General features: G+C 42.6%; 1 protein-coding gene and 1 non-coding gene across 2 annotated transcripts; one reads left to right on the forward strand and one right to left on the reverse strand.

Annotated features, from left to right (window-relative positions):
* Nucleotides 1-1,609: 1,609 nt before the first annotated feature.
* On the forward strand, nucleotides 1,610-55,201 carry LOC124615445 (cytochrome P450 6k1-like). The gene is made up of 4 exons (XM_047143336.1): nucleotides 1,610-2,504; nucleotides 15,597-15,833; nucleotides 21,362-21,613; nucleotides 54,749-55,201. The coding sequence occupies exons 1-4, from the start codon at nucleotides 1,613-1,615 to the stop codon at nucleotides 54,919-54,921; spliced, it is 1,554 nt and encodes a 517-aa protein (XP_046999292.1). The 5' UTR covers nucleotides 1,610-1,612; the 3' UTR covers nucleotides 54,922-55,201.
* On the reverse strand, nucleotides 19,079-19,153 carry Trnas-cga. Its single transcript has one exon. It is a non-coding gene; the product is annotated as a tRNA-Ser (tRNA).
* Nucleotides 55,202-72,089: the final 16,888 nt, after the last annotated feature.

Raw genomic sequence — 72,089 nt, forward strand, 5'->3', positions numbered from 1 at the left:
CAATGGGGGACAGATCCGGAGATCTTACTGGCCAGGGTAGGTGACTTACACCTTCTAGAGCACGTTGGGTGGCACGGGATACATGCGGACGTGCATTGTCCTGTTGGAACAGCAAGTTCCCTTGCCGGTCTAGAAATGGTAGAACGATGGGTTCGATGACGGTTTGGATGTACCGTGCACTATTCAGTGTCCCCTCGACGATCACCAGTGGTGTACGGCCAGTGTAGGAGATCGCTCCCCACACCATGATGCCGGGTGTTGGCCCTGTGTGCCTCGGTCGTATGCAGTCCTGATTGTGGCGCTCACCTGCACGGCGCCAAACACGCATACGACCATCATTGGCACCAAGGCAGAAGCGACTCTCATCGCTGAAGACGACACGTCTCCATTCGTCCCTCCATTCACGCCTGTCGCGACACCACTGGAGGCGGGCTGTACGATGTTGGGGCGTGAGCGGAAGACGGCCTAACGGTGTGCGGGACCGTAGCCCAGCTTCATGGAGACGGTTGCGAATGGTCCTCGCCGATACCCCAGGAGCAACAGTGTCCCTAATTTGCTGGGAAGTGGCGGTGCGGTCCCCTACGGCACTGCGTAGGATCCTACAGTCTTGGCGTGCATCCGCGCGTCGCTGCGGTCCGGTCCCAGGTCGACGGGCACGTGCACCTTCCGCCGACCACTGGCGACAACATCGATGTACTGTGGAGACCTCACGCCCCACGTGTTGAGCAATTCGGCGGTACGTCCACCCGGCCTCCCGCATGCCCACTATACGCCCCCGCTCAAAGTCCGTCAACTGCACATACGGTTCACGTCCACGCTGTCGCGGCATGCTACCAAAGACTGCGATGGAGCTCCGTATGCCACGGCAAACTGGCTGACACTGACGGCGGCGGTGCACAAATGCTGCGCAGCTAGCGCCATTCGACGGCCAACACCGCGGTTCCTGGTGTGTCCGCTGTGCCGTGCGTGTGATCATTGCTTGTACAGCCCTCTCGCAGTGTCCGGAGCAAGTATGGTGGGTCTGACACACCGGTGTCAATGTGTTCTTCTTTCCATTTCCAGGAGTGTATATTGAACGATATAGATACTACCAGTTTAGAAGCAGTTATATTAAACAATGGCACTGTTCCTAATCCTGTGACCTGTCTCGCGTGGCAAGCGCACTTGTGTAAGAATGTCCCTTAATCTTAACAAATTTCTTGCAACAATCAAGACTGAAAACAGCATTGTAGATCTGCTTCATCTAATGTATCAACATATCTGCTCAAAAAATTGGCTTCTCTCACATCTATCACTCCACACGTATTAGAATACATCAGTTTATCCAGACGACATCAGGTACGAAAGGAAAGAGAACTTCATAGGAATCAGCTTCATATATCTTTTCGGATGTTTGAAAGCTAAGTTATAGTGGAATTAAAGTGCTGAAAGAGACATGATGAACTGGGATAGGTAACACCTGTTATTTGTTCTGTTCGTATCATACAGTTCACTTGAGTGTTGTTTCTAAAGTATGGTAGTCAAGGGCCTGAACAATGCAGCAAAGCATATAAGTAATTACGTGCTATCAGACTAATGCTCTATTCTTTTTTTCGTTTGTCTAGGAATCAAAATGGCTATCTTCTTCGATTCATGGGGGACTGAAATGTTGGCTCTCCTGACAACTATTTTCGCGATACTTTATGTCAAATTTAAAATCAATTATACATACTGGAAGAAAAAAGGTTTGCCATATCTGGAGCCAACTTTCCCGCTAGGAAATGCCTGGAACACGACACTAATGAGAAAGAACCCTAGCGAGGACCTGCGGGACATATATTTAGAAACAGATGGCAAGGATGTCGTCGGTATTTACGCATTAAACTACCCTGTCCTCATTGTGCGGGATCCAGAGTTGATCAAAACCATCCTAGTAAAGGATTTCAACCACTTTCCCGACCGGGGCATCTACATCGACGAGGAGACAGATCCCCTGTCAGTACATCTTTTCTTCCTCGGTGGCCCCAAGTGGCGGTCTCTGCGCCAGAAGCTGACACCCACATTCACGTCGGGAAAAATGCGCGCCATGTTCGGCATAGTACGCGACAACGCACGCATTCTGGTTGACGTCACACCTGTGGGCAGTGTTGTGGAAGTCCGCGAGCTGGTTGTCCGCTACACTACTGATGTCATCGCATCCTGCGCCTTCGGCATCGATATCGACAGTCAGCACAACCCCGAGGCGGAGTTCCGTCAGTGGGGGCGGCGCTTCTTCAAGCCATCCCTGCGTACCTTCCTGACCCTGTCTCTGGGCCTCTCTAATCCCAAACTGCGCAAACTGCTACCTGTACCCTTCACGCCAAAGGATGTCGCAGAGTACTTCACACGCGTCGTCAAGGACACAGTCAATTACCGAGAGGAGACAGGCATCATCAGGAAGGACTTCTTACAGCTGATGATTCAGCTGAAGAACAAAGGATACGTCGACGACAGCTTCTTAATTGTACGGCAGAAGAATGAGGAAGGTAAGTCCTGTTCCTCAGTGTCAATGATGTTAAAAATAAATTTAAGTGTTATATCTCTGATTATCTAGACTGTCATCCTTAAATGCTCTTGCACCATATTAAGATATCATTATTCTGTTCTGGTGCACATAATATGCAACAAATGTCTCATTTAACATAATTGGAATTAATATTGTTGATTACCCAGACAATACACATGCCACATTTCTTCTTCTAAAACGGTAATAACTCTCACTCCTAGTATAGAAGTTGCCACCTAAAAGAATTTAACTTCATATCAGTCCCTGAAAAGTCACAGTTTCTGAAATATGATTGTCCACCAGTTTTTCGTACTTTTAGAGCAATCTAATACCAATATGCTGCCTTCATGTTATCTCCCCCTTCTCCATCACCGATGCACTCTACACCTCTTAGTAGGAATAAGTAGTTGGTGGTATAGATCCACTTTAAAATAGTCATGTAGAATTTTTCTTCATTGTCGGATAGACTATGAGAGATCTATCATGAGCCATATTGCTATTGTTTGCTGTCATCAGTAGCTTACATTTTTTCTTTTTTTACTTGTATTGCCTTTATTATTGTTTCTTGGGTTTAAACTTGATTCAGAATTTCTGACCTGACCGAATGTAACCACAATAGTTATGAAACATTTGTTGCCTGACATTAATTGTACAGTCCAATCTAGCACCATGTTTAACAAAATACGAACTTATATTATGAAGTTAGGTGTACATAGTCATCTAAGATGAAAACCAATTTTCGATGCAGTTACTTACAAAACACAAAATCAAAAGCAGTCTTAATTAACAAATCAAGGCCTGAAAAACTACTTTTGTTACTTTCAAGACTATTGTTACTCCAACAAACATTCTAATAGGTGACAGTCGTTTCTAAAGCATGTTAACACTAATATTTTCTCTGGTTACTTGAGTTATGGATGATGTTTCTTATCGGAAATGCAGCGCCAAGACTTGGCCTACAACTGAGGCGGGGACTAGTATAACACATCTCTAGAAGCTCTACTTGTTAATATCTGCTACCAGTTAGAGTAGGGCAACTATGTGTTTTACATTTCAGCCAAATGATTACCAGTATTTTCTTTCATACAGCTTTTCTACTTTCGTAAAGACCAGGATGTTAAACCAAGAAACAGTTTCCTTCGTTTACATCTGTACGAAATAACTTTTCTCATTACAAAACTTATCTAAACTTCTACATATTACTGTACTGAGTACAACACTACAAAGCCTCTGCAGAAAATGTGCCTGAAACTGCAACAGATAGGAGAATTCATTTTATGAAAGCATTCAGGATAATATTACTGTAACCTATAACTTTAATATTTTGTTCGTAGCTACACATGAACTAACAGCGTTGGCATTTACTGTAGTCGTCATCTTAAATCTAAAGGGTGACAATTATTGAAGTGTATGAAATAAAATCGTCATAACTTCTCAACGGTTTGCGTTAGGACGTTCAAATTGCACAGCTGGCCGCGGCGAATGATGGGAACTAGTATGCGCATGCGACTTGTTGTTGTTGGCCATTTGCACGTGAAAACGTTACGGTACAGCGCGACCGAGCTTATAGCGCTTATGAAGGCACACTATGCGAGCAATAACAGCCGAACTGCGGCTGAAAGGAAGTTTGCGACCGAGTTCAAATGAAGACAACAAGTCCAAATATGCTAACAACCAAGAATTTGATTCGCAAGTTTGAGAGAGCGGGTAGTGTTCGTGACGACATTGTTGGCAATGTCGGTCGTCAAAAAGGCTGAAAGCGCCTGGAAACATCGAGAAACACGTGCTGCGTTTCAAATCAGCCCCAGAAAATCGATCAGATGAGCAGCACGACAGGTGGGAATAAGCTGGGAGACACTGCAACAAATTGTTATTGAAGTCCTGCATCTCTTCCCGTACAAGAATGAAATCCATCAGCCATTAAGCCCCAGAGCCATGTAACAGCGCTTGTGTTTCGCGAACACTATTGTCCACAGAAATGACGAACAGGACTTTGAAGTGAATATCCTTTTGTTTAGCAACGAAGCCCAGTTTCATTTGGAAGGGTTCGTCAATAAGCAAAATTGGCCCATTTGGGGGCCTGAGAACACTCATTCCGCGATCGAGAAGTCTCTTCACCCACGAAGAGTGTGTGGTGTGCAATGCACAGTTATGCGATATTCCTTGATGGCACGTTGACTACCGAACGATATGTTAAGGTTTTGGAAGATGATTTCATCCCCATTGTTCTAAGTAACCCTGCTTTCGACAAGAGACGGTTCCTGCAAGATGGAGCTCGACCGCATCGAACAGGAGAGTGTTTGAAGTCCTGGAGGAGCGCTTTGGGGACCAAATTCTGTTCTGGGGTACCCAGAGTCCATTGGCATGGGCCTCCATTGGCCACCATGTTCTGTGAATATGAACACATGCGACTCTTTTTATTCGGCTATATTAAAGAAAATGTGTACGGCAATAACCGAAAAACCATTGCTGAGCTGAAAATAATCATCAGGAGGTCATCGACAGCATCGATTGTCGGAAAGTCATTGAGTAAAACAGAAGTGATTTCTGACTTTCCACAAGGAAGTGTTCTAGGCCCTTTGCTTTTCCATATCTACATAATAGATTTGGGAGACAATCTCAGCAGCCGTCTTAGGTTGTTAGCAGATGACACTGTCGATTATCGACTAAAAAAGTCATCAGAAGATCAAAACAAACTGCAAAACGATTTAGAAAAGGTATCTGAATGGTGCGAAAATTGGCAGATGACCCTAAATAACGAAATGTGTGAGGTCATCCACATGAGTGCTAAAAGGAATCCGTTAAACTTCGGTTACACGATAAATCAGTCAAATATAATGGCCGTAAATCCTACTAAATACCTAGGAATTACAATTACGAACAACTTAAATTGGAAGGAATACATAGAAAATGTTGTGGGGAAGGCACACCAAAGACTGCGTTTTATTGGCAGGACACTTAAAAAATGTAACAGATTTATTAACGAGACTGCCTACACTACGCTTTCTGTCCTCTTTTAGAATACTGCTGCGCGGTGTGGGATCCTTACCAGACAGGACTGACGGATTACATCGAAAAAGTTCAACGAAGGTCAGCACGTTTCGTATTATCGCGAAATAGGGCAGAGAGTGTCACTGAAATGTACAGGATTTGGGCTGGACATTATTAAAAGGAAGGCATTTTTAGTTGCGACGGAACCTTCTCACGAAATTCCAATCACCGACTTTCTCCTCCGAATGCGAAAATATTTTGTGGACACCGACCTACATAGGTAGGAAGTAGAAACGATCACCAAGATAAAATAAAGGAAATCGGAGCTCGTACGGGAAGATATAGGTGTTCGATCTTTCCGCGCGCTATACGAGATTGGAATAATAGGGAGTTGTGAATGTGGTTCGATGAACCCTTTGCCAGCCACCTAAATGTGATTCGCAGAGTATCCATGTAGATGAAGATGTAGATGTTCAGACACTCAAAAAGGTCATTCAGAATTTCACTATTCGTCTGCGCCACATCATCGCCAATGATGGCAGGCATATCGAACATCGCATATCTGTAGAGACGTTTACATGTTGAATAAGGCGTGTGCACGCCGTAGTTCGTAACTAATTTACGTTTTTTTCATATTGTTCAATAATTATCACCCTGCACATAATTTGAAACGCTACTGTCAGACTAACATATTGGAAAAGATATAGCAGTTAAACATCAGAAATAGAGATTTTATTAAACATCACAAAACAGGGAAGGATTATATGTAAAATTCACGTTTAAATTAATTCAAACAAAGTGATAAGTTTATAAAAACTTATGAAAGTACAATTTCTTTTTAAAATGCATGAAGCAAAAAGAAAGAAAGCTTATTTCCTGTTACGAAACTGAAAGGAACGTTGAATAATCTAGCATTATTGCAGCTGAAAAACAGTATAGAGCTTCCAGTCAGAGGATTTCCACATATTCATACTGTCCAAAGCAAGTTTTGCCTTACCTCAGCATGACTATTTGGTTATTTCCAATGCGTAGCAGCCCCGTCGTATTAAATTTGGTCTCTCATCATCAGATCACGAAGCAAGCTATAATATGGCCTGCTTGCCTCCAAATCCTTCCATCTGAGTCGTTTTAATATTTCTTTTTCGGTATTCGCTGCTTCATTTACTGAAATCCTTTGAAACCAACTGACTTAAACAATGGCTATACGGAGACTAAGTTCTCTCTCCCTGCGTGCACCAAGAGTGAACTCGTCTTAGGTTTTAGCACTTCTCTTGTCTCGCTCTGGAAGACCAAATTCAAAATTTAATAGTAATTTTCGTTCAGAGAAAAATCAGCTCCGGTAGAACTGCAGTAACGATATGTTTTAGATACAGTTTCATAATAACTTTCACAGTATTTCCTTTATAGTATATACGTAGCCCATTGAAATGTAAGTGGTACAACTAGAACCACGCATAATGTACTGTGTAACTTCATGTAAAAATAGCATACCCAGAGAGTTGTTAAACAAGAATGTACAATGAATGTAATGTGAGTTTAATGTTCTTACATTTCAGTGTGTCTTCCTTCACTCCAGGTGACACAGGGGGGACGATTTTGGTTGTAGCTCAGCAAGTTGGCACTAGTTATGGTGATGGGACCTGTTTGGTGTTAATCCTGCCTTTGATGGTAACTTAATTTCTGTTATCACCAGCACCAAAACCAGCTGTCAAGGGTCAAGAAGCTAATGCATCAGCGACTTTGGCAAAGCAGGGATGTTATGCATTGAAACAAATGTGCATTACTAACTGATATGACCTCTTAAATAAAACCTATAGGCTTTACCCATTTGTCCCCACAAATAACAGCTTTGCATATAATGCAGCATTCCACTCAAAATTTGGCCACCATCACATTGAAACAACGCTGTCCTGTATTCCTTGTTGCTGCCGGCCTCCTACCATTGTGGTGTCTGGTTCGAGACTGAGACTCTGCAGCTGCTCGTATCCTTCATCCTTGCAGGAAACGCTGCTGCTGTCTGTCTGCGCTTGCGTGGACAGGCACTGTCGCTGCGAGCCGCCTCCAATCACACTGCGCCCTGCGAGCTAATGTCCCAAAGATGTTCGGGCTCTCATGCGGTTTCACTTCGTCGAAATGTCTTGGTTCAAACTCGTCTAGGTGTTGAACCGCACGTGTCACATTACACGCCCCAAATTAGACACTTGTGACCCTTTGCTTTAATTGTCTGGCTGTTGCCAAGTTTGCGAAATACAGCAATAATAACAGCGGGAGCTAAATTAACGACCCACAAATGATGTAGGCCACACAGTTGCGATTTGGTTAGAATAATGTTTATTCAGAAAGCAAAGTAATAGTGAAAATGGTCGTATTTAGAGTTACTGTTACACTCGAGCGCTTATCCATTTGACACAGTTCGATCATTCACAATCTCATCCCGAAATACAAGTTATCTACGCGAAATGTTAGAGCTCACACCAGTTGCGCGGCTGCTCTCCGCTCAGAGACTGTCTCGCGATACTACACAACGCTAAATTTTCTAAGTCGTTTCACTTGCTAGCTGCCTGAAGACCGACTGTCCGTTTTCGCGTCTCCATCCGATCTGTCCCCTTTGGTGTCTCGACCAGAACTGCCCTCTGCCCGTCTCCGACCGCGTTTTTCGCGCACCGAACATCTTCGCTCAACTGACTAGCGCAGTTTTCTTTCCCGAAGTCGTACATCCGATTGGCTACAGCTTATTCTACATTACATTTTAACATATTTAAATAATCAAAGCTTGACCATTTTCACGTTATAAATAAAGTAACAATAATATCCATTACATAACAGACGTTAAATTCTTTTACACAAAACCAGTGCAATTCCCTTCTTATCTTTGAATGTCAAGGCCAGTAGCGTTGCATGTTCTTTCTGATAAATAAATGAAGAACAAAAGTAACTATTATGCACTAAACTTTACGACAAATATTCTATTACCTAATAATTCAATAAGGTGTCATGCTGTCATCGTTCAATGTGTTTCGTTTGGAGGAAATGATGATCTGATGCTTAACTGAAAATACTGATAATTTAAATTTACTTTATATTTTTAAACAAATAAAGTTACAGAGTTGATATTTACAAAGTTTGTTATTTGAATCATGCGCTTCTATATGGAATGTCGATCGTTAAGATCGACCACAGCGTTAAGATTTTAGCATTCAGGTCTTTGTTACAAAACTTGTTAGTTTCACTTTAACAGTAAATCCTAAACTATTATAGATATGATCAACATTCGAGTTTTATTGGGATCACCATGAAATTTTATGGAGGATAGCAGATTAAAATTACTGTGGCTCCATTCCCTGCATTACTACAGAATTAAATAGTTTTCATAAATGATTCCCTTTATGGCCAATCTCAGGTCCGCCATATTTAACACTGCTACATCTCATTGACCACAAAAGCCTTCCTCTGGGTTTCCCTATGACGAAGGTTCTAGTCTGTCTCACTTGCACATTACAGCGCTTAGGCCTCAATAGACTATAGACGCCTTTGCGTTTCCCCATCTCGTGGTGAATCTGCGCCCTTTGTGGCATCCGGTCCTGGACGACAGGGTTCGTTTCACAATTCTTGAAGGCTGACTCTTTCGCCATAAATTTAAATGCGAGCTCAGTGCTCTTTAACTCACAGTCTGTGGCATGATTCCATGTACTCCGGCATGCCCTACACCAAGTTTGTGTCGATACCTTGTATCAACACCCTTGTTGGATAGACAACTCCTTTGCTATGTTGGCTAAGCGATACTGCAACTGGTCAGTGACAACAAGTCGCTTGCCTACCTCAGCATCTCCTTGCCAGCCAAGTACGGCTTGAGGGTGTAGGCTCCACTGAGCACTGTCGAATGTTGTAGTTTGCTATACAACAAAGGGAATAACAATGCTATTTTCATGACAATAAATCAGACAATAACCAGGCATCCACCAAACACTATACTGCAACCACGCCCACAGTAGGGAAAGACTGACTTCCTGACCATGCGCAACCTAGTTCCACTGCTCACCATAGAGGTCAACCACTCTCGCTCCCTGCAAAGGGTGAATGATACGGTTACTGACATCTGCAGTGAGATCCAGGACCATGTCTTTAGCCCAAGAAAACTGCATCAAGTACAAGGAATGGTGAGACGGCTGACTGCTTTTCCTTCTCTTGTTTTGTGTCCATGAGGAATGGTTAAGAAACGAGACTGTCACGGAAACTTGTAGGTGGAGTTTTTGAAGCTGGAAGAACTGACCAACTTGTCACAGTTCAGTGGAAATTGTGAAGGAGATTACACTGGAATGTACAAAGTCAGGCGCACACATTTCAATCTGTTATACCACAGCACGCTATATGCTAAGTCAGAACCTGTTAGCTGTCACATGTGTCATCACTAAGGACATTTTACTAAACAGTGTACTGAGTCATGGTCGCTTATCACTAGCTGTAAAATTAAGAATTAGTGTAGTTGCTTCTGCGTGCGTGTGTGTGTGATTTTTTTTTTTTTGTACTTGTTATTTTCTTTTTTTCCTTTTTTTCGTTGTGGTTTGGTGGATGGGGGTTCCACAATGCTAGAGTCAGAGAGACAGGGTGTCTCTTGGCGAATCAAGTAGCATAATTAAAGACAAGTAATTGAGATACGTCTAGATGGCTAGCTGCTATGAGACAGGATTTGGCCTTGTCCGGTTTGACTGCTCCTTGATTAGATTCAATTTATGCAAGTTTAGTTTCTCCTGTTTTCAGGAAAGTCAAAAAAAGATGTGTCGTCATTTGTAGATGGCATAATGGCCGCCAAGAGACAGACTTATTACGAATGACCAAAGTGGGTTTGATGGGGCAGCAAAGGCATTTGCTATGTATGAGAATGATGTCTTCTCAACTGACAAAAAATGTTGTAGATATCCATGTTTGGCCACATCCAGCAGGAGCCTCACCAAGCTCAATGTATGAAATGCGGCATAACTTGACACTAGAAGCAGGATTTTAGGAACAAAAGACGAAGTGAGCAGGTGTAGAATAATTTATCATTAATCACAACTGGGAAATCCAAATCCTACCAGAGGTGCAATATTGCTTACTAGATGTAACTGGTAGAAAACACTGATTTTTATTGGACACTAGAATACAGTTAAACCTTCCACATTATAGGTTACATAGAGTAGAGTGTAGTGATGTGGAGTCACTACAGTGAGCACTGCTGGGTTTCAGGTTTGGAGCGAATAGTTACAGGATAGTGTGAAGGTTGTGCCCCATGTAGGTGAAGGGTGTTGCACAGTCCTATGAAAGCACCATGTTAAAACTGACTTTCTGCGATGCATGTTGGATCTCACAGGGACATTATTCCAGCTGGAAGAAACTGTCATCAATAACGTATTATCACAAGTTTCGTCTATCATAAAGATCAAATCAGTTAATATGCAGGCAAAATCATTAAGGCTCAATTTGCTATAAGGCACTGGGAAATTACTTGGGTGATTGGGGGAACAAAAGACGTTATTAACAAGTGTGTGTGGTAGAGCCTCCAGAGGATAATGATGTGTTGGAAGCTTTGTGATGTATTATACGTTGCAATATTGTATAAATACAGGAAATAAACGGTGTGAGAATGACTTCCATCGGTGTGGATAGTTTCAGTAACAATGAATTTAGTTTACGCAAATGATTGTTAGTTACTAATTTAGATGTGATAGACAAAGACGATCTAGACTGCTCAAGTGTGAACTATAGCCATAAGCAAGGCATTACATGTAAACATAGAGAGAGAGAGGGGTAGCTACGGAAGAATTGTTAGCATCTGAGGACCTGTTTAGCCCTCATGGTCCGTTGCTCGCAACGCCCTTAACACGGCACAGGATTCCTACTGGAAATAATGGATCTGTGTACTGGAAAACGTATATGATGCCCCATCAATTACAACCGAATATGCAAGAATTTATTAACCAACAACTGAACAATGACGTAACAAAGTACTGGTCGCTGGGGAGCACCGGTCAAGATCATACCTAAGAATTCATCAGACAGAATGAAGAAGCGTAGATTCTGTCGCAATTATCAGTACTTAAGTAGTAAAACAGTGATGGATGCATAACCGATATCTAAAATTACGAAAAGTTTGGTAGCTTAGAGCATTGTAAGTACTTTTCTAAAATAGATCGAAAGAGTGGTTATCACCAGTTTATAGCAGTGCCAGAGGACCGAACAAAGGCAGCACTTACAGTCCCTTAGGGTCATTACTAGTGTCATCGAATGCTTTTTGGTTTAAAAAATGCCATAACCACATTCCAACGTTGCTAGATCTGTTAGTCAGACGCCAGTATCAAAACACTATATTCTGACTATTATTGATCATTCCCTATGAAAGAGTCCCTGTGATGATCGCCATTTCAGTTATGAGAGCAAGGTAAAAGTAAATAATTCTGAGACGACAGTCATGGACCAGAGTGCCAACTCCACGTGAGATCTGGTGTAGCAGTTGTGCCTTGTGTTGTGGGTTTATGAACTCAGAACTACTCCATTAAATCCACATGGTATCGGAAGGAAGTAGCACGTTCATCGAACTACTCGTAAGATGTCGAGCCATTACTTCAATTGCCACCATAATGACTGTGATACAATTCGAAAAGGGATCTTGGCACGAGCCTTTCGCTGCATAAGGTGGTGTATAGCAGGAATATGCGTTTACCATTTGATGTAGTCAAACCAAAATGTAATACGAGTGGGAAAGCAGTACGGAAATGTGCAACGACGTTGGAGAATATCTGGAAACCCCGAGAAAAAGACAAATATCAAAGCACTGGAAGATCAGAAGAGGATGGAGAAGAGTATAGGTAAATTACTAGGGTATCAAGTAGGACTGTGAGTAACGTCAACAAATTCATATATCCCAAAGTATAAGAAGAAGAAATTATCACGGTGTTAGGGGCCATACCAAGTGATTGAAATGGCATCAGAAGTATATGTGAAATTGCATTTGCTTGCACAGACAACTGTTGTCCATGTGGGGCACCTTCGACGTTTTCAGCGCACTGTGGACTCTTTGTCACAGATTTTGGCACCTAAGGCGAGCAGCAAGAGGAAGAGTGGAGAGCAAGCCATACACGAAATTCCATGTGTAAGGATTGCTGAAATACGTAGGGGGATTTTATTTCAGCATGTCTGTATGAAAAAAATTTTACTTTTAATGCTAGTCTCGGACGTTGATTGTTACATGGAAGGGAAGGATTGTCAGTGATTGTATCTCATATGTGTGATATGTGCTTAGTGGATTATTTTGTTAGTTAAGAAATTTTAAGGGTTATCCACGTCTGGTTTGTTTTGAGGTGGACTGTAATGATTTATCGAGTACAAGAGAAGTATTATGACATATTGATTTTTTATCTATGGAAGCAGATTATCGACGTTGGGTCTTTCGGAAAGCGGGAGGGGGGAGGAATGACTGCAGCTTCTTTTACCTGGTTTTGCGGCAACACCAAAGACGATCACGACGGACGTTATAGTCCCGGCAACACTGCAAATCTTCAGAGAAGAAGTAGTAAGCACGTTGCAGGACCAACAATTGAAGGGAAGGGTGCTGTTATCCAGACAGGAGGATGCCATTCTCACTAGTAACCGATAGATGTTAAGGCTGACACACCGTGCATTCAAAGTGAGGAATAAATTCCCAATCATCATCGATAAATATTATGGTTGGTATAGAATGCCTGGGATGTGAGAAGCGAAGTGTGAAGGCTACAGGAGGGATTCTCAGAGTGGCACCTTGAAGAAGGGGCAAAGGGAGTGCCAGAAGAAGTGCGAGAGTAATACCAGGGGTTACGTATTTCTTACGGACGGTTGCGGGAGAAATTTCGCCAAGCGATATATTTGATGTCACATATTTTGCAGAGATATTATAGAGGATAGTTAGATGCAGGAGGGAGGCTGCTGAAGATGATATTCGGGATCACAGCTGTCGACGACGTTTTAAAGCATAATAATACTCTGGGTCGAGTAAGAGAAGTGGCAGAGAGTAACAAAATTGGAATAGAATATCGCACAATCCAGTTAGTAAACCTGTGACAGAGCATATTGTGTAACGTATGTACGTTGTGGGACTAATGGCGGAGGCAACGAGGTTTGGGGAAACGGCTGTTGAGAAAATGAACCGACTCCTGAGCATTATACAGGCCTGATTGGATTTGCTGGACATAGGAGTTTCCAAAGCGAGGTTCTTGCAGTCACTGGCTTAAAGCACAGAGGATGCCCCAGTAGAGGTTATGGGGATACATGTTGCTATACACCATGGAGAGCATGCACAGCTAAGCCGTACACTGCTGCCTTTGGAGCAGTACCCAGTTCGCCTTTTGAATGTTCGGAAGGAAGTACCATCTGAGATGGGACTAATGAACAAACTCTGCTTGTATATTATCATGTTGTAACACTGGGAACCAGTACCGACTGATCACGATTATGTGCTGGTCCAATTCCTTCTGACAAGAGTCAATACCCACACACCACTAGAAACTCACAGTACATCCGTTGATAGTAGATTGGGTTACCTGTAATAAATAATGATTAGTAACTAAGAATTAGTTGAAAACCCACGTGATAAGCAAAGAAGATTGCCAAGCATGAATATTTAACTGAGTAGCACCACTCGCTGTTAAATAATTCCTAAGAAATTTGTCAAGGGAGAACGTTATAACGTTCCTTTACTAGTTTTTGAGGTTTCAATAGAGTCATAGTCACGGGTGAAAACGAGTGATAATTAGCGGGCTAGTCATAGAGAACATCGTTTAGATAAAAAGAAAAATAAAGCCTCTAGTTTAGCTGAGCTATAGTAAAGGAAAAACTGAATGTACTTTACATAATGAGTAACCTGTAAGATGCATATCAAGTCTTTGCAGAGCTACTGTATAATGAACTGTGATCTGGTGGGTCAGATCGCCTGCAGAGGAGAGGTATGTTGCACAGCAACTATTTTACTCGGCATTTCTGAATAATGACGCCGTTAATGCAAGAGGCATATGAAAGCAGGTCAGACAGAGGCCAGCCAGGCATGGTTAGACCAAGAGAAACCCGTTGATTCGACAATACTGCCTCCACACCTTCAGGGCAGTTACTACAAATCATATCCCTGCAGATTTCATCTTTGTCACAGGAGAAAGGCACAGCCACTGTTGCTACAGATCACGAAATAAGGGATGAGCCAAGCTCATATATATACTACTCATATCTAGACGGATGCCTGCAGTCTGCCAACCATCAGCTTCGAGAGGAGGTCTATGCCAGTCTATAAGTGTACAAGAAATTACAAGCTGCCACCACTTGACCTTGGCCCTTCTAGTCACAGGCCTACCATTCATGCTACATCTCATACTCCTGACCTAGCGACCAGCCTCCCACCCTTTTGGGTTACGGTTCGAACCCAGAGCCCTACACCCACTCAGCCACTTTCGCGTGTGCAGACAAACTCTATTGCTGTCCTCCTCCACTGGCAACTGCAGGCACTGTTGCCATCACAAGTCCCCAGCCACTCTGGGTCCGCGCTTTGATTCTGTGGCTCCAGTGCGCCCTCCCTGAGGTGTGTGGGTGAAGTTGGAGTCAATAATGATGGCGTTCGAGTTTATGCTCTCGCTGCAAGCCAGGCATTACGCCTTCTTCGAGTCATTGAGCTTTCAGTAATGCTCTGAGTGGTCTGTTGCGGACACCGTAGCCAGTGCAAGCATTAAACGTGATCGTAGCGAGTTACTTAGTGAATTTTTATTTCTTTTGTTACGAGTTATCATGGCTGATGGTGGTGTAGAACACTCAATTCTAAACAACCTGTATAAATAAGAAAGTATCTTCTTTAAGTTTGTGCACTATTTCCTTTATAAATATTATGAGTTTAGGGACAGAATGGGTCAGAAGCATGTTTTCTGCAATTAGTGTTGGTATTTCAGTCCTACATAATGTTCATCGACAATAACTAGTGGGAAAGCTTCATAATGAATCGTTCCATGAATCACTGTAGTAGGATTATGCTTTATTAAACGTGTTTGTTTTGTAACGTAAGTGACTGCCTACAAAGATATTTTGTACTTGACAGAAAAAAGTAAGACCCTGACGATCAGCGAGGTGGCAGCACAGTCGTGGGAGTTCTTTCTCGCTGGGTTCGAAACTTCCTCCACCACCATAAGCTTCTGTCTGTACGAGCTCGCTAGACACCCGGATATCCAGAAGAAACTGCAAGAAGAAATTGACGACGTACTGGAAAAGAACAACGGCGATGTGACATATGAAGATATAATGACTCAGATGCCATACTTGGAAAAGGTTGTGAACGGTACGTTGTATGATTATGATTTTTTCACACACTGTAGTAGTTGAAATATGATCCTAACATACTAAGAGTCATTTACGGAAGAGAACGCAAATTACCAAACAAACGATCAACAATGTAGCTGTTCACTTATTACACCATCATCCGCCGTTTGGCTATTTAATGATATACACAACAATGCATATCAAAGAAATCTACAGCAGCAATGTAAAGTCGTACCGAGGTTAAAGCCACAAATGCCCCCCGAAATAAACAAAGCCGACAATTCACGAATCCTTCCTTGATACGCTACCTTCAGTAGCAATGTCTTTGTACCTATATGACGGGTAATGTTCGTCTTACAATTCTATCAAACGTGACGTCTTTTTCACGTCACACAAAATATCGATGAGCAACTTTCGTTAGTAGTCGATACGGTTCTATCACAATATTTCATGCGCGCGTAACTTTACAAAACCACGACAATTCTTGCGATAATAAAGTGTCACGTAACTATTTATCGACGGTTGATGCCTTCATATAAGAATGCTCCCTTAAGCCAGCCAGGTTATGCGAACGGTCTTAAGTACGGCTTTCCAGCCGGGAAGGCGTGCCTGTCCCTGGCACGATTCCGCCCTGCGGATTAGTGTCGAGGCCCGGTGTGCCGGCCAGCCTGTGGATGGGTTTTAAGGCGGTTTCTCATCTGCCTCGGCGAATGCGGGTTGGTTCCCCTTATTCCTCCTCAGTTACACTACGTCGGCGATTGCTGCGCAAACACTTTCTCCACGTACGCATACACCATAATTACTCTAGCACGCAATCATTGGGGTTACACTCGTCTCTGGTGTGAGACGTTCTCGGGTTGGAAGGGGGGGGGGGGGGGGGGGAGGAGAGTGTAGGGGTCCATTGGGGGCCGAACTGTGCCATAACCTTGGGATCAGTGTGGGGAGGCGGTGGGGTGGGTGGACTGCCGTAGCCTGTTGTGGGGTTGTGTACCACTGCGGGCTACAGTGGGGAAGAAGCCTCTCCGTCGTTTCTAGGTTCCCAGTTCCATACAATATAACGCTCCCGTAGGAGTGAGTTGCTATCGTCAATAATTCAAGATAGAATATCATAACAAAGACCCGAGGCAAACATCACATGGTTAGCTGCTTAATGAATAACGTTGTGGTTTCTGGAGTCGAAAGTTGTTGGTTCGCAACCCGTTATATGTAATTTATTTTTCCATGTGACTGTCGTTAACACGTTCTGTTACTTTCTTGTGAACGTAATACAAATACGTTCTGCAATATTAGATGGTACTTACGTTCAGTCCGATCTAAGGACGAAGGGTGAAATAAATATTTAGCAATATCCGAGTATACGGCTAGGCAAGAACCTAAGAGGACGGCTTAAATTGCTGCAACTGAAACGAGCAACTATAAAACTCATATTCTCCATTATCACAAATATTTGTCTCTTTATTTTCGAATATGTGCCGCCTTTCGAGTGTGTGGTTAGGGAGAAACCTACGAGGACATTATAAATTGATGCGAGTGAAACGAGGAGCATTAACATTCTTATTCTTCTTCGTCAGAAATATTTCGCTGTTCATCTACGAATGTGTGGCGTTTTCCGAGGGTGCGGTGGGACAGGAACCTAAGGGTGCAGCTTTAACTGCTGAATCTGAAGTTAGCACCAAAATAATTCATATTCTCCCTTTTCACTAAAGTCTGACTATCTGCGAATATATGATGATTTCCGAGTATGTGGTTCGGCTGGAACATAAAGGTGCAGCTTTAAATGCTGCGATTAAAATGAGTTACTATATAATTTGTATTATTTCTTCTCACAAATATTTGTATCTTTATTCCCTTATTCCCGAATATATAGCGATTTCCTAGTGTGTGCTGGAAGAACCTAAGAGGAGAACTTATATTACTTCGACTTGATCGAAGAGGAATAACAGTCATATTCTTCCTTGTCATAAAGATCACGCCGTCGTCAATATTGCACGTGGCGTCAAAATGACGTCACGTTCGTTGGAATTGTTGTGAAACGAGCATTACCCACTTATGTCCAAGAAGACTATCGTTCGACCCCTAACTATAATTGCCAGATTCTTTAATCTGTCATCGTTCGACCCCTAACTATAATTGCCAGATTCTTTAATCTCTCATTTATGTACTCTACACACACACACACACACACACACACACACACACTCACTCACACACACACTCACTCACACAGACACCTGACGATTTTCGGAAAAATCCAAGCAGTTCTATTACGTAATTTTAAACTCGTTTGTCATTAATCATCCACGAGCGGCCAGCAGTTATTGTGTATGGTTGGAATACCATTGTTTATTTTACAATGAAGAGCCAAAGAAACTGGTGCACCTGTCTAATATTGTGTAGAGCCCCCGCGAGCACGCAGAAGTACCGCAGCATCATGTGGTATGGATTCGACTGTTGTATGAAGTAGAGCTAGGGGGAACTGACACCATGGATCCTGCAGGGATGTCCATAAATCTGTAAGATTGCGAGGGGGTGGAGATCTATTCTGAAGAGCACGTTGCGTGGCACTGCATATATGCTAAACAATGTTAATATCTGCAGAATGAGATTTTCACTCTGCAGCGGAGTGTGCGCTGATATGAAACTTCCTGGCAAATTAAAACTGTGTGCCCGACCGAGACTCGAACTCGGGACCTGTGCCTTTCGCGGGTAAGTGCTCTACCAACTGAGCTACCGAAGCACGACTCACGCCCGGTACTCACAGCTTTACTTCTGCCAGTACCTCGTCTCCTACCTTCCAAACCTTACAGAAGCTCTCCTGCGAACCTTGCAGAACTAGCACTCCTGAAAGAAAGGATATTGCGGAGACATGGCTTAGCCACAGCCTGGGGGATGTTTCCAGAATGATATTTTCACTCTGCAGCGGAGTGTGCGCTGATATGAAACTTCCTGGCAGATTAAAACTGTGTGCCCGACCGAGACTCGAACTCGGGACCTTTGCCTTTCGCGGGCAAGTGCTCTACCAACTGAGCTACCGAAGCACGACTCACGCCGGGTACTCACAGCTTTACTTCTGCCAGTACCTCGTCTCCTACCTTCCAAACTTTACAGAAGCTCTCCTGCGAACCTTGCAGAACTAGCACTCCTGAAAGAAAGGATATTGCGGAGACATGGCTTAGCCACAGCCTGGGGGATGTTTCCAGAATGAGATTTTCACTCTGCAGCGGAGTGTGCGCTGATATGAAACTTCCTGGCAGATTAAAACTGTGCGCCCGACCGAGACTCGAACTCGGGACCTTTGCCTTTCGCGGGCAAGTGCTCTACCAACTGAGCTACCGAAGCACGACTCACGCCCGGTACTCACAGCTTTACTTCTGCCAGTACCTCGTCTCCTACCTTCCAAACTTTACAGAAGCTCTCCTGCGAACCTTGCAGAACTAGCACTCCTGAAAGAAAGGATATTGCGGAGACATGGCTTAGCCACAGCCTGGGGGATGTTTCCAGAATGAGATTTTCACTCTGCAGCGGAGTGTGCGCTGATATGAAACTTCGTGGCAGATTAAAACTGTGCGCCCGACCGAGACTCGAACTCGGGACTTTTGCGTTTCGCGGGCAAGTGCTCTACCAACTGAGCTACCGAAACACGACTCACGCCCGGTACTCACAGCTTTACTTCTGCCAGTACCTCGTCTCCTACCTTCCAAACTTTACAGAAGCTTTCCTGCGAACCTTGCGGAACTAGCACTCCTGAAAGAAAGGTCCCGAGTTCGAGTCTCGGTCGGGCACACAGTTTTAATCTGCCAGGAAGTTTCATGTTAATATCTGGGAAGTTTGGCAGCCAGCGGAAGTGTTTAAAGCAGAAGAGTGTTCCTGAAGCCACTCAACAGCAATTCTGGACGTGTGGGGTGTCGAATTGTCCTCTTTGAAATTGCCCACGGCCGTCGGGGCGCACAATGGACATGAATGGATGCAGGTGATCAGACAACATGCTTACGTACGTGCCACCTGTCAAAGTCGTATTTAGACGTATCAGGGGTCCCAATCACTCCACCTGCACACGTCCCATATACCATTATAGAGTCTCCAGCAGGTTGAAACGTCTCCTACTGCCTTGCAGGGTCGATAGTTTGATGAGCTTGTCACCATACCCGTACACGTCCATCCCCTAATGCCAGCGTCGGAGAAGTTGCTGCTGTACAAGGTAACGTTGACCACGTCACTGTATGGAGAGTGCTACGGGAGAACCAGTTGTTTCCGTAGCATGTACAGCGTGTGCAGGCACTATCAGCAGCTGATTTTCCTCCACGGGTACACTTCTGCGATTGGTTCATCCAACAATGTGTCAATCCTCATTTCAGTGCAAATGTTCTCTTTAGGGATGAGGCTTCATTCCAACGTGATCAAATTGTAAATTTTCACAATCAACATGTGTGGGCTGACGAGAATCCGCACGCAATTGTGCAATCACGTCGTCAGCACAGATTTTCTGTGAACGTTTGGGCAGGCATTGTTGGTGATGTCTTGATTGGGTCCCATGTTCTTCCACCTACGCTCAATGGAGCACGTTATCATGATTTCATACGGGATACTCTACCTGTGCTGCTAGAACATGTGCCTTTACAAGTACGACACAACATGTGGTTCATGCACGATGGAGCTCCTGCACATTTCAGTCGAAGTGTTCGTACGCTTCTCCACATCAGATTCGGTGACCGATGGATTGGTAGAGGCGGACCAATACCATGGCCTCCACACTCTCCTGACCTCAGCCCTCTTGACTTTCATTTATGGGGGCATTTGAAAGCTCTTGTCTACGCAACCCCGGTACCAAATGTAGAGACTCTTCGTGCTCGTATTGTGGACGGCTGTGATACAATACGCCATTCTCCAGGGCTGCATCAGCGCATCAGGGATTCCATGCGACGGAGGGTGGATGCATGTATCCTCGCTAACGGAGGACATTTTGAACATTTCCTGTAACAAAGTGTTTGAAGTCACGCTGGTACGTTCTGTTGCTGTGTGTTTCCGTTCCATGATTAATGTTATTTGAAGAGATGTATTAAAATGAGCTCTAACATGGAATGTAAGCGTTTCCGGACACATGTCCACATAACATATTTTCTTGCTATGTGTGAGAGGAATGTGTCCTGAAAGTTTGGTCGTACCTTTTTGTAACACCCTGTATAGGCGTTGCCGACCGCAGTCGCTTATCCTGTCTGTTTACATATCTCTATATTTGAATACACGTATCTATACCAGTTTCTTTGGCACATCATTGTATTATGCAGAATAAAAATATCTAATTCATAAACCTTCCGCTCATAGCCTCCTACGCTGTTACCTATTTTACTGTTCATAGCGCAGCAAACACCGGTTATAAAAGAACGCTGGCCATAAACCAAACAGTTTACGAATTTCTGAATGACAGACCTTCTCTTACTCAATCGAGATTACTATGTTTTTATATGAGGAGCAATAAGACTTTACGTGGAGGGCATTTTAGAATACTCACTAAGATATCTACCTTGAGATATGTCCCTTTTTTTACAGAAACCCTTCGAATGCACCCGGCCGCTCCAATTCTAAATCGTGAGGTCGAGAAGGATTATAAGCTGCCAGGACACGATTGTGTCTTGGAAAAAGGGACTAAGGTTATCGTTCCTGTACTGGGACTCCATCATGACAAGAAGTTCTATATAAACCCCGAGGAATTCGACCCGGAGCGCTTCTCTATGGAGCAGAAGGCATCCAGACATCCTTTCAGCTTTCTGCCTTTTGGCGAAGGTCCACGCATCTGTATTGGTGAGTCACTCCATTCATCATCTTTATAGCTTTTTACTTAAAAAATTAATATTTCGAATGAACATGTATGTAGTTCCAGTTTAACTGACACGTAAGTATCACTGTAAAATTTCCGACGTGTAGATGCTACAAGTTCGTCAATAACTACATTTAGTGTCGTTTCTAACCAACTGACAGTTGGCGACATCTACGATTTTCAAATAAATTCAGAACTGAAGTGCTTGAAAAATGGTTCAAATGGCTCTGAGCACTATGGGACTCAACTGCTGAGGTCATTAGTCCCCTAGAACTTAGAACTAGTTAAACCTAACTAACCTAAGGACATCACAAACATCCATGCCCGAGGCAGGATTCGAACCTGCGACCGTAGCGGTCTTGCGGTTCCAGACTGCAGCGCCTTTAACCGCACGGCCACTTCGGCCGGCTGAAGTGCTTGAGGCAGATGTCAAAGACAACAGCTCTAAATCATGTAGGACGACGGTACACAGCTTTTACGTATGGAGACAATAAAATTCAGCATAAAAGTCAATAAAAAATTCACAGATCGTATTGTTAAGTTGACGCTTTATACCGATATTATTCCCTGCGTTTCTTTCGGCCCTTGGTAGGCTTCTAATGTGCGGATTTTACTTCTGAAACAGTTTCTATCTATTAATTCTCATCCTTTAATGCTTTTTGTCTTTCCAATTCTTGTCTCAATTCTGTGATTCAAACTGCGGTTAGCATCTTTCTCTAGAACAACAGAAATATTTGTTGCGTTAGTCTGTCACCTTTGTTTGGTAGGGAGATCCAACAAGGTCTTTATTTATAACTTATCCTATTTTTGGATGTTTGTTATTGTTACTTTTAAATAATGAAAGTATTAGCAGGATACCTATACCATATCAAATCTTGCATGGTGTCCTACCGCCGCAACATCTCATTTGGTGTGTAGGTGTAGACACAGGTGGAATCAGTGTTCTACCACTGTGGTACGCCATTGAGTGTGTATGTGCTAGACAGATGGGCTCTGGTGTTGTACCACTGCGGTTCTTCACTTGGTGTTTAGGTGTGGAGACAGGTGGAAACAGTATTCAACCTACATCGGTATGCAGCTTCGCGAAAGGTGGAATCCAGCGTTCTACCAGTGCTGTATCTCACTCGGTGTGCAAGAGACAGACGGAATCTGTTTAAGCTAGGAGGCCGCAACTACAATTCGTAATCAAATAGCTCCGTTTTTCCATTGTCATCATTCCCGTTATCAGCAACGGTTGTAGAAAAGGTGCACATAATTATAGGCGTATATCGCCGACGCCAGTCAGATGAAGCATTACGGAAGATGTCTTATGCTTATGCAATATAATAATTTGGAGAAGAAAATTTGCTGTATAAAAGTCGACATGGATTCCGAAAACAAAAACGTAGTGAAACTCCGGACATCGGCGCTCTGATTGGTGCCGTGTTCCTTGACTTCAGGAGGTCCTTCGATGCAGGCCGTGCTGTCATATAATGGATAAAATACGAGGTTACCGGATTTGTGACACGGTCCAAGAGGTCCTTGCTGAAACAAATCAACACATCGGTCTTAACGGAACAAAATCGACAGATGCAAACGTAATTCCAGGAATACCCGAAGACCCGAAGAAATTTTGATACGAACGCTATCGTTTACAAATGTTCAAATGTTTGCGAATTCCTAAGGGACAAAAGTGCAGAGGTCATCGGTCCCTAGACTCACACACTACTTTAGGGGAGTAAGAATGGAAAATGTTTTTTTAACATATATATATATATATATATATATATATATATATATATAATTTTATTCGGAAAAGTGCAAATTTTATAATGAGATAAAAATCCGAAAATGTTAAAAAAGCATTTTCCATTCTTACTCCCCTAAAGTAGTGTGTGAGTCTAGGGACCGATGACCTCTGCACTTTTGTCCCTTAGGAATTCGCAAACATTTGAACATTTGTAAACGATAGCGTTCGTATCAAAATTTCTTCGGGTATTCCTGGAATTACGTTTGCATCTGTCGATTTTGTTCCGTTAAGACCGATGTGTTGATTTGTTTCAGCAAGGACCTCTTGGACCGTGTCACAAATCCGGTAACCTCGTATTTTATCCATTATATGACAGCACGGCCTGCATCGAAGGACCTCCTGAAGTCAAGGAACACGGCACCAATCAGAGCGCCGATGTCCGGAGTTTCACTACGTTTATATATATATATATATATATATATATATATATATATATATATATATATATATACAACTTTCTGATGGTAAAACCATAAGAGGCAGGCTGACAGACAAAATGATTGATGAACTACAGCAGTATTATGGGATGCCCATTTAGGATTTGTTGGAAATGAAGCAGGTAGTATGGGCTGCCTTCTTCCACAGACTGTCAACTGATGATAAACCAGTACACCACGTTTGCCCTCCTGGACCTGATTCATGGTGCAATAACCGCAATGCCCAGCACTCAAACAGTTCATACAGCCATAAACATTCCATCCCAGCAGCAGTCATGGATATCATAAAACCTATTTACAGAGATCTGGAAAATCCTGAATTACTGGAGAAGTGTCTGCATGATCAGACTTAAAATCCCAATGAGTCGTTCAATAATCTTATGTGGACTCGCTTGCCAAAAAATGTTTTTCTTGGAATGAAGACACTAAAGTGGGGGGTCAGTGATGCTGTTATTGCTTTTAATGATGGCAACATCGATAGGGTGAAAGTGTTACAGCTTATGGGAATTAATCCTGGAATCTGAATCAGAGAACTTGAACGGATGGACAAGGTTCGCAATGGTAAAGCAGAGTATGCAGCACAGTTGGCCACTAAGGAGTCCCGAAAGAATAAAAGAAGAAAAACGTGGAAAAAGATGAACAGGATGATATACAGTATGGTGCAGGGTGCTTCTGAGTGACTAAAAATAAAAAATTAAGCATATATTAATTGAGTTACAGTCTTTAGAAACTTTTGAAGCCGTTCCTGAAAATTTACATTTTCTGTTGCATTTTTCCCTAAATCTGAGAAATAACTTCGAATAGAGTATTCAGATTTTCGGGGAGTAATAACACGCATATCCTGAGTCTACTAAACTAAAAGAACAACGTAATGCTATGTGTAATTAAAATTATTTGGGATAACGTACAAAAATGTACACACAATTTTAATCGTGTCATTAAAAAATTGTATTTTCCAAAAGCAGTGGGTGAAATGCAGTTAGATTGTAGTTCAGTAGACGCAGGGCATACAGTTTAACGTCCTGTAAAAGTTTCACGTCAATGGCTACAGTGGTTCCTGAAATACAGGGAAGCCAAGTCACTAAATTTAACATTGTCGGGATAGGGCATTCCAACTCCCATTAAAGTAACTTATGCTAAGAACAACACACACACCCATGTCCTAGGGAGGACTCGAACCTCCAGCGGGAGGGGTCGCGCAATCCGCGACATGGTGCCTCAAACCGCGCGGCCACTCCGCACGGCGTTATCGTTTACAATACATACAGAATTGATCTAGTGGATTACGTCACAGGCTCCTTGAGGCTGTTTGCAGACGATTGGGTTCCCTGGTCGGAGGTCGCGACGTCAGGGGACTGTAGCGAACTGCAGGAAGATCTGCAGAGATTGACGAATGGTGCAGGGAATGGCAAGTGAACGTGAACGTAGATAAATGCAACTTGCTGCGCTTACATTTGAGAACTAATTCACGACTTGACAATTACACTATTGGTGACATATTGATGGAAACATTAACTTCCGTAAAGTATATAGGAGTATCCATGCTCTCTCCGTCCGAGCATGCCTCGGAAGACCTAACGGTACCGACCGACCACCGTGTCAGCCACATCGATTAGGTGTGACTAGATGCTGATACAAGGGGGGGGGGGATATGGTTAGCACACCGCCATCCCGGCCATTGTTATGTTTTACCCAAGTTTCTCCTTCAAATGCTTCAAATGGCTCTAAGCACTATGGGACATAACAGCTGAGGTCATGAGTCCCCTAGACTTGGAACTACTTAAACCTAAGTAACCTAAGGATATCACACACATTCATGCCCGAGGCAGGAATCGAACCTGCGACCGTAGCAGCGGCGCTGTTCCGGACTGAAGCGCCTAAAACCGCTCGGTCACAGCGACCGGCCAAGTTTCTCCTCGATTGGCGTAATTTTAGTGATATGGGAACTGGTGTTATCACTGTGGCAAAGCCGTTAGTAACCATACGGAGCGACCTTAATTGAAATGACCCTATGGAGCTAACAGTTCGAAAAACAGATGTTAGAGTGAGATTCTTAGCAAAAATCTTGACGAAAAGAAATTAATTCGTGAATGAACTGCCATAAAAACCACTTTTTCGACCGATTCTTGAGTATTGCACATCAGTCTGGGATCCTTACCAAGTAGAATTAATGGAGTTGAGCAAAACATTACTTCCTCCTACATACGTCTCGAGAATTGACTGCAACGAGTAAATTCGACAAATTACAGCTAATACCGAATTTTGTTGACAGTCGTTCTATCCATGTGCCTTGCGCGAATGGGAAAAGGGATCAATAGAGGTATTCATCGCAACACACAATTAAGAAGCTGGCGGTGTATAGATGCAATTGTATATTTAGATATAGATGTTGATGTAGATATGTGCGCTCTGTAAAGGGGTGCACCGGTGAAAAACGAGTTTCTTCCTTAGCGATCCTGCCTTCCTAATCACATATTTTTATCAAATAGTTGTTTCAGAGGCTGTAAGATAAAATGAAGTGACAGAAGTCATGAGATACTCCTAACATCGTGTCAGACCTCCTTTTGCCCGGCTAGTGGACCAGCATGAGGTGCCATGGACTCAACCAATCACTGGAAGACCCCTGCAGAAATATGAGCCATGCTGTCTCCATAGCCGTTCGCAATTGCGATAGTGTTGCCAGAGCAGGATTTTGTGCACGAAATGGCCTCTTGATTATTTCCCACAGATATTCTATGGGATTCATGTTGGGCGATTTGGGCGGCCGAACTATTCGTTCTAACTGTCCAGAACGTTCTCCTAACCAATAGAGAATAATTGTGGCCCTGTCACATGGCGCATAGTCATCCATAAAAATTGCGTCGTTGTTTGGAAACATGACGTCAATGAGTAGCTGCAGATGATCTCCATAGCCGAACATAATTTTTTTTTTCAGTTCAATGATCGCTTCAGTTGGTCCAGACGACCCAGTGCCTTCTTGACAACTTGCATCCATGGCTTCGTGGGGTCTGCACCCATTCAAACCCTACCATCTGCTCTTACCAACTGAAATGGGAACTCATCTGAACAGGATAAGGCTTTCCAGTCGTTTAGGATCCAGCCTATGTGGTCACGAGACCAGGAGAGGTGCTGCAGCCGATGTCGTGTTGCTACCAAAGGCACTCCGATCAGTCGTTTGCTGCCATAGCACATTAACGTCAAATTTCGCAGCACTGTTCTAACGGAGACTTTATTGTACGTCCCACATTGATTTCTAAGGTTGTTTCGCGCAGTGTTACTTGTCTGTTAGGACTGACAAATCCACCCCAACACCGCTCTTCTCGGTAGTTGAGTGTGTGTTGTCCGTGGTGAGAGGTGTTGCTTGAAATATGGTACTGTCGGCACACTCTTGACACTGTGGATCTCGGAATATTGAATTCCCTACCTGTTTCCGAAATGCAATGTCCCATTGCTCCAACTACCCTTCCGTGTTCACAGTCTATTAATTCGTACTGTGCTGCCGTAATCATATTGCAAACCTTTTCACACCAATCATCTGAGTGAAAATGAGAGCTCCGCTAATGCACTGCCCTTTGAACTTTCTGTATGCGGTACTACCGCCAGCTGTATATGTGGATGTTGCTATTCGTGACTTTTGTCACCTCAGTGCATCCGTCAGTTATCTTTCTCAGCCTTTGTAATAAACAGGAAGAAGTCATTTCCTACGTTGAAATTATATTCAGCTATTTCAGATGTTGCCTTATACTTACTGACAAGGTGAACTCCCCACCGTACCCCATCAGTTTTAATGGTAATATGGCCCAGTGCCCCCCATGAACCATGGACCATGCCGTTGGTGGGGAGGCTTGCAGGCCTCAGCGATACAGATGGCCGTACCGTAGGTGCAACCACAACGGAGGGGTATCTGTTGAGAGGCCAGACAAACGTGTGGTTCCTGAAGAGGGGCAGCAGCCTTTTCAGTAGTTGCAGGAGCAACAGTCTGGATGATTGACTGATCTGCCCTTGTAACATTAACCAAAACGGCCTTGCTGTGCTGGTACTGCGAACGGCTGAAAGCAAGGGGAAACTACAGCCGTAATTTTTCCCGAGGACATGCAGCTTTACTGTATGATTAAATGATGATGGCGTCCTCTTGGGTAAAATATCCCGGAGGTAAAATAGTCCCCCATACGGATCTCCGGGCGGGGACTACTCAAGAGGACGTCGTTATCAGGAGAAAGAAAACTGGCGTTCTACGGATCGGAGCGTGGAATTTCAGATCCCTTAATCGGGCAGGTAGGTTAGAAAATTTAAAAAGGGAAATGGATAGGTTAAAGTTAGATATAGTGGGAATTAGTGAAGTTCGGTGGCAGGAGGAACAAGACTTTTTGGCAGGTGATTACAGGGTTATAAATACAAAATCAAATAGGGGTAATGCAGGAGTAGGTTTAATAATGAATAAAAAAATAGGAGTGCGGGTAAGCTACTACAAACAGCATAGTGAACGCATTATTGTGGCAAAGATAGACGCAAAGCCCATGCCTACTACAGTAGTACAAGTTTATATGCCAACTAGCTCTGCAGATGATGAAGAAATTGAGGAAATGTATGACGAGATAAAAGAAATTATTCAGGTAGTGAAGGGAGACGAAAATTTAATAGTCATGGGTGACTGGAATTCGTCAGTAGGAAAAGGGAGAGAAGGAAACATAGTAGGTGAATATGGATTGGGGGGAAGAAATGAAAGAGGAAGCCGCCTGATAGAATTTTGCACAGAGCATAACTTAATCATAGCTAACACTTGGTTCAAGAATCATAAAAGAAGGTTGTATCCATGGATGAATCCTGGAGATACTAAAAGTAATCAGATAGATTATATAATGGTAAGACAGAGATTTAGGAACCAGGTTTTAAATTGTAAGACATTTCCAGGGGCAGATGTGGATTCTGACCACAATATATTGGTTATGAACTGCAGATTGAAACTGAAGAAACTGCAAAAAGGTGGGAATTTAAGGAGATGGGACCTGGATAAACTGAAAGAACCAGAGGTTGTAGAGAGTTTCAAGGAGAGCATAAGGGAACAATTGACAGGAATAGGTGAAAGAAATACAGTAGAAGAAGAATGGGTAGCTCTGAGGGATGAAATAGTGAAGGCAGCAGACGATCAAGTAGGTAAAAAGACGAGGGCTAATAGAAATCCTTGGGTAACAGAAAAAATATTGAATTTAATTGATGAAAGGAGAAAATATAAAAATGCAGTAAATGAAGCAGGCAAAAAGGAATACAAACGTCTCAAAAATGAGATCGACAGGAAGTGCAAAATGGCTAAGCAGGGATAGCTAGAGGACAAATGTAAGGATGTAGAGGCTTGTCTCACTAGGAGTAAGATAGATACTTACTACAGGAAAATTAAAGAGACCTTTGGAGAGAAGAGAACCACTTGTGTGAATATGAAGAGCTCAGATGGAAACCCAGTTCTAAGCAAAGAAGGGAAGGCAGAAAGGTGGAAGAAGAATATAGGGGGTTTATACAATGGCGATGTTCAAATGGCTCTGAGCACTATGGGACTTAACATCAGTCCTCTAGAACTTAGAACTACTTAAACCTAACTAACCTAAGGACATCACACAACACCCAGCCATCACGAGGCAGAGAAAATCCCTGACCCCGCCGGGAATCGAACTCGCGAACCCGGGCGTGGGAAGCGAGAACGCTACCGCACGACCACGATATGCGGGCCAAGGGCGATGTACTTGACGACAATATTATGGAAGTGGAAGAGGATGTAGATGAAGACGAAATGGGAGATACGATACTGCGTGAAGAGTTTGACAGAGCACTGAAAGACCTGAGTCGAAACAAGGCCCCGGGAATAGACAACATTCCATTAGAACTACTGATGGCCTTGGGAGAGCCAGTCATGACAAAACTCTACCATCTGGTGATCAAGATGTATGAGACAGGCGAAATACCCTCAGACTTCAAGAAGAATATAATAATTCCAATCCAAAAGAAAGCAGGTGCTGACAGATGTGAAAATTACCGAACTATCAGTTTAATAAGTCACAGCTTCAGAATACTAACGTGAATTCTTTACAGACGAATGGAAAAACTGATAAAAGCCGACCTCGGGGAAGATCAGTTTGGATTCCGTAGAAATGTTGGAACACGTGTGGCAATACTAACCTTACGACTTATCTTAGAAGAAAGATTAAGAAAAGGCAAACCTACGTTTCTAGCATTTGTAGACTTAGAGAAAGCTTTTGACAATGTTAACTGGAATACTCTCTTTCAAATTCTGAAGGTGGCAGGGGTAAAATACAGGGAGAGAAAGGCTATTTACAATTTGTACAGAAACCAGATGGCAGTTACAAGAGTCGAGAGGCATGAAAGGGAAGCAGTGGTTGGGAAAGGAGTGAGACAGGGTTGTAGCCTCTCCCCGATGTTATTCAATCTTTATATGGAGGAAGCAGTGAAGGAAACAAAAGAAAAATTCGGAGTAGGTATTAAAATTCATGGAGAAGAAGTAAAAACTTTGAGGTTCGCCGATGACATTGTAATTCTGTCAGAGACAGCAAAGGACTTGGAAGAGCAGTTGAACGGAATGAACAGTGTCTTGAAAGGAGGATATAAGATGAACATCAACAAAAGCAAAACAAGGATAATGGAATGTAGTCAAATTAAATCGGGTGATGCTGGGGGAATTAGATTAGGAAATGAGACACTTAAAGTAGTAAAGGAGTTTTGCTATTTAGGGGGTAAAATAACTGATGATGGTCGAAGTAGAGAGGATATAAAATGTAGACTGGCAATGGCAAGGAAAGCGTTTCTGAAGAAGAGAAATTTGTTAACATCGAGTATAGATTTAAATGTCAGGAAGTCGTTTCTGAAAGTACAGGGCGTTTCAAAAAGAAAGAGCAGATTTCAAACATTTATTTCTCAAAAACTACAAATGATAGAAACACAATTCCAACGGTCCTTCACTCAATATGAGTACCAAATGTTACACAACAAATATCAAAACTGTACCTCAATATGAGCACCATTTGTTACACGACAAATATCAAACCGGTATCTCATTTCTTGCCACACACGACGCAACTGGTCTTTAGTTACCGAATTCACGGCCGCAACAATTCGATGTCGTACCTCTTGAAGAGTAGCGGGCATAGGTGGGACATAAACACAGTCCTTTATGTACCCCCACAAATAAAAATCGCAGGGAGTAAGGTCTGGTGACCTGGGAGGCCACAGACGATGACATTGATCTTGTGCTCCTGCTCTTCCAATCCACCGTCCTGGAATGGTGTTATTTAGGTACCGTCGTACAGGTTCAGAGAAGTGTGGTGGGGCGCCATCTTGCATGAAGATGAAGTGATTTGAATCTTCCTGAAGTTGAGGAAATAGCCAGTTTTCTAACATGTCCAGGTAAATGGTTCCTGTGATAGTTTTCTCCATGAAAAAGAAAGGTCCATAAACTTTGTTTACCGAAATTGCACAAAAGACGTTAACCTTTGGTGAGTCTCTTTCATGTTGAATAACGTCCCTCGGAGTTTCACTCGCCCAAATTCGTACGTTATGCCGATTAACTTTACCAGAAATGTGAAACGTTGATTCATCTGAAAAAATTAATCGTTCGGCAAAATTGTCCTCTTCCATGTCCTGTAGAATTGCAGTTGAAAATTCGAACCTTTTGTTGTGGTCGTCAGGACGCAATGCTTGCAATAACTGCAGTTTGTACGGCTTCATGTGCAGACGCTTACTCAGAACGCGCCATACCGTTGTTTTAGACATGTTTAGTTCGTGACTTGCCCGTGTCGTGGATTTTCTAGGGCTCCTTTCGTAAGCTGCACGGACACGCTCGACATTTTCATCCGATGTGCGTGGACGACCCGTGCTTTTTCGCTTGCAGATGCAACCATCTTCTACGAATCTGTGATGCCACTCATAAATTTGCTTATGACGAGGCGGCTGTTTGTTGAATTGACGGCGGAATGCACGTTGCACACCAACAATGGACTCTAACTTTGCAAATTGCAGCACACAAAATGATCGTTCCTGTGGTGTCGTCGCCATTTTCCTACAAACAAACGCCAGCGCCACTGCGGATTTGCATGGAACTTCTGCGCGGACCATTGAAAAACTTTGAACCTTTCTCTGACAAGAAACGTTTGAATTGTGTTTCTATCATTTGTAGTTTTTGAGAAATAAATGTTTGAAATCTGCTCTTTCTTTTTGAAACGCCCTGTATTTGTATGGAGTGTAGCCATGTATGGAAGTGAAACATGGACGATAACTAGTTTGGACAAGAAGAGAATAGAAGCTTTCGAAATGTGGAGCTACAGAAGAATGCTGAAGATAAGGTGGGTAGATCACGTAACTAATGAGGAGGTATTGAATAGGATTGGGGAGAAAAGAAGTTTGTGGCACAACTTGACTAGAAGAAGAGATCGGTTGGTAGGCATCAAGGGATCACAAATTTAGCATTGGAGGGCAGCGTGGAGGGTAAAAATCGTAGAGGGAGACCAAGATATCAATACACCAAGCAGATTCAGAAGGATGTAGGTGGCAGTAGGTACTGGGAGATGAAGAGGCTTGCACAGGATAGAGTAGAATGGAGAGCTGCATCAAACCAGTCTCTAGACTGAAGACCACAACAACACAACATGGCCCAGTGGATTGCCCATCAAGCATAGGTCAGACATGAAAACAGGAAGAACGTGTACTGTGAAAAAAAAAGCAAAATAGAAACAGTGAACGGGCCAAGTTGTGATGTGCAACATCGAGCGAATTACAAGATCCTTAGTGTCGTGGTTGTCTGCTCACTGTGTTGGTCTGCAAACCGAAGATCCGTGTTCAGATTTCTCTCGTGCACCTTTTTTTTCATAAAATTGTGAACTTTTCGTCCGGTCATTGACGTGTCTCTTATCCTTCTGTAGTCTGGGCAATTGTCGTGCTATATATTGGTTCAATCATCCTGGCAGATTAAAACTGTGTGCCCGACCGAGACTCAAAATCGGGACCTTTGCCTTTCATGGGCAAGTGCTCTACCATCTGAGCTACCGATGCACGACTCACGCCCGGTCTCACGGCTTTACTTCTGCCAGTATCTCGTCTCCTCTTTTCATTCAGGAGTGCTAGTTCTGCAAGGTTCGCAGGAGAGTTTCTGTAAAGTTTGGAAGGTAGGAGACGAGATACTGGCAGAAGTAAAGCTGTGAGACCGGGCGTTGTCGTGCTTCGGTACCTCAGATTGTAGAGTACTTGCCCGCGAGTGGCAAAGGTTCCGAGTTCGCGTCTCGGTCGGGCACACTGTTTTAATCTGCCAGGAAGTTTCATATCAGCGCACACTCCACTGCAGAGTGAAAATCTCATTCTGGAAACATCTCCCAGGCTGTGGCTAAGCCATGTCTCCGCAGTATCTTTTCTTTCAGGAGTGCTTGTTCTGCAAGGTTCGCAGGAGAGCTTCTGTAAAGTTTTGGAAGGTAGGAGACGAGATACTGGCAGAAGTAAAGCTGTGAGACCGGGCGTGAGTCGTGCTTCGGTAGCTCAGATGGTAGAGCACTTGTCGCTGAGGTGAAGAGCTGAGCAGCGTGTGCGAGCGCTGTTAACGTTTGTTTCTGTGCAACTGTTGTAAGGACGATGTCGGCAATTAACAGAGCGAACAGCGTTCAGTGTGTTTTCGATCGCGCTGCCTTGCGACCGACGGCGTTTGAAATTCATGAGTGCATTTTTGAGGATTTGAAATTGCTTGAAGATATAGTCGACACGTTCCAGTTGGACTTAGTGCAGTACTCGTTATTTATCAAATTTATTTCGAGTGACGCTTATGAGAAATTCGTTGAGGAGCATGCTGGTGTGAGACCATTTCGTCATAACGATGGCAGTATTAGTAATGTCCAAATCGTGCCTTCGGGATACGGAGTGAGAAGCGTCAGGGTATTTAATGTGCCACATGAGTGCCCTAATGATCTGATTGCACGTTCTCTGTCACTGTACGGCGCTGTTTTGTCAGTTACAAATGAAAAATGGTCGAGTGCATATCACTACCAAGTTAACAGCGGGGTGCGAAGTGTACGTGTAGACTTAAAAAAGCATATACCTTCGTATGTTACCATTGGCGGCTGTCGCACACAGGTAACTTACATTGGGCAACCCCCTACCTGTTCGATCTGCAATTCAACAGAACATCTGCGGATGAACTGCACACGTCGACGTCCATTTCAACTTCCACGGGAACGTCCTGCAGACGGTAGTGAAAAGCTTGTTCCGCTATTGAGTGAGGTAGTCGCGGGGTCTGTACCACCACCCCGGCAGCCGGAACATGTTAGCGAGGCGGAGATGCCAGTTCAGGTGGAATGCAGTGTCAAAGACATTCGCGGTAGGACGGACGTCGATTCGGCACCGTCATCCTCACCGGGGCAGTTACCGCTGGATACCAACGATGCGCCAGCCACCTCTGACACTAAGCCGTGTGAGATACAGGAGCGGGTGCAGATCAGTTTGCCTGAACCACCCTATCGGTAGAGACTGCAGCAGAAACGAAGAAAGGCCGCCGAAGCAGAAGCAAAGGGAATAGTAGCAAAGAGGAAAAGTCGGATGATTTGAGACCCGTACACATGTCAGAAAGTGGCAGCGAGACTGAACCTCAATCATCTTGCTCCGTGCGCTGCGAGGACACCGCGAGGCAAGAACGCATTCGTGAACAAACCAAATACCTCAAGGCACTACTGAGCGCTGAGAGGGAACAGAGCACCGTAACGGCTAAGAGGAAGAGCGAACAGAGTAGCGAGCAGCTGCAGCAGCGCTCCCGCAGGAACTCGCTGACGTCAGTCGCAGCCCCGCGCGGTGGCCAGGCGGATGCAGCCACGGTGACAGACTCAGCCGGCGGTGGCGGGCAGGGCGGCGCGCGCACCGCGCAGCACCCCGACAGCAATGAGCCGTGGTGGCGACAGAACGAGTTGCAGCAGTACCTGCTATCGCGCATGGCCACTGCGCGCGACCTTTCCACTCCCTGACCCGTTATTGGTTTTGACATTTCGCTTCGGACTCCAGACGTTACCAAGGAATTTGGTTCAAAGCCGTCGAGAAGGACGATCCAACACTCAGAGCTCATTGCCCTCTGAACCATCATGTGCGACAGCCAAACCTACAACATTACCACACTTAACGTCAATAGAATTCAAAGTGCGGTGAAACTCCGTTCGCTAACTGATTTCTTGTATGGTACCAGCGTTGACATTGCCCTCCTACAGGAGGCAGTCACAGTCTTAGAAGTGCCCGGTTACATTCTTATTGATAATGAAACGTCCCCTTAGAAAAATTATATACGTGACTGTGCTTAAAGTGATACACAATATTTTTCGCGCAACGCAATCTGACTTTCAAAAATCCCTACAAATGAATGGCCCTGACTAACATTAACCTATACCTTTCACAAATCACTTACCTCACCAAAAATCTTCGTTACTCGAACTACTGCAATACAGCGAGCGCCACTACTGCCAGCTAAATAAAAGATTCAAACTACTGAAGGCACTAACTACTGATAGGCATAGTTAGCAAATGAAAGATTTTAATAGAGAACAAACAATGTATTTACCTTAATAGTCATAATATATATACCAGTTCATGACATCCAGTCTTACAAATTTCAAAACTCCGCCATCTCTCTCCCCACATCCACCACTGCTGGCGGCTCACCTCCAACTGCGCAACGCTACGCGCTGTTCACATTCAGCTGCCGCTGCCCAACACTACAATGGCAGACAGCAATGCAAACTAGCCACAGACTGCACACAGCACAGCCAGTGATATTCATGCAAAGCGCTACGTAACGTTGCCAATAAGAAAACATAAACAGCCTACTTACATAGCCGCCATGCTCCCCACAAAAAATTTTACAAATTGTTTTGGGCAGTGGCCAATAATGATTTGATGAAATTTTTCATAATTACAATAACAAAGATATCAAACGCACACACTTACTGATACAATGTAGGTCAAAAGCTAAAATTTTCTCACAGTCCATAAAGACAGTCGTGATCATTCATCACAGTAAAATTGCAGAGTTTTTCTCGAAGTCTGAGCAGTAAAAGAAAACGCACGCGGAAGTAGTGGATTTCCATGCAGTCTTGAAGAAGTAGTGTTGTCCTTCCAACGGAAAGACAGTGCTGACTCTCGATGTGCAGACAGGTAATGGGCCACAACAGAGGAAACCCACAGCAGAGTCATTCGACTTTTTGAAGAATATTGGTAGGTAGGTCATCACAGAGTAGACCCACTGTAGTCCTGGTAGAGATTACGGTATTGGTGGGCCATCAAAGATGCAATAGTCCTTGTAGAGATAATGGCATTGGTGGGCCATCAAACGTGCAGACCCTCTGTAATCCTTGTAGAAATAATGGTATGGGTGGGCCATCAAAGATGCAGACCCACTGTAGTCCATGTAGAGACGGCCAGCAGCCATCTGTTGCGACTGTGCAGGTGCACCATCACCACTGAAGAGTCTTGCGGATAATGTAGCAAGTCCATAACCACCACTTGTGCACTCACAAAAAATTTTGGGAATTGTCCTTAGAACCAGCAATGCTGTTATCCAGTCCCTTGCTGAATTATTAACACACGTGCAAACACTATCACTCCCTACTTCTCACATATTGTCCATATACGATGACCAACAGAAACGTGTGCAGTGAAATGGAACTTACAAGTTAATAATATGGTGAACTGGTGTCAATTACAATTTTATAACATAAGAATTCAATTACAAAGGTACAAAATACCTCATTAAAGAACATAACAATACAGATAACATTTGTAGTACAAGCTTTACAAAAGAATCGAAATAACATATACATCAGTGTTACAGGAATTATGACATGAGTACGTACATAAAAGATCAGAATAACTCTTGAAACATCAACTTCACACAAGAGCATTAAAACAAAACAGAATAAATGTCTAAACATCTTTACAAAGTAAATAACATAGTATTAGAAAAATTCTACAACGTAAATCTTATAAGCTAATCATGTACAGACAGGAAAAACACAAATTCACATAGTGTAATAACACAAAAATACAGAACAGGGTTTGTTTTCAGTGTGACATTTGGTACTCCAGTCCACCCCAAAACTTCATTCCATATATCTTTCCTCTTATTTCAATATTTGTTTCCACCAAAAAAATTCTATCCAAGCATGCTTTCTGTATTTATATGTTCACACATTTCTTACCTCATTATTTATTTTTCGTTATCTTACCTCATCATTTATTCCCAAGAAAATCCTACCTAAACTTGTTGTCTCTAAACCCTACTTTTTTGTTCATGTCCTCTTTCAAAATACTTTTTTTTGGCGAAACCATATTCTTACAGCTTCTCAATGCATTTCTTTCCATTCATCACAACCTTTTCTCTAATATAGCCTACCCCATCTTAAGCTAACTTAAATCTACTGAGCTCAGATGCTAAACTAAGGGACGAGGCAATGCAGCAGCACAAAACAATTAACACAAACAGCAATGATAAAAAATACAAATGGCAAAGCAAGCAGCATAAATTAGCAAAGCAAAAGCAATATTACAACTAATATAAGGCAATGCAAAGCAAACAAGAAAAATAAATTCATAGTAAAACTGGCTTAACAGAGTAATGTAAAGTGAAATTTAGTAGCACTATGCCTGGCAAACAGCAGTAGAAAATGAAATAACGTATACCTAAACATGACATAGCTCAAGCAGAAAAAATAGTACACTAAAGACAACAACGCAGATAAGGGAAATGTATATTCACATCTTAATATCGATGTCATTAAAGTGGTGCACCACAACTTATTCTACAAAAAATTACCAAGTACTTGAAAAGAAAATTATGTATGGAGTTCCTGTGAAGGGAAATGTCTTTTTATGCTCCTTCGTTTTTTTGAATAGATACTAAAATTATTTACTGGATCTGTAGGCATAAAATATTTATATTAGTACATCTATTAAATTTTATTTTAACCAATGCTGCTGCAGCTAGAAACTTGATATTAAACAAAATGAGCAAACTCTCAACTAGAAGGACAATAGATGTAAAATGTTTCTCATCATTTCATTAGACATTTTAGTAAATATCATAAATTAAAAGCTCCACAGTATAATCATATGTTTTCAAGTTTGAGCGTGTCGTATTTCCGATGCTTTCTACAAAGAAATGTCAATAGCGAGGATAATGGCCTCTTTTTTTCCACCTGTGCCTCTGAAAGGCACACACTAATGGCTTTTTTCCAGGCAACTGTCGCGCAGCTGCCCACAATGCATTACGTGCAGGTGGTCACTTAACTTTCTTACGGAAATATTTACGACAGTTTCCGCTACAGTGACAGTCTCATAAAAAAATATTTCACAGGTCAAGAATTTGCGTTACAAATCTGTAGAAACAAAATCCTATTGATATAACAGAGTCCAAAAAATTTTCGGCGGCATTGTAATACATTCACGCATTTACATACATTTCATAACTCTTAAGGTACGATTCTTGGTTTCCAACAACCTTTTCACAAACCAGAGTCCCTAACCACTGTTAATTATTCCGTACCTTATTCGTTGACACTTCTTCAATATTTCATCATAACAGATACGTAGCACACTCAAATAACTCATATAGCATCAGCTTATTGATCATAAACATACCTCAACAGCATAATACACATAGTCATCGTAATAATAACATCATAACACCCCAGTCAACTCTCAAATCGTCGTAGCATCCTCCAATAATTTCAAAACCTAAAAAAAATTCTCTGCTCATGTCAAAAGTGTCATCTGCCTCAAACGTACTTTAAAAATCGTGATCCCATACCATATATATCATTCAAAGCTCTCATAATATCACAATGGGTCCGAAAAAATATGAACAGTTCACAAAGTACAGACAAAATACAATTTCATAAGTGTGAAGTTGCCCAACTGTGTAATTGCGTAAACATTTGTCACTGATGTAGTAAAAAAAATGTTTATCTCTCAGTTAATTGATCAGATAGCTGTGTAATTTGTGTGTTAGAGAAATATGGTACCGATGTGTAAAGTTGTATAAGCAAATACCATATTAGTTAGGGCTCTTTGTGCTTGCCAAACACATGGTACACAAAGTAAGCGTGTACCCCCCTGAGGATTAATGTAATTATACCCTCAGGTGTTACAGATTACAGCAATGGAATGAAATGTATCACGGAAAACCTCTGTATCATTGTACTTCAAATATCTTTAAAAATAAATGTTTTAAGTACAAAATTAAACACTCAAATACGTGTACTGTAGCGCTAAACTGTGCGTCATGTTGTAAGATAATCTCTGTGGAAGTCTCGTAGTTATCGTCCTCCGAAAGCTAAGTTCTGCAGAAGTCAATGTACTTACCTCATGATAAACAAAAGTGAAATGCTTTGCGTAGAGATATCTTAGTAATTACGCTTATTGTTGTGATGAAGAAAGTACTGTGCTGTAACGTACTGTTGTGCTACGGAAAACGCTGTCTCCTTGTAGCTATACCACAAAAGTTACTACTAAAACATGTTTTACTTTCCAGAATAATACATAAAACTGTGCAGACATAAAACAGAAACATCGCAAAGCAACATTGTAAATTGTCACTCATTAGTAGCGTCATGATAAAATCGTGTAACTGTCACATAAACGAACCACTGTGTCATCTGGTATCTCTCAGAAAGTACTTTAAATCCAGAATGTATCTTCAAGTAAACCAAAATGTTGCATTAAAATCTCATTAGCAGTACCAGTATATGTCCTAAGTATGTAAGCCTGATAGTCATTACGTAATCGTGCAACTAACAAGCAAGAATGTACAAATACAATAACACTTTGTCGTCTGTTCACCATAACAATGCATTCGTAATATCTGTTTAAATATGTTTTCTTGGTTCTTGACTGGATATTTAACTTCCAACATTGTTGCATGGTAACAGTTTCTAAGTCTCACAAAGCATACTAGAAATGTGAAGTGAAATGTCTTACGGCAAACATAAAGTTTAAAAAACAGATTATCTCTCAATAAACGGTTTTACATATGAAATGTGGTGCAATCCTTTACTCTCTAGTGCGCAGAGTTTCTGCTTCAAAGCAATTATCATGTTGTATACGTCGGTAAGGAATGCTAAAATTTTTCTCAAGGCTAGCGTCTTATGTTATTTTTCTCGGAGCCAGCGGGCGCACGTGGCTGCCTGCAGTGCGAGTCATTGTCTGTCTCTTTGATGGCGCGCGTCGTTATTGGGATTAGGAGAGCTAACTTCTACAGATTCACCATGTCGAGAGTGCCCTGCTCTGTTTGAATCTCGCCAGTTCTGATGAAATTCCGGTCTGTCGTTATGATTATATAGTCTGTCGTCATGTCGGTTGTTCCTGTAGTTTCTTTCTTGTCGGTTAAGTAGTGGAGAATTTCTCCCTGAATTATCACTGCACAGTGATCCATTGCATCTGAAGTTATTCTGTCTCCCGTGATAATAATAGTTCTGGTTGCCATATTGTCTGTTTCTATGATTGTCTCTGTCATATTCATTACTACGGAAATGGGATCTTTTTCTGTAACTGTTACTCTGCCAGTGGTTGTCATATGGGTGGTGTCTGTTTTGTTCACGATTTGCGTTGTAAGAATAGCCTTGTCGTGTCCAGTTATTATTTCTTTCATCGTGGAATTGCGACGGATGTGACGTGTAATTGTTGTGTTCCTGTTTTCGCGTTCTGCGATTGCCAGTGTCAATTTCTAATTCTTGTAAGAGTCCCTGAAAAGCTTCAATGTCGTCTTTGCAACGTCCTGCCAAAATAATATGTCGTAAATGTTCAGGCAATTTGATTAAGCAAATGCGGATGAGTTCTGAGGGGCTGTATGGGTTTGATAGGTACTGATTCTTGTGCAACATGTCTTCAAAATATTTCACAAGACTGGAAAATTCAGATTGTTCGAAATGTTTCATCATTATGATGCCATGTTTTACTGGGTCTTGTGTGGCTTGAGACCAGTATGTTGAGAGGAAGGCATGGTAAAATTCTCCTTCACTATGGCAATCGTGAATGACCGATCGCATTCTTACAGCTGGTTCATTCTCTAAGTAGCCACACATAAATTCTAATCTGTGTTCTAATGACCAGTTGGGCGGAAAACAATGAGAGAATTGATGAAGCCAGGCTTGTGGATGAATGTCGTTGCCAGAATTCTTAAATGTTTTGAATTTACATGTAGTAATGAACAGCTTATAGTGAAAATCATCATGTCGGCGAGTCGCATGTCGGTCATTGTTACGTCGTTTCGGCGGTTCCATCTCAAAATTCGGTGTACCTTGCCAATTTCTTTCATAATTTCCGAAGTGTCCTGAGTTATTATATTGTGGCTGTTCCGTATTTCTATGACCCTCTTCCCGTATTGGCGCACGAGTGGCCTCTGAAATACGTAATTCTTGTATTAGCTGTGTCAGCTGATCTTGTACTTCCCGGATTTCTCTTTGGTGTTGCGTATTACTTTGATTCTGATTTTGTTTGAATTTCCTAATTTGTTCGCACTTGTCTGTGTCATTAAAGACTACCGGTTTTGTGTCATTCAGATTATCATCTACCTTTGTAGATAAATTATTTAGCTGATCCAAAAGTTCAACTACTTTCTCTGAGAATGAACTAATTTCCTCCATGTGTCTTTCTGAACCAATTTCAATCTACTGTGTCCTTTAAGTTTTCTTGAGTTTTTGCAAGTTGCGTAACCGAATCGGTAGATGCAACGAGTCAATTTTAGCTTGCAAGGTCTCATGATCTTCATGAACAATAGTTTGCAGTCCTTTTATGGCTGCTTCGTGATTCTGTAATGCATTTTCATGCTGCGAAAAAATAGGTTGTAAATGCTCACAAATTTGTGTTTTTACGTCATTACAAAATTTTTGACATTTCGATTCAATGTTATGTAACTCAGTAGTTAAATCTTCACGTGTTTGTAAAAATTTGTGGTGTCTAACTTTTGAAGCTTTTGTTGTGTTTGTCTCTGATTTTGTTCCATTGTGTCTAACTGTTGCTGTGTTTGTCTCTGATTTTGTTCCATTGTGTCTAACTTTTGAAGATTTTGTTCCATTGTGTCTAACTTCTGAAGCTTTTGCTGTGTTTGTCTCTAATTTTTTTCCATTGTGTCTAACGTTTGAAGCTTTTGTCCCATTTGTTGCATTAATCGTAATAACAATGCACTGGTGTCTGAAACGTGTTCCTCAGTGCTATTCAGCAATACATTTGAACCAGCAATATTCGCAGTTTGAAAAGCAGAAAATGTGTCTTGACTTATTTGATAAAATGGTGAGGACGCAAAACCTGAATCTACAGTATTTGCAAGATTGTGTCCTGTCATTTCGGATTCCTGACGCGAGCTGTTGCCAACCGATCGATCGCTAATGCTTCCCTGTTCACTAATTGTTTCACTGTCTACACCATTGTTTGCAGCCCACTCCATTTCCCTATGTACAATTACCAAATTACTACTTTGAACATTAGTTAATTCATTACTCGGTGGCGCTAACACACTGCTTTCGTCTTCACTGTCATTTCTCAGTTTACTTTGGAGCCTAGTATTACGTTTTTCACACGCCATTATTGTCACAATATTTCACACGATAACACAGAAAAGAACAATTTGAAGAGCAAAAATAAGATAACATAGCAATGCAAATAATGTCTACTTAATTGCAAGTGCAGCTGCGAAATACTTGGTGCAAATATACATGCAAGTCACAACTGTTTTACTGTACAACAATGAAAAACTACAATTACAAAGGAAATTCTCTCTATGATTATGCACTAGCAATAAACAAAGGCTACACTAATTACACAAACTACAAGGAAAAAAATCAGAAGATTCCAGTGAGGTATCCTGGCAGGGTCGCCATATGAAACGTCCCCTTAGAAAAATTATATACGTGACTGTGCTTAAAGTGACACACAATATTTTTAGCGCAACGCAATCTGACTTTCAAAAATCCCTACAAATGAATGGCCCTGACTAACATTAACCTATACCTTTCACAAATCACTTACCTCACCAAAAATCTTCGTTACTCGAACTACTGCAATACAGCGAGCGCCACTACTGCCAGCTAAATAAAAGATTCAAACTACTGAAGGCACTAACTACTGATAGGCATAGTTAGCAAATGAAAGATTTTAATAGAGAACAAACAATGTATTTACCTTAATAGTCATAATATATATACCAGTTCATGACATCCAGTCTTACAAATTTCAAAACTCCGCCATCTCTCTCCCCACATCCACCACTGCTGGCGGCTCACCTCCAACTGCAGAACGCTACGCACTGTTCACATCCAGCTGCTGCTGCCCAACACTACAATGGCAGACAACAATGCAAACTAGCCACAGACTGCACACAGCACAGCCAGTGATTTTCATACAAAGCGCTATGTAACGTTGCCAATAAGAAAACATAAACAGCCTACTTACAATAACATCAATCTCCAGGCACTGCCATACTTCTGCGCGACGGTATACCCTTTACGGATGTGCAGCAGTTGCCTAGTGTCGTGGCATTTCTCTTCGAGTGAATGGTGTGCAGATTGTTAACGTGTACTCATAAGAGAGATTGTTCAAAATTTTATAAAAACGAGGTTCGCATTCTTCTTAGCGCTTATCGTGCACATCTCATCCTTGGTGGTTACTTCAATTGTGTGCTTAACGACAGAGACCAAACTCCTAACATGAACAGATGTATCGAACTTGAACATTTAATTCATGGCCTGCGTCTTCACGATACATGGGAACAACTCCATGGTGAACGGGTAGCGTACACCTTCGTAACCAGTCATTCTGCCAGTCGGCTGGATAGGATCTATGTGTCCGATCCCCTCCAGCGACACACTGTGAATTGTGACATAGCTCCTGTCAACATCTCAGACCATTGTGCATATCAGTGTTACCTTAACCTACAACGCCAGCAAATTTACCGCGGGAAAGGCTACTGGAAATTGAATGTCAGCCATCTGCAGGATGCCCAAATTGAAGAGGAGGTGAACATAACGTGGCAACAGCTCCAGCGGCACCGACGTCGTTACGATAGCGTACTGCAGTGGTGGATTCAGTGTGCTAAGCCTAAATTACGCCTCACCCTCATGAGCTACGCTCGACAAAAAAGCTTCTGGCAGAAACGGACTATTGAGTTTTATTATCGCTGTTTGAGAGAACTGTACAGTCGCACTAACAATCCTTCTCGCGGTATCGACGTAAAGATCAAACGATATAAAGCGAAAATCACGGCGATACAACGCCAACGAATGCAAGGCATCATCGTGCGAGGCCACCCCAAGGATGTTGCCGCCGAAGAACGGGCCTCTGTACCACATCCTGAGAACGACGAAACGGTGTAAAGCCATGTTGACTGAAGCCGCCGTTGATGACGCTGAGAATGCCATCACGAAGCAACGTGACATCATCTCGCACGTCTACGACTATTATAGTCAACTTTACAAGAAGCAATCCGTTGATGAACACTCGTGCGACGATTTTCTTAGGACCTTGAGCTGTCGCAACAGGATAATGAAAATCTGGAATCTGTTTTCACAGAGGACGAAATCCGACTGGCAGTCCACAGTGCAAAGAAAGGGAAATCACCAGGACCCGACGGTCTCAGCGCTGAGTTTTACCAGCGATACTGGAACCTCCTCCGTCCGACACTCCTCGAGATAGCGAATGAAGTCTGGCACCTGGAAGTCATACCCAAGGCATTTACGGAAGGTATCATCCTGCCCTTAACGAAAAAAGGGAACAGCAGGAAGGTCGAAAACATGCGACCCATCACACTCCTGAATGCCGATTTCAAAATCATCACCAGATCCATTAAGCTAAGAATGCAAACCGTAATGTACAAGGTTTTAGGCAGTTACCAGTACAGTGCAGTGCAAAGCCGAAGTGCAATCTCAGCTTCCTGCGATTTGAGGGACATCATCTGTTTTTATGCTGAAACCAAAGGACAGGACGCTCTGATCTTTCTAGATTTTGAGAAGGCTTATGACCGTGTACGTCATGACTTCCTCTTTAAAAGCATGAAGAAACTAGGATTTGGACCTCATCTCATAGAATTAATTCGAAAACTTACTACGAACGCCTCTTCACGGATTCTCATTAATGGCCAATTTACAAAAGAAGTTTCCATTGAGCAATCTATCCGCCAAGGATGTCCTCTGTCAATGATTTTGTACGCCATTGCAGTAGAGCCGCTACTGAACAACTTAGCGCATAGCGGTATCGGGCTTAGCGTCGAGTCTGTCACTATCCCATGCACTGAGTATGCTGACGATATCTGCGTAACTGTGTCATCATCGCAACAACTTCTGTCAGCGGAAACTCTTTTACAAACATTCACGTTTCTTTCAGGAGCAATACTAAATAGAACTAAACCCACAGCTTTGCAGATCGGTGGCGGTACCGGAGACATATCCCATGTTACCTGGTGCAAGTTTAAGGATTATCACACAACCCTCGGTGTTACCTTTGAGGCCAAACCAGACAAATTCCTGACGACGAACTGGTCACACATGCTTAATAAATTAAGTGCTGCTTTGATACTTCACTCCGACCGTGACTTGAACATACTACAGAAAGTTAAGACCATCGAGATCGCCATTACGAGTAAGATGAATTATTTGGCGCAAATTCTTCCAATCTTCGACCATCTAGCCAAGAGTATACAACAAGCGTTATGTTGGCTTCTTTTTAGGGGGCACATTTTCGAAGTTCAATTCGATACCTTAACCTTACCTTCTTCCAAAGGTGGCCTTAACCTCATTAAAGTACACAAAAAATGTGTCACCCTGCTCCTAAATCGCATCAAGAAGGAGTTTCATACCCGGAGGACAAATATCATCAGAAACCTCTTTCAGCGGTGGAAGCCTCAAAGCCTTGACGCACCCGTTAATATCGCCGGCAGTCCACTTTCTTATCGACATGTGCGACTGTACTACATGGAAATGAGCTACATTCGACACAACATCGCCGATAACGGAAGCCTGACGAACAGGAAGCTTTATGACCTTCTCATGACAACAAACCACAGGAATCGTCTCGAAGAAAAACATCCACATACACATTGGAGTATAGTATGGCGGAATGTGCACAGCGACATGTTACCATCACGCGTCATAGCCGACTGGTATCTAACAGTCAACGATAAAGTAGCAACAAATGAAAAGCTACATAAAATAGGCCTTCATCCAACGCCCAACTGTGACGCATGCGGAAGAGTCGACACGCTTCTTCATAGGTTCACGTGCGGACATGCAGAAGAAATTACTACATTTCTTCGTCAACGATTGTCGGTGATATATCGTACGACGCCCAGTGGTGTAGACCTTTTAGAGATCATTCAGCCACAAAAACTGAGATATCCACGAGCAAAAAACAACGCTGCAACTTGGATCATGGGCCACTCAGCATCGTTTATTATGCAGAATAGGCATGCTACTTTCCTAGACTATTATTCTTACATAGAAACTTATCACTTTAAAATGAGCCAGCATTGTGACTACAGGAGGATATTTGGAAATATGCTGAAAATCATAATTAACGGTTAAATGCTTCAAATACAGTATTTCGGATAGCAGAGGTTGCCAGTGACCTGTATGTATGAATCCTATGTGCTTCCTGGGACTTTAGTTCTTGTCGGAATTTTAAGATACTCTTCAGATGCTCACCAATGCAGAAGGCATTTTTTTCTTTCCCATTTTCGTTTTAACATTTTCTTTCTCTCGCAGAGCAGCGGAGCAACTTTCCTTCCACAATGAAGTGATAGTCTTTTGTGCACCATAAAATTTCTGTTTACTACTTGCAAAAAAAAAAAAAAAACTGAGGAAGAAGACATTTCATTTCTTATATTGCTCAACGGCAGCCTAGAAATGATATATACTTTGTCCATTCTATTCTTATTAGAAATTGGAGCAAATGTTTACTTTCCCTTCCTTATAAAAAATAAAATAAAAATAAAAAACCAACAATAAAAGATGGATAGAGCGTCTGTCATGTAAGCAGGAGATCCCGGGTTCGAGACCCGGTCGGGCACACATTGTCAGATGTCCACAAAAAAAAAGAAAAGATGGTAGAGCACTTGCCCGCGAAAGGAAAAGGTCCCGAGTTCGAGTCTCGGTCGAGCACACAGTTTTTATCTGCCAGGAAATTTCATAGCAGCGCACACTCCGCTGCAGAGTGAAAATCTCATTCTGGAAACCTCTCCCAGGCTGTGGCTAAGACATGTCTGCGCAGCACCCTTTCTTTCAGGAGTGCTAGTTCTGCAAGGTTCGCAGGAGAGCTTCTGTAAAGTTTGGAAGGTAGGAGACGAGATACTGGCAGAAGTAAAGCTGTGAGACCGGACGTGCGTCGGGCTTCGGTAGCTCAGATTGTAGAGCACTTGCCCGCGAGTGGCAAAGGTTCCGAGTTCGCGTCTCGGTCGGGCACACTGTTTTAATCTGCCAGGAAATTTCATATCAGCGCACACTCCGCTGCAGAGTGAAAATCTCATTCTGGATATATATTGGTTGTGCGAATGGAATATGAGTCATGTGGTAAGGATATATTACCGTCGCAAATAAATGTGATGAATAGTGACAGCAGGCGAGATGCCGAATAGACCTCTCACAGAAATTAAAACAGCACATAAACGGGTGTGAAGTACGTCACAACAAAGGAATTGAAAAGTCAAAATTTTCAAAACGGAACACAAAAGTCATATCATGTGGTACTTGCGTACAGCGAGGAGTTGGTAGGTACGTCTGGATGTCTCCTCCTTACCATTCACTGTTGCAAACTGACGTTACATCAAGACACAGACACAAATCTGAATATAATGAACAGAGAGTTTCGTGAAAAAAAGGACATTAGGGTGATCTGAACACGGATCTACAAATTCGCAGACTAACACAGTGCCCAAAGAACCACGGCGCCATGGCTACAGAGATTCGCTCGACTACACATCTTCAACGTGGACCGTTCATTGTTCCTATTTTTCTTCTTTTTTTGTAGTTCAGTAAATCTTCTTCTTGTTGTTATGCTTGGTCTGTGTTCGGATTTTGACAGACTGTCCACTGGATCCGCTTACCACTGAATCTGTGGGGCGCACATTGGAGAGTTTGCCTTGTGACTAGGCTGTTGTTCCGTGTCTGCCCTGATGGTGTGGATCATTTTGTCCACCTAACAAATCAGTCCACTCAGACACTGCTGGAAAAGTTCCAAGAACTACTGACGATTTCGTATTCGCGTTTTTCCGGGATAAATATGCCAGAAATGTGACACTCGTCTCGAGCAAGTAAAATACAAACGTTCCTCTCGCCCTGGTCCTGAAAGCCCGACTGCAGTGTCATCCTCTGCCTTGCCTCGTCAAGCAGTTGTGGTATGTAGGGGCATCTGGTCAACCCATCATTCTCCAGGCCGTTTAGTTGACTTTTCAGAGCTTGGAGACGTTGCTTCTCATTCAGTTTGCTCCTAAGTTGGCATCACGAGGTTGAGTGCACCACGTACCAGTCCCCCTCACCACGAGAAATCTTTGACAGTACCAGGAATCGAATCCAGGTCGTCTGCATTGCAGTCATCCCCGCGGAACACTGAGATACGGAGGAGAACATCTTGAGCAAAACTGTTTCATAGTAAAATGTTCACGTAAAATAGCCCTCACCCACATCTACATCATAGTCCGCAATCCACCTAAAGGTGAGTGGCGGGATGTACTATTGGAATCAGTAACTTATCTCCTCTTCCCTGTTCAACTAGCAAATGGTGCATGGTAAGCCTCTGTATTAACTCTGATGAACAGTGCTCAAGAGTCTGTCGAACAAGCGACTTGTAAATCACTTCCGTCTCGGATGAGTTAAGTTCCCTTAAACATATTCCTATGAATCTGACTGGCATCTAGCATTTGTTTTATACGGTCGTTCCACTTAAGGTCATTCTGGATATTTAATTTTAGATATTTTACGGCAGATACTGTTTCCAGCGGTTTTTCATCAGTAGTGTAGCTGTACAGAAGTCGATTTCATTTCCTATGTATGCACAGTATCTGTTTACGTTCAGGCTCATCTGCCAGAGATTGCAACATTCATCAATCGTCCATTTGTCATTCTGCAAATCGTTACTGTCTTCTGGCGTTGCTGCTTTCTTATAGACAACCGTATCATCTGCGAACATTCTAAAAGAGCTCAGATATTTTCTACTAGATTACTTACATACACTGTAATCAATAACGGTTCTATCACACTTTCCTGAGGTACTCCAGAAATTACGTTTACATCATTCGACTGTGTTCCGTTAAGAGTAAGGTGTTGAGTTCTGTCCCTAAATAAGTCTTGCGCAGGTCTGTTCAAAAATGTGTGTGAAATCTTATGGGGCTTAACTACTAAGATCATCAGTCCCTAAGCTTACACACTACTTAACCTAAACAATCCTAAGTACAAACACACACACCCATGCCCGAGGCAGGACTCGAACCTCCGCCGGAACCAGCCGTGCGCAGGTCTGTGACAAATGCCTTACTGAAGTCAAGGACCACCGCATCAACCTGAGTGCCGCTGCCTGCAGCGCTATAAATCTCATGGAGGAAAAGAGCAAGCTCAGTTTCGCATGATTTCTGCTTGCGAAATCCATGTTGATTTTTGTAGAGGAGATTTTCGTTCTAAAAAAACGTCATAATACGTGAGCACAAAACATGTTACATAATCCTATGGCGTTAGCTTGGTCACAGAACATCAAAATCCTATCGCCAGAGACGTTTTGTGGTTGTGGATCATTATCAAGTGATGTACTGTCAGTTTCAGCTCGTCTTTTCAAACTGATAGAGCAGACTCCACATACAGCTTGAGTAATTTCGGACATATCACCGTTGGTGCTAAATCGTCCGAAACAAACAGAATACAGAGGGAGCAGTAGGCCATCTTTATTATTTGAATGAAACGATAGTCATGTTGGTCCTTGACTTACGTTAACGTAGTACGTGTGCCACCAAAAAATGGTTCAAATGTCTCTGAGCACTATGGGACTTAACATCTGAGGTCATCAGTCACCTAGAACTTAGAACAACTTAAACCTAATTAACCTAAGGACATCATACACATCTATGCCCGAGGCAGGATTCGAACCTGCGACCGTAGCAGTCGCGCGGTTCCAGACTGAAGTGCCTAGAACCGCTCGGCCACTCCGGCCGGCTGTGCCACCAGAAACAAACGTTTCTCTGACAACAGTATCATTTTTGGGACAGACCAAAAAATTTTCAACTTTCTATTGTACGTACATTAAACCATCCTAATGATAGTGAAATACACAGCAATAAAGACGCCGGAAATACTGACAGACATAGCAAACGAGATAAAAGTTTTCCAAGTGTTTCCATTACTTTGTGGATTTCCGGCAGAATGCAATAGTATGAACTGGATAACCTGTACTTGCCATTAAAGATCGCGGTTACAATCAGTCCTTGTAAGTTTTCTTTACTTTAATAGATTATTTTACTGACATGCGTTAGTGATCTACGTTTATCTTTTTCGCTGTGTATTGAAGAGTTTTCTCCGTATGAAGCTCCGTGAGAGCACCTGATTTGTTAAGATGACAAAGGATCTTCAGATTCATTTTGTTTTGTACACTGTTTAGGAAAGCTAGATACGGACGTAGTATCGTTACGCAGCCTATGCGTTATGTAGTAAAAATGTAATTCTAAGGTCTGCCATATATGCAACTGTAAGAAATCCTTAAGTTTTCCGCCGTAATTAAATCGTAACTAAGTATTTTCGGATTCATACTGAATTTGGCCCCTTTATATTAAATGATACCTTTTCAGTGACATACGAGTATATTATTCGGTATAATTAGAAATTCGCGTCCAATCGCCATGTGATGTTATACTAAATTTTCGTTGACTAAACAGCTAATATTACCGCCATCTGAAACTAGATTTACACCATTTCTACAGCAATGGAAATAATTTAACTGACTTTCATACAATGAGCTATGCTTCTTGTTATAGCTGCGACTGTATCTGAATCATGTGTAAGCAATCTTTAAACATAAAAAATGGATAGTAGTGAAGTCTAAACCACATTTTGTTACGGAAATCACATTCCTTATCTACATCTACATTTATACTCCGCAAGCCACCCAACGATGTGTGGCGGAGGGCACTTTACGTGCCACTGTCATTACCTCCCTTTCCTGTTCCAGTCGCGTATGGTTCGCGGGAAGAACGACTGCCTGAAAGCCTCTGTGCGCGCTCGAATCTCTTTAATTTTACATTCGTAATCTCCTCGGGAGGGGGAAGCAATATATTCGATACCTCATACAGAAACATACCCTCTCGAAACCTGGACAGCAAGCTACACCGCGATGCAGAGCGCCTCTCTTGCAGAGTCTGCCACTTGAGTTTATTAAACATCTCCGTAACGCTATCACGGTTACCAAATAACCCTGTGACGAAACGAACCGCTCTTCTTTCGATCTTCTCTATCTCCTCTGTCAACCCGACCTGGTACGAATCCCACACTAATGAGCAATACTCAAGTATAGGTCGAACGAGTGTTTTGTGAGCCATCTCCTTTGTTGATGGACTAAATTTTCTAAGGACTCTCCCAATGAATTTCAACCTGGCACACGCCTTACCAACAAATAATTTTATATAATCATTCAACTTCAAATCGTTCCGTACGCATACTCCCAGATATTTTACAGAAGTAACTGCTACCAGTGTTTGTTCTGCTATCATATAGTCATACAATAAAGGATCCTTCATTCTATGTATTCGCAATACATTACATTTGTCTATGTTAAGGGTCAGTTACCACTCCCTGCACCAAGTGCCTATCCGCTGCAGATCTTCCTGCATTTCGCTGCAATTTTCTAATGCTGCAACTTCTCTGTATACTACAGATCATCCGCGAACCCGGCAGTATCTACTAAGTCATTTATATATATTGTGAAAAGCAATGGTCCCTTAACACTCCCCCGTGACACGCCAGAGGTTACTTTAACGTCTGTAGACGTCTCTGCATTGAGAACAACATGCTGTGTTCTGTATGCTAAAAACTCTTCAATCCAGCCACACAGCTGGTCTGATATTCCGTAGGCTCTTACTTTGTTTATCAGGCGACAGTGCGGAACTGTATCGAACGTCTTCCGGAAGTCAAGGAAAATGGCATCTACCTGGGAGCCTGTATCTAATATTTTCTGGGTCTCAAGAACAAATAAAGCGAGTTGGGTCTCACACGATCGCTATTTCCGGAATCCATGTTGATTCCTACAGAGTACATTCTGGGTTTCCAGAAATGACATGATACGCGAGTAAAAAACATGTTCTAAAATTCTACAACAGATCGGTGTCAGAGATATAGGCCTATAGTTTTGCACATCTGCTCGACGACCCTTCTTGAAAGCTGGGACTAGCTGTGCTTCCGTTCCTCTAGAGACCTGAGGTACACGGCTGTTAGGAGGGGGGCAAGTTCTTTCGCGTACTCTGTGTAGAATCGAATTGGTATCCCGTCAGGTCCAGCGGACTTTCCTCTGTTGAGTGATTTCAGTTGCTTTTCTATTCCTTGGACACTTATTTCGATGTCAGCTATATTTTCGTTTGTGCGAGTATTTAGAGAAGGAACTGCAGTGCGGTCTTCCTCTGTGAAACAGCTTTGGAAAAAGGTGTTTAGTATTTCAGCTTTACGCGTGTCATCTTCTGTTTCAATGCCATCATTATCCCAGAGTGTCTGGATATGCTGTTTCGATCCACTTACTGATTTAACGTAAGACCAGAACTTCCTAGGATTTTCTGTCAAGTCGGTACATAGAATTTTACTTTCGAATTCACTGAACGGTTCACGCATAGCCCTCCTTACGCTAACTTTGAAATCGTTTAGCTTCTGTTTGTCTGAGAGGTTTTGGCTGCGTTTAAACTTTCAGTGAAGCTCTCTTTGCTTATAGGACTAAGATATCTGGCAAAGGAAAATACTAAACAAAGATCAAGGGGGGGCGGGGGGAGGGCTAAAACGATAAATATTTCGTAGTATAGTCCACACCGTTAGCATTCATGTACGCCTACAAGATGTCGGAGGCGGTTTCCAGTTCTATAAAAAACTTGAAACACGTTCCCAATGCTACTATGTTACCAGATCGAGTTCTTTATTGTCTGTCTTCTTGCCAAAGATAGATAGAAAACTTTCTTTTGTATCAAAATTCAAAAATACATTTTTTGATAAACGTCAAGAGTGAAGTTCGCCGCACGTCCTCTCTCTGTTTCTGAGGGATTACCCCGTCATGTGGTTTCCATTCATTCAAGATTTGGCACAGTTTATTTTATGTAAGTTTGTGGCCGGTAGCGCCTCCTGTCGCCTGAGACGTCAGTTAAAACTGGGACGGAATTGGTGGGCTCCACCTGTCTCTGAATTACGTAAACTTAATTCTGTCAATTACGATATATTAACTGTTTGTAGAATTGTGCTTTGTGGAAACTACGGTTCGGCAGTTTTGATACACTACATAAATGACATAGTAAATGGCAGGATTGCCGGTAGTATCGGGAGAATTGGACACACACACACACACACACACACACACACACACACACACAATGGAATATGTGAGAAAGAAAATGGGGGCCGACGATAAGTCTTTGTTTTTTGTTTGTTTGTTTAGTTTTTTTTCACGTAATTAGAATTGCACACCATTCAGTGTTAGTCCATTCTGTATATTATATCCATACAGAATATAAATTGGATTTTGTAATTAATAGAAGTTAATTGATAGTGTGACTTCTGCACTTTTACGTAACCAAAGTCGTTATTTTTTATGAAAGTACATTTTACATGCGCAAGCGTAAGAAAATGTATAATTATTATGGTTATTTTGTTCTCAATAGAACGTTCTTCATCTTGATGAAATGCAAGAGTTTCCTGTTATTATTGATAAATGCGAAAATTGTTTATGAGGAAAGTTCGACGAATTATGTAAGCGATGTTTGATATATTTTTGTTTTACATTTTTTTAGCTTTCTGTTGAGAAAATTGCGTTTTATAGCGCTATATGATAAATCTAGCTTGTTTTCCTGATTTTTACTACAACATCCTTCGGTTTGACGTTACAAATAAACAATAAAACCTGAATTATACGTTGACAATTTGCGTCTTACTATAAACACTCTTTAATATTGAGTAAGAGACAGGAGGATTACTTTGCAGAAAAAAACGTGTTCCGTAGGTTACCCGGCCCTTTATATATCTTCACTCAGTTTATACAAGGTTCACCACTTCTTGCGTTTAGGGGAATCTAGTAAGACACTGATTGCATACGGAAAGGGAGCGATCATTATGAGGTAACGCCGAGTAGGTTTGCAACAGGTAATGCAGGTACTACTGTATCAGACCAAAGATACTATGAAAACTATCTTAGTGTACGTTTACGTACGGTAGTCTAGGGAAGCTTACTATAGTTTGACAAGTCTGCTTGTGCCTCGTATTTTAAGACATGAAGACTAGGTACCTTCCATAATTCCCTTAAACCACTTGGAAAACCGTGTAACCACACTCAGAGTGGCCTGTGTACGAGATGGATGGTCGTAATTCCATCCTCTCTCGCAAGCTAGCACGCTGCACATTATGATTTATAAGGAATTCTTTGCCGAACACCTTATGTTGATTAAAACACTTGTACTACAGGATTTCAACGTTTACAAATTCCTGATACCTCTCTGTGGCTATAAAGAATCAATACTGGTTCCGTTGACAGAATAATTTCGAAACTTATAAAAAAATCTTATGTGAGATGTTGAATAAAAAATGTTTTTTGATTCGCTACCATATTTCAAGAGTGATAATATGTAACATTATTTTTCGTACCTTCAACGAAGTGATGTCTCGCTTATTTTGTTGCAGGTATGCGTTTCGCGTTGATGCAGGTGAAGACGGCGATAGTACATCTGCTATCAAACTTTGACTTACTGCCTGTTGGAGACATGAAGCTAAGGTTGGCTCCGAACATCCCAGTGCCGTCACCAATTGGCGGAATCAACCTGAGGTTGGAGCGGCGACAAAAGCCTGTGTGCTGAAGACCTGCAGCTACTACGCTCTGCTCTGCAGAAATGTCTGTTCACATCCGCTGACAAGCGGATCCAGCATTAGCACTTTTCCGAGGTGGAACATTAGCGCCTTCTTGTTAATGAAACTGTGTTGTTGAAGATATTGGCTAGTGACTATTTTCATATTGATACTACTATTGTAACAACAGGTGTCTCTCATTTTTCCTACATTGTATGGAGTGTTCATTAAGACTGTTATCACTGTAAAATAAAGTACTTATTTATTTCCCATTAAAAATTTGACTGGTAATGTGTGCTACATAGTTACCTTGTTGCTTCTGTATGTCACGAAGAAGTGTTGAAGTCCTTTCCTCTACTTGAAAAAAATGGAAATGAAGTTCCATGCTTCTTTACAGAGCGTAGGGGGACGATGCGGGAGACTCGCACCGTCTTACTAGGCATGGTCCTAGTGGAGGTGGTTTGCCATTGCCTTCCTCCGACCGTAATGGCGATGAATGATGATGATGACGACACAACAACACCCAGTCATCACGAGGCAGAAAAAAATCGCTGACCCCGTCGGGAATCGAACCCGGGACCCCGCGCTCGGGAAGCGAGAACGCTACCCCGAGACCACGAGCAGCGGATTTTCCCCCGCTTAGCTACCTGCTATTTCTACAATCAACTGTTTCAATCAAGAACACGGTCGGAATGTTTCCTGTTTGTGTACCGTTCTGCTCATCAATACTGATCACATTAGAATCCATATATGTTTGTTTCCATATCTTATTAATATGTAAGTTTAGGAAACCACCACAGCTATAAACTTAGGTTGATTTAATTACCCATAGCGAGTTTCACGAGTTTCATCGTATACGAACATCGTCAGGTGCCCTGCAATTCAACATGACAGTTGTTAGGTAAAAATCTACCAAAACGTGCCATTAATAGATTATACTCTGCCGGAAAAAAGTTAGTACATCTGGAAACACGACGTCAATTTCGATCAGATGACGGCATACGCAACCTAGCGGATAGTAGATGCTCATAGCCTACTGGTTATGAGCCATCTGTGGAATGCCATAAGGAAGGCTCATAGCCAGAGGGCTTAATGTGATGCATACTTGAAAGCAAGCAGGATGCCAAGTCATGAAAACGCACTCGTGTTTCCTACAGCCCACTGGGTGAGTTTGAAAGGGGTCAAATTATGGCCTTCCGAGTAGTGGGATGGTCTTGCAGAGAATTGCCACACAAGTTGGAAGAGCAGCGTCGGTTGTGCAATGGCGCTGGTATCAGCCGTCACGTGAACGATCTCACATCCGCAGACGAGGCTCTGGACGTCCACGCAGCATAGAAGCCTGCCAGGATCGTCATATTGTAAGGGTAGCTTGGCAGATCGAACAGCTACCGCAGCAAACTGGTTATTTTCGCTGGGAGTACAGGCACGCGTTCCTCTAGCCAGAGTACGTGAACAGCTCGCTTAGTGCCATCAGAGAATCACTTAGAATAGCGCGCAGTGGTCTGCAACATTGGAAGCAGATTCTCCCTGCAAGCACGTAATGATCGTTTGCGTGTATAGCATAGACCGGATAAGCTCTATCTCATAGAGTGCATTCGTCCAAGGCAAACTGGCCCCATACCTGGCCTTATGGTCTGGGGTGCGGTGAACTACAACTCCCGATCACGTGGGTGTTTCTGTTTGGCGTGCTAATATTGTTAGATCCCTTCTTTTGCATTTCTTGCAACAAGAAGGTGATTTGTTGTTTCAACAGATTCGTGCTCACCCCCACACAGCCCGTGAAACTGAACGTACTTGGAGCCCGCATCTCGTGGTCGTGTGGTAGCGTTCTCGCTTCCCACGCCCGGGTCCCCAGGGATTTTCTCTGCCTCGTGATGGCTGGGTGTTGTGTGCTGTCCTTAGGTTAGTTAGGTTTAAGTAGTTCTAAGTTCTAGGGGACTTATGACCACAGCAGTTGAGTCCCATAGTGCTCAGAGCCATTTGAACCATTTTTTTGAACGTACTTGGCAAGACTTGCCTCCAATCAAGCACCTTGGGATATGATGGGACGAGAAGTGTCTCTTGAGGCTCGTCAACAATAACTCTTGCATAGCTGCGTATCCCATGACAATATTTGCCATCTGCATGATCAACTGGATGATAGAGTCAGCGCCTGCGTTGCTACCTGTGGAGGCTACACCACTCGCTACAATTGGTGTTCCAGCATGGGTCGGTACCTGGAACCTCAGAGCCGCTTTTACTACCGACATGTAAAAGTAATCATGGCATGTACTCCACATGTGCTGTTGCTACTATAAATCTTAAGTGAACTGGAAACCTCTCAAAGGGTGTTCTGAATTTTTTTCCAGCAGTGTATGTAACTGTCACAGCCAATATTCACCTATAGTCTTTGTAAATAATACAAAATGACAGAAACATTTGGTGTCATAATTTTAAATGCATAATCACCCAAGAAAACGTTGAAAGATACATCGAGCAATATGATAAGTACAACGCTTCACTTCGTTGGCTGTACTTGACGTAAGCACAGGAAGAAGTACGCTGGGCCGGCCGAAGTGGCCGTGCGGTTAAAGGCGCTGCAGTCTGGAACCGCAAGACCGCTACGGTCGCAGGTTCGAATCCTGCCTCGGGCATGGATGTTTGTGATGTCCTTAGGTTAGTTAGGTTTAACTGGTTCTAAGTTCTAGGGGACTAATGACCTCAGCAGTTGAGTCCCATAGTGCTCAGAGCCATTTGAACCATTTGAAGTACGCTGATGAGCCAAAACATCGTGAACACCTCCTTAATAGCTTATTTGTCCTTCCTTAGAACGAAATACATCACTGATTCTGCGTGTCAGGGATCCGGCAGTTTGTTGGTAGGTTTGTGGAGGTATGTGGCATTAGATGTCTAAGTACAGATCATGTAATTCGAGAATATAACGTGCCTATAACTTGCCTACACTGTGATGGCGACCGATAGCTACCTAGATAGATTTCATAGTATTTAAATAATGTGGATTTGGTCTCCAAGACATACACATCAACGTGAGTTCACCATAATGCTCTTCAAACCACTCTAGCAGAGGTTCTGGTTCTGCGACATGGACAACTGTACTTGTGAAAGAAGACATCGCCGTTGGAGAAGACATGCAACATGAAGGGATGCAGATGGCTTGAAGCTGTCAGCGTGACTTCGAGTGCTAGCACAGGTCCCACGCAAGCGCTAGGAAATGTTTCCCGTAACTTAGTACTGCTGCCACCAGCCTGTGTCCGTGACGCGGTGCACGTTTCGAGCCGCCGATAATTTCGAGACGGCGTTTGTGTAGACGACCGTCGCCCTAGTGCAGCAAAAACGTGATTCACCCGAAGAACCGACACGTTTCCACTGATCGACGGTCGAATCGCAATGGTCCCGTGTCCACTGCAGCCGTAATTGACGACGTCATTGGGTCAACATGTGAACACGTATGGGTGGTTGCTGCGGAGATCCATGTTCAACAATGTGCGCTTAACGGTGTGCCCGAAACACTTGTTCGAGCACCAGCATTGTGCTCTTTCGGCATAGATGCCACAGATCACCACCTATGCTACTTTAAGGAGCAGACAAGCCTCAGAACCTCACGTTCTGTGGAGAGTCGTGGACGTCCAACCATTTAGTGCCTAGTGGCAGTTTCAGTGTCCTACCAATTTCCGTAGATGCGCTTTGTCAAAGTCGTTTATCTGAATGTATTTCCCTATTTGCAGCCCTTATCTTCGCAAGGGTGGTCCCCGTCCGTGTCTGCTCCGCTTACATACTTTTGTTACCGTGTCACGTGCTCGCAACGCCACTAGGTGGCATCCAACATCGCGCTGGGCAGTGGTCATAATGTTTTGGCTGAACAGTGGATGTGCTGCGCACCGAGTGAAGTGCAGGTATCTACTGGGCTGGATACGCAGGGCTGATCAACGAAAGAAGTAAACACGTAACTGCTTTTTATCTATCAGGCGCAACATGTGGATTTAAGGCTTGGTAATCATTACAAACAAAGATAATGACTTAAAGTTCGAGAATGTAGCTTAATTAATACGCATACGCAGAAGCGCAGGGAAAGCAGAAATGCAAAATTACAATAATTACCCCAGAACGCCAAACGAAATTTTTACAGGAACGAATTACAGATTTGACAGTCAAGTGCTAAATAAACTGTGAAGTTTTTTAACATTTTATAATAACGAGAAATCAATTATGTATAAAATTGGAAAAACCATAGCACATAATTGTAACAGCTTGTGATGCTCACAGGTCACAACTGTAGGCACACTACCAAATGTTCTTGCAACTACACATCGGCCAACAGCATTAAATAATGAATTAAGGGCGTGTGCAAGAGCAAACAATAATTAATGTACATTAACGAAATTTCGGGAATACATTTGTCTAGCTAACATATTTAAGTGAGCAACATTGCAAAGTCACAAGTTAACATAAGTGCGAAATAATCCATTGCAAATGTGAACTGCTGATACATTGATAACCGGTGTAACCGCCAGAATATAGAATGTAAGCATGCAAACGTGCATGAATTGTGTCATACAGGTGCCGGATGTCAGTTTGAGGGATTGAATTCCATGCCTGTTGAACTTCGTCGGCCAATAAAAGGGTGGTTAATAGTGTTTGTGGATGGTGCTGGGGTTGTCGTTCTGTTACGTCGGATATGTGTTCGATTGGAGACATATTCGGTGATTGAGCAGAACAAGGTAACATGTCGACACTTTGTAGGGCTCTCTTTATGTCCATCTTTTCAGAGATGGTGTGGGAGCTCGGCTGTTAAGTACAGAATGTCAAATCAAACAACTTTCTACCGTCTAAATTTCCAAATTCTTATTTCATCGTGCTACCAGTTTCGGCGATATATTACTCCATCATCAGACCCACAGACCGACGCATAGAAAGATCCCAACCTGGCTTCCGGTCAAAATACATGTCAACATTCGAAGACTGGTGTCTGTAGATTTTTGAGACAGCGATCTCTTCAAACATCACCTACCGAGTCGGCATCGCATGTCCCATGCGCATGCTCCAACTAACATTCCACGTTCAAAGTCTGTTAATGCCCATCGCGCTTCCATAATCACGTCGGAAACGTTTGCACATGAGTACAAATGACATTTCTACCAACGCACTGCGATTTTATAGCTTGTGAACGCAGTACTACCACCATCTGTCCATGTGCATATCGCTGTCCCATGACTTGTCACCTCACTGTGTGTCCATCTACTCAGTTTCACCTGAACGAACTGGCAAAACGGGAATGAGTATTTTGCAATAAGCCGTGGTCGAACATGTCATGTTAGTAGTCTCCCGTCGTAGCTTCACTCAGGGGTTAACATTTTCTTCTTGATTTGGTCGAATATGGCACCCTAAAAAAGAGCCTAGTTGGCACACGACCAAGTCCCTAACGAAGCCGGCTGTTTCGGCAGGTACTTTTGCGCACAGCTGTTTGCGTATGGAGAGGAACTAATTCCGGAATCATAGTTGAAAAATGCGAACGTTAATGCATGAATGAACTCGTAAGTCGTAGTTTTCTATTGCACTCAGAATCTGTCAACTTCACCACCTTCCTTCGTCAAGAACACTACAGTGGTTTCTGTGGCAGCAGATGCCAATTGCCTTTTAGCGACTATATAGACAAGCCCACGATCGCCTGATCCTAGTACTAATCTAGTAACAGACTACCGCCATGGCGAACAACTTTATGGCTTGTGGCTTTTCTCTCAAAAGGTAGACGTGACTATCGTTAAGCTCGCTGTTTCTACACCTCTACACTTCCATTATCCATTTACAGGTTCAAGGAAGGTTATGTGGGTTATTTATATTTCTGAACTAAGAAGTGAAGTGATTTCCATCAGTTGTGCTCTTGTGTCGCAACATTATATTTCTGTTCGGTTACGAAATCCTCATCCTTCTAAAATAAACCGTACCTTCATCAGGCAGACTAGTCTGCCCGTACATAGCTGTCCTCCACGGCAGGGCGGAGCCAGGTGGGTGCCTCGTGGCACACTCCTACTTCCACAGCGCACACTTCATGTCGCTTCACTGCACCTGGTCGTGCATCTTGCTGCACGTAGCGTTACCGTTGCAAAAGTGCCTAACACTCATACAAGAATAGTGCGTTGATATACCCCTCACACGATCTGATATTCGAGGGGCCTTCAACAAATAATGCAACTCTTTTTTTTTTCAATGCAGGTTGGTTTTATTCAGGATTACAATACATCATGCATTTCCCCACTCTTTTGGCTACAAAACCTTATTTTTCAACCATGCTACGTCCTTACCCCCCTTACTGGGAGGGTCTATATGCACGCAAGGTACCGCTCTACCTGTCGACATCAGAGCCAACGTCTTGCTGCGTCAATAACCTCCTCATCAACCTCCCCTCGGAGTGTCTGCTTCGTTGGCCCAAACAGACGAGGCGCAAGATCCGGTTGTAGAGTGGATGAGGAAGAACAGGTCAATGAAGTTTTGTAAGCTCTCCTCTGGTTCGCAGACTTGCGTGGGGCCTTACGTTCTAATGGAGAAGGAGAAGTTCATTTCCGAATCACGCACTGGAACTCACGTATCGGAGGTGAGTTGACAGCATATTTTGCCCGTGCTTGTTGTCAGTGATGTATCCATTGAGACCACATTGGCCTCCTCAACTATTTTAAAGCGGAAATTCCAACTGCTACCATTATATTTGCAGTAACAGTGACTATTGACAAAAACATTTAGGTCTTGCTGGTGGTACGCGAGAAGCCAACACCTGAAGAGCATGATATTTTCAAAATCTGTACTTTAAGTTGAAATAAAAAAGGTGGAGGCATTTAGGATTTATTTTGAGTTTCTTTTGTATTGTTCCTCTCGCTTAGTGTGGGTACATTAGTTTTTTGCAGTCACTCATTTACAATCGACGTTTCATAAATGAAAGACCTTACATTTAAAAAGAAATAAAAATAAACCTTCATTAGTTAAAATTAAGTTCTAGTCCCCACGTTATAATTTACCCCCTCGAACTTTAAGTAATTAAGTTTAAAGAAGGAAAGAATTTAAAAAGGAAAGTGAAAGTGGCATTGCCGTTTTGTTTCCAGTTCGAAGTGATGAGCCCACGTTTCATCGCCTGTGACGATGCTCAACAAAAGATTGTCACTATCAGTCTCGTAACTTGCGAGAGATTCCGCACAGATGGTCCTTTGTTGCCCTTTATGGTCTTCTGTTATACGACCAGGAACGCAGCGGGCACACACCTAACAGAACCCCAACTGGTGGAGAGTGAATCAGTGACACCAACAGAAACATCCAGTTATGTAGCGAGATGTTTGGTTGTGATCTGTCGATCACCTCGATTAAGAGTGTCCACACGTTCCATCACTATAGGAGAGACAGCTGTGTGGAACCAGCCGGCACTCGGAAGATTGGATAGATTTGCGCGACCTTGTTACGATGATTATTCACGTCTCGTCCAACGACTCAAGGTGCTTTTGTTCGCTGCCAGAACTAAATGACAACTCAATGACAACTCTCTGTTTGGAAAGCACAACCGTTACAGACGCCATTTTGATAGCAACATGTATCACCACCCCCTATCGGAACTTCTAGAATCTGTAGAGGCTGAAGCGGGAACATTCCACTATGTATCACAACCGAAATTGGCCGAGAAAAAAAAAACGGTGTTGCATTACTTATTGAACGCACCTCGTAAATCTGTTACACTACTTTAATCCTGGCATACTATTTATTATACCCGCTTACCACCTTTTGTCTTCTTCCAGCGGCTGGAAACTACTTTTCCCCAATTGTTTTACTGCCCTAAGGAATACGCTCAACAGAATAACTGTCGCCAATGTATGAGTTCCTTCTCCAGTCCAATACTTTTCACTGCGAGCATTATTAGCATATCTTTGCGTGCCAAAGATACTTACCCGAGTTGAAGCAACACTCGCTGTTACAGCTACTCCCAGCGGAAACATCACCTGCTATTCCGCGCACGAGTCGCTTATTCCACATATGGTTCCTGAATCACTTCGGGAATCAACCCGAGACGCAAAGTATATGTTTGGCCTCGCTGCCTGTTATCACAACTGTGCGGAATGCTTTTCTAATTGTAAATCGCCGACCGGAGTGGCCAAGCGGTTCTAGGTGCTACAGTCCTGAACGGTCGCGGGTTCGAATCCTGCCTCGGGCATGGATGTGTGTGATGTCCTTAGGTTAGTTAGGTTTAAGTAGTTCTAAGTTCTAGGGGACTTATGACCTCAGCAGTTGAGTCCCATAGCGCTCAGAGCCATTTGAACCATTTTTGTAAATCCCTGTCTGTGATATAACATCGCCAGTCATCCCATGGGCACATGCTGACGAATGTAGATGTCATTTATAACAAAGCTACTAAGACAGACAGAACAATTGTTAGGTGTTTTGGTTTTATTAGCGATTACTATTTTAAGAATAACTTTCCTCATTTTGAGAATACACGCAAATACTACTGTTCGTATAAGATATACCTAATTTGATGTATACTTCTGGTGAATTAAATTATAATGAATGTCATTTTGTCTTCTTACGAGACTCCGCCCTTCCAGAACATTTCTTAATTGATATTGACAATCTCGTCCTCCTCCGCACTTACAGAATCCACTCATGAGAATAAACCGGTCTCTGACATAACACACGTATGGAGACATTACCGGCCCATATCTCTGCACACACCTTTAGAGACACAGACAACTTTAAAGCCACACAACAGTTCCTCATCCTGTACGTGGCTTAGACACCACTTGGCAGCACTGTACGGTCCCGTGTAAAATTAAGCGGCTCTAATGCTTCTTGATAGCTGAAGATAGCAAAACCAAAGCAGAAATTTTAAATTCCCCGTTTAAGAAATCGTTCATGCAGGAGAATCGTAGAAACATTCCGTCGTTTGACTACCGCACTGAGTCCCATATGGACGACATAGTAATAAGCATCCAAGGCGTACACAAACAATTGCAATAGTTGAAAACAAATAAGTCACCAAGTCCAAATGGAATTCGAATTCGATTTTAGAGACAGTTCCCTACAGCAATGGCCCCTTACTTATCTTGCATTTATCGCGAATCTCTCGTCCAGTGCAGAGTCCCAAGCACCTGGAAAAAAGCGCAGGAGACTCCTGTTATAAGGCGGACAAAAGAACGGACCCGCAGAATAACATACTAATATGCTTAACATCGATTTGTTGCAGAGTCTTGAACATATTCTGAGTTTGAATGCAATAAAGTTCCTAGAGACCAAAAAGTTGAGTCTGCAAATCAGAAAGGTTTCAGAAAGCCCTTTCCTCATATTATATACAGAAGGGTCCAAAAAAATGTATCCACTGTTTAAAAAGTCCATAACTGGCAAACTAACTGACAGAGTCGTCTCATCTTTGGTAGGGTAATAGTTTGTAGTTCCGGCAGTCGCAACACAAACGTTGTATGGCGTTGTTTTGTTTTGTCAGATGACAGTCGCCGGCTAGTCAGTGTTTTGTTCTTAGTTGCACCTAGTTACTCGAGTAAACATGGCTGGCACAAGGCTTACATTTGATGAAAGGAAGTCAGTTTTGAAGTGGTATTTTAAGTACGAAAACATTAATGAGGTTCAACGGCAATGGCGAAATGAGTATCAAACAGAGTCACCGACACTTTTAACGATTCGTCGCAGTCGAGACAAATTTGAAGCCGAAGGCTGTGTTAAAGATGTACACAAACAACTATCTGGACGACATGTAACAGTAACAAGTCCATCTAACTCCCGTCGTGTGTTACAACAATTCACTCGCTCACCACAGAAGTCTGTGAGACAGTGTGCCCGTGAAACTGGACTGAGTCGCTCAAGTGCTCGGCGAATTTTGAAGACAGCAAAGTGGAAGTGCTACATCACACGATTGCTACACGCAATGAACGAGGACCACCCAGATCGAAGAATGGAGTACTGCGAGTGGTTTACTAACATGGTGCGCAACGATCAAGAGTTTGCAGAGATGGTTGTGTGGTCTGATGAGGCACAGTTCAAACTCAATGGTACAGTAAATCGCCACAATTGCATCTACTGGGCCGCCGAAAATCCGAACGTCCGTGTAGACAAAGCCGTGAATTTGCCAGGAGTAAATGTGTGGTGTGGGTTGTCTTACCGGGGCTTGATTGGGCCATTCGTCTTTGACGGCACAGTTACCGGTGAGGTGTACCTTCAGAAGCTTCAGACATCCATTTTACCTCCCATCCGAGACTTGTATGGAGACGGAAGAGTTTACTTTCAACAAGATGATGCCCCAGCCCACTACCAAAGTCGTGTTAGGGCGTATCTCGACGAAAATCTACCAGGAAGATGGATAGGCCGTAGAGGCGCTGTGGAGTATCCACCACGTTCCCCAGACATAACTCCTCTGGACTTTTACCTGTGGGGAACACTGAAGGACGTCGTGTATCGACAAAAGCCACGCACATTGGATGAACTTCGAGAATCCGTACATTCATGTGCAAATATCCAACTGAACACTTTGCAGTCAGTAGCTCGTGCTGCAGTTCGGCAGTATCGTTTGTGTGTGAATGTTAATGGTGACCATTTCGAAGTTGGACTTCAAGCTACACTTCCACCAAAAATGAGACAACTCCATCAATTAGTTTGCAAGTTATGGACTTTTAAACAGTGGATTCACTTTTTTGGACCCCTCTGTACTGCGAACAATGAATGAACGGCAACAGGCGAACTCTGTATTTCTAGATTTCCAGAAAGCATTTGACATGGTGCCCGACTGCAAACTGTTAATGAACATACGAACATTTGGAATAGGTTCCCAGGTACGGGAGTGGTTCGAACACTTCTTAAGCAATAGAATCCAATGTGTTGTCCTCGAGAGCGAGAGTTCAGAGACATGGACATCGGCAGGAGTGCCCCAGGGAAGTGTGATAGGACAGCTGCGCTGGCGGGCTGTTGCGTTGTTAGCTCATGATGTTGTGGTGTACGTGAAAGTGTCGAAGATGAGTCACTGTAGGACGATACAAGCTGACTCAGACAAAATTTATAGTAGGTGTGAATGGGACAGGTGGCTCTAAATGTTGAAAAATGTAAGTTAATGCATATGAGTAGGGAGAACAAAAATTCAGAAACAGCATCAGTAGTGCCCTGCTTGACACAGCCACATCGTTTAAATGTCTGGCCGTTGGGCTGCAAGGCGATATGAAATGGAACGAGCATCTGAATATTCACATAGGGAAGACAAATGGTGGACTTTGGTTTATTGGGAGAATTTTCGAAAAGTGTGGATCATGTGTAAAGGAGACCACATATAGCAAGCTTGTGCGGCCTATTCTTGAGTATTGCTTGAGTGTTTGGGATCCGGTCAAGGTCTGATTAAAGGAACTCATCGGAGCAATTCAGAGACACAGTAATAGATTTGTTACCGGTAGTTTCGAACAAGACTCATAAGTTACGGAGATGCTTTGGGAACTCAAATGGGAATCGGTGGAGGGAATTCGACGTACTATTCGAGAAACACTATAGACAAGATTTAGAGGACCAACATTTGAAGCTGACTCCAGAACGATCCTACTGCTGCCAACATACATTTCTCGTAAAGGAATTAGGGCTCATATGGAGACATATTGATGGTCGTTTTTCGCTCGAATGCAGCACCTTGACAACTTGGCGACAAAGCAAGAATAGTGTTTTTGGGTGTCGGAATATGACAGACGTTTATCTATTACAACACCGCAGCTTGTATTCAGAAGGAATTACGGAAAATCCTCTGAAATTGTGCTGTATGAAGGAAATTCGCCGAAGATGAATACTTACTGTGCAATATCAAAAACGAAGCTGTATTGGCCGTTTTTCTGTTGTGATGAGACTGTGACGGGTATCTTTTATATCTTTTACCTTGATATGCTTCAGTTTGTAACGTTCTGTGTGTAACTTTCTTCACTACGAATGAAATAACAAACTTTACGATTACGTCGAATGAAGCCAGATCTGTGGAATGGATAAAGAAGTCGAATTGTCATGTGGCGTGCTGTAACTGCAAGTGAAGCGCTTACTCTGTGTTATTGTTAGCAAAACTTTACACGAATCGATTGGGCAATGCAACTCCCAATACCAATAACGAAATACAGTCCCTGCAAAATGCACTCAGCCCATTAGGCATTGAATCATCTGGCCCTGCTGTCCGGCCCCGGTAGCTGAGTGGTCAGCGTGACAGAATGTCAATCCTAAGGTCCCGGGTTCGATTCCCGGCTGGGTCGGAGATTTTCTCCGCTCAGGGACTGGGTGTTGTGTTGTCCTAATCATCATCATTTCATCCCCATCGACGCGCAGGTCGCCGAAGTGGCGTCAAATTGAAAGACCTGCACCAGGTGAACGGTCTACCCGACGGGAGGCCCTAGCCACACGACATTTCATTTCATCTGGCCCTGTGTTCTGGCGATGTGTTCTGTTCTCTCATAAAAAAATGAATGCTAACTACAGGCTCAGCAGTGTGCAACGCTGGCCATAATACTTGAAATGCACGTGAAATTCTTTTGGCTGATAAACGAGAACATTTAAGAAAATCCTACTTTCTTAAAAATATATGACCTGCACTGGGAGGCAGTACTGATTATGGTGAACTATTAACTCTCAGTTGTTTTTTTCTTTTTAGCAAAGTTACATTGCAAGTTAAGTTTGTGTTTTCAAAAACATCTGACAATTGAAGTTACATTACTCACAACTGATTCACAAACAGTGAGATTTAAACTGCAAGTATTATCTAACGTCGTTACTCCAACAAAAATGCAAATCATCAAATTACACATGGCTATGTTAACAAATCTTAAAAGCATTACAAAAATGAAATATCTAACTAGTCTTTTTCTCAAAAATTAGAAATCATCAGCGAACTCTTCTATACTAATCCGCTGGTAAAAACAGATATCATAAATATTGAACATCTTTATCTTATTTGCGTGAAGACTTTTGCTTCCGTGTTCAACAATACTGACATACCTGCATTAATCTAACTCTTGGTGGCTTCTCACAGCACACCATCGAAACTGCCTACTCCATCGTCTTTCCCTCACAGACACCTACCTACGACAGTGCTCCCAGCGCTCTCTTACTCCAACACTAGCAGTATCTTTGGCTCTGCGGTCTATCAGAGACAGTCTATCAGAGACAGTCATCGTTTATAGTATACTAGTTCCATTTTAAATTATTAATATTCTTATCTTATTCTGGCGCCACATACAAGTGTGCCCCCATATACTTATTTCAAGTTCTGATTACTTCCATAACTGATTTCTGATTCTGAGAGTTTCATTACTGAATAAGGTGAGGCATCCCCCTATTAGCAGATTTACGTTCGTCGCTCCCTAAACGACGAAGTTCCGCATCAGTGGTTTGAGAACTGGTGTGGTGAAGCCAGTTACAAGCCCCACGACCGACTCAAAGAAACGGAGTAATAACAACAGAGACAGCGGACACGTAGCCGTCAGTAGGCTGTAACGTAGCAGCTACGATGCGTTGTTTAATCCGCTTTTTTGTCTAAAAGGATGTAAGCGAGAGTACTCCGATAACAACGGGCAGACGTCAAAGCGATCTGTATACAAGGCTATGATTCACATAGAGCGAACAGCTTCACTGGTTGACGTGGTCGAAAGTATTACGAGGGTGCCAACAAGAACCTAGTCCAAGAGGGGAGGGGATCCAGTGGCCTGACTCCACCCCCTGTCACCCAAAGGAAATTACACACGACGTAGCAGCTGTGTAATTAAATTCGAAATTATAAGGTGCGATAGAAACGTTTTGTTATGCGGTCGTTGCTGCCGGGTATACACGAAGTAACACGGTTGCGATGCGTGTTTATCAGCATCGACATGTCGGCAAGGGATGACACTGGCATTCATGTCTTTTCGGGGAGCCTAAGGTAAATGCAGAAACGTAAACTATTGCGACGTTTTTATAAAATGCGTCCAAACACGACCAACGTGCTGTTATTCTTTGCTGCTGAAGAACAGAGACCAGTAGAAAACAATCGGAGAATGAAAAACGTGTATGACGCAGCATGTCTGTCGGAAAGCACGGTTGTGGAAGGTGCACTGAAGCATCACGTTAGAGCGCGTCACCATATCGCAAACATCGTAACGAAGAAGTTAGGCAAATTCAAGTGGGGGATACTCAAGGACCCACCTACAGTTCTCTCCTCATGCGTTTATATAACCTTCGTGCCCTTAAAAAATACCTCGAAGGGTCGACGATTCCTGTCGGACGGCGAGTTGTAGCAGGCAGTTGTGGACTTCTTCACGCAGCAGGACACGTAGTTTCACCAAACGTGCATCTTCAACCTCGTGCTTTGGTGTGATGGTTGCTTCAGTGTCCAGGGCCGTGTTGCCTGAGTGGCATACCTATTCTGGACCGTACGGCCTTCGAACGGAAACTTTATCACCTCTTATATTTTGATTTTCAATCATACGACGGAAAAGGGATACGCACTACCGACGGGTAACAAGGCTAACGATGCATTCAATAAAATTAAACTGTCGATATATAGGTAGCACTGCAGGCTTGTCCTTGTCCCTGCTTTAGCCAAGACTATCTACTGTACGTCGTTGGCCTTACTTGAACAAAGTTTTTGTTTTTTTAATCAGTTCAGCTCTTGTTTGCACTTTAATTTAATGTAAGTTCTACCGTTTATTATTTTTGTGCTGTCTGCTGTTCTGACAGTTTTTAACTATGTATATGTTTGTAACAAGAAAGAAGAAAATCAGCTTTTGATTCGTACACTAGCATTATGCCAGGTTAAAAATATGTATGCACTACTGTAATAGCATAATCAGCTGTCTGTAACAGATTAATGTTAAGAATGGAGTCACTTTTTGGAGAATGGTAGTACTTAGGAGTTGAAATATTTCGGTTTTTCATAAGGCAGCGGAGCGGTGAACATCATTGCAAATAACATTAAACTGAAATCACTCCATAAAAATACTCTTCGATTTGGCTGTGTTAAACAGAAATTTCGTTGATCAACAAAAATATAGACCATATGGCGTTGGTTGCATTTCTTTACAAATTTGCTCACAATTCTGTCATTATGAGCCCAAATCTAGTCATCCAGGCGGTACTCAGTTACGAAAACCGGTTCCCATACGGAACGATGTGAAAGGGTCTGAGGAGAGAGGAACGGGTATGTGATAACACATTGTATAGTTCGTTTGTTTCTAAAAGATTTTTTTGAGCGGGCTGCATGAATTCGTCCTTTCTGACTGCACCCTGATTCCCCCTTCTCTTTCATCCAGTATCTGTTTAAGCTCTTGCAATACTATAATAACTGAGACCACGAATTTCCTGCACAATTAAATCTTAAAATGCATGCATTCAAACACTATTATATGACGGAACATGCACAATAAAAGGAAAACCATGCAATATAAATTGCACCTTTTGTTGTGATGCATTTTATTTTCTTTGAAAACAATGTACAACAACCAGTTTTTCACAATCCACTAACGTTTCGCACTTTGAGGTGGTGAGCTAGCAATCCCTGGATTCGGAGGCGAGGTGGTTCGAATCCATCCGCCGGCAACTGTGAATACGGTACGAAATCCTTTCTTTCCTGTCACATCCCAATTCGCTTAAATGAGAAGAGTTGCGCTCGAAGGCAAGCCGAACATCTATCTCTTCGGAGATTCCTGATACTGAAAGGCACATTACATTGCAAGGCAGCTAGCGATCGTGATTTTGTATTATGTTTCTGTGCATATAGATGGCTTACTTGTGGAACGGCTCTACACCATGTTTTCATGTTTTATTACAAGAACGATGTTCCATTGTGAAATGTTTTATTCGTAACATCCTTGGAACAATGTATCCAGATGTTAAATTTCTATTTGTATAAAAAAGTCATATAAGCGAATACGTATGTTATACGTTATAGAGGAACTTATTAGCATCAAAGGCTATGCTACCATATAACTTCTGACAAATGCAAACTCTTTTATGTGCTCGTACACATTAGAATTGGAATTGAAATTGATGTGTGAATCAATGTTAAGATCCCAGAACTGTAGCTCATAGTACCTCTGTATTTCGTTTTGTTTTGTAGATAAATTTGGTTGCTAAATTGACGTTGGCATTGTAAATTTAAAAAAAGGTCTTCATCACTTAAAGAAATTGAAGAATTTTAATGAAATGAAAGATACTATAATGAAATTTGAGACTGAAATTAGGAACTTGGGATGTTCTGATATGCTGAAGGAATTCTGAGGTGGTTTCAGATAAGTCTTAAATTTAAATATAAAACTGTGGCAGAAGATAGCTGTCACTAAGAAGATGTGAATCCGTTTAACTTTAAAAGTTTTTCGACCCCGTATTAAGATTCTTCTGCTCTGCCATAACGAACCACATTTTAGAAACTGTGTTTTGTTACCAAAGAGGCAGTACAATACATTCGAATTTTAATTCGTTTGGCAATAGAGAGAATTTATCGTATTGTCAAAAAAAAACAATATTTTATTTCATTTTATCCATATTCTTCAGTGTTTCTTCCGTGACTGTATTACTTTCGTAACATAAAGAACGACAAACTTGATTCACAATCGTGATTTCATTCCAATGCACGTTGCAATTAGAGCCCTGGGATCTCATCTTCATGTACTTTAACAATCGACGTTAATTTTTTTTCTCTTCTGCTATTTAGATAATTCTGGTCCTGATGTGATCACAACTGTATACTGGGAATACATGTTTCCAAATTTAAGACAAATCGAAAAAATTACTTACTGTTTTCAGCAGTGGAAACATGTTTGTGAAGCACAGTGTAAGTAAAGACGTTTGTGTGAATTTATACAGTAATGTATATTCGTGTATATATGCACATTAATATGTTTACTCATACTACGCTTCAGAACGATGCATTAACTCTCAGTCACATATGAGTAGATGAGTAAATGTATACATGCACATAAACATATTTACTCATACTGTGTTTCAAGACAATATACCCATTACTGGAAACAGCAAGTTGTCCTTCGATCTGTCTTATTTTTGTAAACTTATATTCACAACTTGCCTCTTTATGACATACCATTATAATCATATCAGAACCAGAATTAAGCTAAATCTGACACAAGTAAAAAAAATTATGTAGACTGTTAAAGCGTCCGAAGATCAGTACCTAGGGCTTGGAAGGCGTCATACACTTAAA

Source organism: Schistocerca americana, chromosome 5 (genome assembly GCF_021461395.2).
Source record: "Schistocerca americana isolate TAMUIC-IGC-003095 chromosome 5, iqSchAmer2.1, whole genome shotgun sequence".
Classification (NCBI taxonomy): domain Eukaryota; kingdom Metazoa; phylum Arthropoda; class Insecta; order Orthoptera; family Acrididae; genus Schistocerca; species Schistocerca americana.

What these genes read in the sequence shown, in the direction of transcription:
- LOC124615445 (XM_047143336.1), top strand. Translation starts at nt 1,613, where the DNA reads ATGGCTATCTTCTTCGATTCATGGGGGACTGAAATGTTGGCTCTCCTG. An exon ending in ACGGCAGAAGAATGAGGAAG is followed by an intron (nt 2,505 to 15,596) that starts GTAAGTCCTGTT and finishes TGTACTTGACAG; the next exon opens with AAAAAAGTAAGACCCTGACG. An exon ending in CTTGGAAAAGGTTGTGAACG is followed by an intron (nt 15,834 to 21,361) that starts GTACGTTGTATG and finishes CTTTTTTTACAG; the next exon opens with AAACCCTTCGAATGCACCCG.